Below are 72,089 nucleotides of genomic sequence, written 5' to 3' on the forward strand. Positions count from 1 at the left end.
AATAGAGATTGCGTCTTGATTTCTTCCGTGATGGTATTGGTTGCACCATTAGTTCCACCATTGTCATCTGTCATAGTGAAAAATAATTTGTTTGCTGTGTTTTTTCTTCTTGCCTCTAAGGCTGCAGCCATGGTCACAAACACACTATACGGCAACTACCAATGCTGTTTGTAGGATTGTTCAATCCAGATATCACAAATCAGCTCCCTTCGCGTATCGAGGAGTTCACGTTTGCATTTTGGTTAGACAAAGCCCGGACTGGAATCCCACCACTCGCATCTAAATAATTACACGCCGTCAACCCACAGCGGTATTAAAGATATAAATAGGAGAATCTCACCGGGCAACGCCACCTCGATGCTCGAACGTCGTTTTTATAAAGTCTGCCAGCCACAGGCCACCGTTTCCTCCTTCCGGTGTTCGATAGCTTGACTCCGCGTAATCACCATTGATCAATCCCACGAAGTATCCTGGCGACTTCCTCCATTTTGCGGTCAGCCTTCGTTTCAGTAATTTACTAACACAAGAGTCCGATCAGGTTGAAGGCTGTCAATCGAGCGGTCCGCGTTCAGGGTATCGGAAACCCTGTATCTCTTACTCCACCACTATTTCCGATTCTGGAAATATCACGGACACAAGGGTAGTTGCAGCAAAAAAGGTTTATTCTGGCTGCACAGCAACGCGTTTCAGCTTACGCCTTGATCACGCTGAGTGACAGGCGTTTTTTTGCACATTATTTAAATGCAGTGTAAAACATAAAAACAAACGGTGAACATACCCATAACCTTGTGAAAAGCGGCGGCCATCTTATAATGTATAATTCCACATTTGAACTCAATTTAAATCAGAGCCTCAAACATACGTTCAGCAGGGAAATTGATGAAAAAGATTAACAATCGAAAACACAAATATATCCTGTATCGTGGATTAAATATGGTTGATAATACATCTCATTTTTAACACAGATTTTGTCAAAATGAAAGGACGAATATAGAATCCAGCCCAAGTGGGCATTGGTCGCCAAATAATTACAATATTCATTTGAAAGTCCATCAAAATAAGAGAATAATTGTTATTAAATGCACCCCCAGTGGGTATTAATCGCCACTCATCATTTGAAAGAATAATCATTATAAATCTTCCTACGAGGTACAAATAAAGACCAAATAAAAATACAGCCTGAGTGGGCCTAAGTATATTACACTTCAATTGTTACTTAAATCAGTTTGTCATCATCCTCTAGAAGATCTCAACAATTTATAATTTGTGACTTGGATATTCTATCTCCCCAAGATTTCATGATCTAAAGTAGTTGTGAAAGCCAGCCACCAAGAAAGTGCAAAACACCTGAAAAATAAGAAAACAAAAAGACCTAATTAAAATCTGATGTACCTAGACTCCAATTTACGTAGGGTTAGTAATCTATTTCCCCCTCGGATATTCTCGCCGACAGCATCAATGACCACCATTTTTAGAAATTTCTCGTTCTGCATATGTGTATCAAAGAAGTGTCTAGCTACCGGGTATTGTCTGTTATTGTGGCGGATAGCTCTGATATGCTCCAGTATTATATATTATATGTATATGTATATGTTTAATTAAAGTTTTATTAAATTATATATATTAATTATACATTTTAAATATTATACAATATATTTAATTATGTTTATTTAATTTCTAAGTATAATTTGGTTTATTTTACATATATTTTTAAAGTAAAGGAAAAACGATATTTTTAATAACGATATTTTTGACATCGATATTTAATTTTCGATATTTTTGTACTTACCATGTTGTAGATAGGATGTCGATATTCTTGACATCGATATTTTTGGTGCGATATATTTGTAGGTCGATTTTCTGTCTGTCGAAATTATGTCATACAACCTTTCTATCCATCTTGAAAAGGCGCATACTACCACCAGAACGTATTTGAGGTTGTTGCATCGTTCCATGTGAATATAATCGATTTGCAACACCTCAAATGGATATGTCGGAGGAGCAAAATGACCTGCTGGAGTTGGGGTTCCCTTTCCCGGGTTGTACATTAAACAAACAATACAGTGCTTCACTACATTGTCTGCACATTTTGGGATTTGTTCGTTTCTGCACAATGGAGCCAGAAGTTTGCATATACCTCTTGCACTTAGGTGGGCTGGACCATGTGCCATAGTAACCACTGGGAGAACATAGGCATCTGGTAACAGCCAACGTTGATGTTCAGATAATTCCACCCAACAACCCATCTCATCTAACATTCCTGTACTTTCTTTCCACTTGCTCAACTCCCTCTCTGAAGCCTCTTTCTGAATCGCTTTTATACTTTCCACTGTATCCTCATACATTCCTCTCTCTCTGACCCAATTCGCAGGACCTGCCACATACATTCGACTTGTAGAATCTCTCACTGTCTTTTTCGCTATTCCATCTGCAAATGCATTTCCTCGACCAACATCATCTGTAATCTTTTTGTGTGCACTACACTTCACGATTGCTATTTGGGTGGGTAAGGCAAGTGATTCGAGGAGATTGGTCACTAACTGACCATGTTGTATTTTGGTGCCATGTGAAGTGAGAAAACCCCTTTCCTTCCAGAGACGCCCGAAGTTGAACACTACACCAAAAGCATATTGGCTGTCAGTGTACACGTTCACTCTTTTCCCTTTCGACAATACACAGGCTCTTGTTAAAGCTATCAATTCTGCTGCTTGCGCTGAGTTATGTCTAATGCTTGCAGTTTCTACAACTGTATGTAAAGTAGTTACAGCATAGGCTGAGACTGTATCTCCGTTAGGCATTTTAAAACAAGAACCGTCTACCCATAGAGTTCCATCCGGATTCTCTAGTGGTGTGTCTTTCAAGTCAATTCTTCCTTTTGTCTCTTCCTCAGTACGGAAGAAACAATCATGCCGTTCTTTAACACTTTCCTTGTCTGGAAGGGGCAACAGAGTAGCTGGATGCAGGGTATTACATCGTTTGATGTGTACCTGACTAGCCAAAAGCGTCAGCTCGTATCCAATTAGACGAGCACTCGTAAGGTGCTGCGTTTTCGTTCTGTTTTGTAAAGTATCCACTGCATGTGGCACCATGACAATGAGAGTGTTTTCCAACACCACTCCAGCAGACTGTCGAATAGAAATTGCTGCTGCTGCTGTTGCTTTGAGACAACTGGGCAATGCTTTAGCTACAGGATCTAACGTAGCCGAAAAATAGGCACATGGCCGCTGTTTGTCTCCAAATTGTTGTGTTCAAACTGATAGTGCACAACCTTCTCTCTCATGAACATAGAGCGTAAAAGGCTTAGTGTAATCAGGGGTGCCTAGTACAGGAGCAGAATACAGAGCGGTACGTAAATCAGTGAAACTTTTTTGGCACTCATCAGTCCAAGGAAGGGGCTGAGGCGTATCTTTTAAAGTGAGTGCCAACAAAGGTTTGGCTATTAGAGAGAAGTTAGGGATCCACTGTCTACAATAAGAAGTAATACCAAGAAAGGCACGTACCTCCTTTTGTGTGGATGGTACAGACATTTGCGTAATCGCCTGAATTCGTTCTGGTGTCAATCGTCGTCCCTCCTTTGATAGGAGATGACCCAAGTAGGTAACCTCTCGACAAACACATTGTAGTTTGGAAGGTGAAACCTTATGATTCAGATTAAACAAATGGCGTAATAATGCAACAGTGACATCTTTGCAGATATCTTCTGAATCAGCGGTGACTAACAAGTCATCCATATACTGGATAAGAGCAGCACCAGACGGCAAATGAAAAGTATCAAGATGACATTTTAGAGCTTGGCTGTAAATAGAGGGACTTTCACAATAGCCTTGAGTTGCGCGCTTAAACCGGAAGCTTCGGCCTCCAAGAGAGAAGCCAAAAATGTCCCTACTCTCTTCTGCAATGAGGATACTAAAGAAGGCATTCTTTAGATCGATAACAGAGAACCAAGTCGCTGTGGAAGGTATCATTGTCAACAGAGCAGTGATATCTGGAACAACAGGAAATTGTGGGACAACAATTTTGTTTACCTCCCGCAGATCAATTACAAAACGATATACAGGTGGTTGAGAAGGATCAGTGCGTTTGAGAACAGGAAGAATAGGACTATTGCATGTGTTACCTCTTGTTTCTTCAACCACACCCTTCTGAATCAAGTCATGAATAATTTCCAAAAGCGCTTTTTCACCTTCAGTAGAAATTTTATACTGCGGGATGCGTGGTAATTCGACATTGGGCTTGAGAGTGACAACATAAGGTGGAATCTCAATACAACCCACATCGTTCGGACCCGTGGCCCAGAGCGCTGCTGGAAGAGAAAGTAATTCAGGTGGAAACTGATCTTTGGACAAATACATTGGGGAGATCAATTTCTGTCCTAAAGTAAGATGTACACCAGAAGGAGAACAATATATCGTAGCATGCACTCTTTTCAATAGGTCTAGACCCAACAGATTCTCACCGCAACCATTCGTTAACAGAAGTGGAGCTTCCAAATCATAAGGGCCAACTGAAATAGGCAAAGGGCAAGAAACTAGGTTGCGAACAGGGGCGCCAGAAAATCCTACAGAAACATTTGTTAAGCCAGACAAAGGTGCCCCAGGGAGTTTAGAATGAATGATAGAACTTCTCATTGCCCCAGTATCTAGAAGAAATGGCTCTAAACACCCATTGTAGTGATGTTAACATAAGGTCCATTCTGATCTACTGGAATCGGCACAACTCCCTTACTTTGTCCATGGCTGTCCTAGTTGGCATGAAGACTTTCATTCTCACCTTCAATATAATGGTCTTCATTGTAATACTGAGCAGTCCTGACATTTTGCTGATCGAAGTAGTTCATGGAAATGGGAGAAGGAAGGGCACGCTGTTCTTGAGTCAACACACCCCGACCTCTACCTCTGTTTGCTGACTGGAGGCTAGCACGACCTCGTGGAGCAGATAATGCTCCATTGCGCTGCAATAAAACCGGACAACTATTCTTAAAATGACCTTCCTCTCTACAATAGGCACATTGATTAGGACCTAACAAAGGTCGCGGAATGTATGGTTCAGGTTTTCGATACAATCTCTGAAATTGTGGAGGCTGTTGAAATTGAGGCTGAGCATAACGTGGAGGATAGGCTTGTTGCAAGAGAACCTTCGTTTTTAATTCTTTCGTCTTTTTCTCTTGCTTTTCTTTTTCCTCCTTATCTCTGTTTTCATAATATTGCGCAGTAGCCAATATCTGGGCAGAAGCAGAAACAACCCATGAACTTTCAGAATCTTTTAATTTGTGTGACAGCTCGGGAAGCAAATTGAATACGAATTGTCCACAAATAATCGCTGTCCACCCTCTGTAGCCATATCTTGACCACTGTGGTCGATAAATGTCTCCTCGAAACGAGTAAAGAATTCAGAGACACTTTCATCTTTCTTTTGTTTGCATGCTGCTAATTTATCCCAATTAACTCTTAATGCAGGCATCATAGTTTTCATTAATGTAATAATCCTACCAGGAAGTTCCGAAATCAAAGCGTCAGGCTTTGCGCCACCCACTTGGTCTCTATCTGTAGTAGTTATACCATCCCAAGTAGCACCTAGTTCCTGCGCGTGATCCTCTCTTCGAATCTTAGCCCATATTGTCTGTGGGACTACATTTCCCATTAGCATATCAATATCTGCTAAGTTCATGATGCAAGCATCAACTGTCTGTTATAATTCCTTATAATAACCTGCAGGGTTTTTACGAGGATCTGGTAGAGTCTGCTTAAGGACCAAGACTTCAGATCTCTTCCAAGGGACATGTACCCATATACGTTGGAAATGAGCAGGAATAAGTGGAACATTGCCTGCTGCTGGAACCTCTTCCTTCCATACTGGAGGAACCTCTCTCATAGGATCATTTTTCAACGTCAGTTTAACCGACGGATCGGAATCAAGGAAAGCCTGAGAGAACAATAAGGATCTATAAGAAATAAGTGTCCTTACAGCTTTCTCGACCTTAGAACCCACAATAAGTCCTTTATCAAAATCGGCCTGAACATCTAACAGGTCTTGTGAGATTGGACTCGAACTCACATCTTCCCATTCTTTAATGAGAGTGTCGCACATTACATTAAAAACATATCTTTGCGTAGGCGCATTCCATTGCGAGAAGGTAGGCATAATATCAAGCACACTGTCCTGTGGACCCTTCTTGATCCATTTTCGTGCAAGAGAGTCCAATTTCTCTCGTTCTTCAAAATATGGGAACTGACTACGAGACTGTCTACGAGCAAAAGCCGGAGTCATATTTAAAGCTTCAAAGAAAGGAGATAGAATACCAGCAACAGTGTCTGTGAGATGCTTACGCACAGACGGAGAATTAGACATAAGAATTGGAGACAAAGTATTAGGAGAATTGACAGGAGAAGAACTGATAATTGCAGGAGGAGCAGAAGGCAAAGGGGATCTAAGATCAGGAGATCAAGGCAGAGAAGTTGAAGTTAACGGTAAAACCGGCAAGGGCGGTAATACTGGAGGAGGCAAATGCGGAAGAGCCGGAACAACCGGAGGTACCGCTGGTGGCTGGACAGGCTGTAACGGCTGAGGTGAATTAGCACTTTGTGCATAGGGCGGAGGCAGCCTTAATAAGTGGGACATTAGGGGATCTTCTATATCTTTCTTATTATCAGAAGGGGAAACAGGCAACACCGGATAGCATTTATCTATCGCCATACGATGCTGTCTTTCTGAAATTTCAATCGCATTGTGAATTTCATCGTCTTTAAACTGTTGGGCAGCCTGTATAATTGTCATACCCTGTGCTTTTCTATCTCATTTTGCTTGTTTAATTTCTTTCTGTTTGGCTTCCTTACGCCAAAGGCGGAAAGAGTCAAACATTGCCGGCCGGGCTTTTCTTTTAAATAAAACTGCTTCCAAATTGTCTAGCACATCAGGATCAAAACTACCATTTTCTGGCCATTTTAGAACACCATCTTTCTTCATGTATCGGGTCCATGTCTCGTTAAAGGCAATGGGGCCAATACCATGTTTTTAATAGAGCTCATATGTGGGAGTTCCAACCGAAGGAATCGGACAAGAGTCCTCAAGTCGGGAATCCCTATTACAACCAAGACAACAAATTCTTCCAAACTTAGTCAGACCAGGCATCTCGAGATGTCACCGGACTGTTCACAAACTTCAAGGGAGTAAAACTCAGTTTACGCAGCATGTTAGACCTGGCACCTTGGCGTGAGTTTCCCTTCCACTTTTTGATGGGGTGCCTCGATTGTTTTGCTGGTGTTGTCCGCTCAGGGCACTGCGCCACGGCTAATCCGTGCCGCAGTGCAAGTGCTCCCTAGGTAAAGTGTACCTGTAATTGATGTTCATGATTGGTTTATTGGATTCACTGTCAGTCCCCAGTAGAGTGCACCAGGGGTGCCAGGGCTTGTGAATGCCAATGCTGCTGGTGGGCTTGCAGCGCTGGTTGCGCCACCCACAGGAGGCGGCCTTGTAAAATGTATCTAGGGTCTGCCACCGCAGACCCTGTGCGCGGTCCGGGACCGTCGCGCTGACTGCGCAAGTGCCCCCACTTGCCAGTCCCTAAACCTTCCCTTACCCACATATTAGCCACCCCTCTGGCAGGCCCAAGGGCAGGGTGCATTGTAGGCATAAGGTAGGACATGCCCTGATGTGTGTGGCATGTCTTAGTAGTGAATTACAGCCCTTTCCGTTTTTCACTATTGAAGGCTACCTGCTCTCCATAGGCCAGAATGGGCTGCTGGGATCACGCCAACGCTGTGACCCCAGTGGACTCAGAGAGCATGGTAGAGTGTCAAGTTTAGTATGCCTGAACTCAGAATAATAAAATACTTCTTGTAGTCAAGTTTATTTTAATATCCTGGGTTTGTAAATACTACTTTTAGAAAGTTAGTATTTACTGACCTGACCATCTCAGTCCGCCTCTGCTGTGTGTTCTGCCTAGCAACAGTAAGGAGCAGGGTGGGGGGATCCCCAGAGACAGGTTGGCTGCCAGGTGGTGGGCCGGGAGATGACACCAGGATGGGTGGGAGGAGTACACCTTGACTCTTGAATAGACCTGTGCTCTGCCACCACAAAGCCGGCGCCGCCCCCTGTGGGGCGGCTGATGTCTCTGCCCTGCTGCTGAAAGGAAAGAGCAGAGTCACCATAACAAAGTGCTCCAGAACTGGACTGAGCCAGGCCTAGGCCCCCTGGCGCTAAAGAACAAAAGAATCATGGTATAAAAGTAGGAGCCTGGCTCCTAAGAAATCAGAATCCTGTTTTACCACAAAGAACCTCTGCCCGACTAGAAGGAGAAGGAGACGCTGGAGGAGCTGGCCTGCTGCTTGCCTTGCTGAGAAAGGAGAGGAAGAGACTACTGAAAAGACTTTGCTGCTTTGTGCTTGAAACATTCTCCAAGGGCTTGATCTGAGCTTGCCCCCTGAACTGAACCCCAGGACCAGTGGGTTCTCTGTGCTTTTGCTCGTCCTCCGATTCGAGCCGTGTGGGCATCCCGCTGGAAAAGAGACTGCGCCCCTCATCGCCCCTCCTAGGGCCGTGACACTCAGGAGCTCGCCTGCCGCAACCCCGTGAGAGCCCCGCTCCGTCCGGAGCCGCTCTCTGTCCCCGGGCTAGGCCGCCAGCACCCCTGTCACCGCCTGCCACTGGAGCGCGCTGAACGCGCTATCACCCCTCCCGCCGGAAGCCGTCCGACGACTGTGATCTACGCCGGGTCATCCAGCTGCACTGACTGTGCCCTGTGACCCCGCTTCGCTATCCCCGGACATCTCAGGCCGCGCCGCCCCCGCTGTGGAGACCCCCCTGCACCGCCGTGCTGAGGGTCGCTGGCCGCGCCTGCCTACCTGCCCACACCCGCTGATCGAGGACCCAAGACCACTTCTCAAGCTAAGAGTCGCACCGACCGGTGCCGACTCTCCACCTCACGAAAGAAGTTCCAGTCTCGGGCTCAGGGCCCGCAACGCCTTATTTCCCCGTTCGCCGGAACCGATCTCTGTGAGTACTGGAAACTACAAGTAACATTTGCGAGAGACTACAAAGTATCCATTTGAAACTACGAACAAAGAACATTTGCCTGCTTTATAACCTGGTGGCCTAGCGAAAACGTTATTGGTCTTGTGATAAGTCTGCTGAGATATATATACCTATTTTTACATAAAGAAGCATATTTCTACATATCCAAGTCTGGTGTCCGTTTCTGGGGGGATTGATGTATTTACTGTGTGTATGATTGTAAGTGCTTAACCAACAACGCCTGAGGAATCGCCTTGGCTGCTCACGCCACGCACCTAGAGGGTGAGCAAGGGTCATTCACACGGGGTTATCCTGCACCCTGACGTGGAGGAGAGGGTTCCTGCTTGACACAAGGGCAACCTTGCGCCAACCAGAGACCCCCGACTCTAACATTGTTGGCAGCGGGTGGGATTTCGGATTTGCACTTGTAATTTGCATACAGTGAATTATTAATCACCAGATAGTGAGAGCAGACCAAGTAACGCAGCCACAGGTTTTCATTTTTTGAACTTTGTTGAGACATCTGCCATCACTGCAACCATGCCTGGCTCACTCTCTGCTGGAAGAGCGCTCTCTGTGATTTCTGGAATAGATGAGGTGGATTGGGAGAGACTGGAAGGCTACACGATGGAGCAATTGAAAGGCTACAGTGTAAAATTCCGAGTTCCCCATGCTGGATTCAAGAGGAAGACCCAGTACACCAAGGCGTTGAGAGCCTGGAAGGAGTCACGAGACCCACGGAATGCGGGGGACATCGTTCCACCCGACAACCTTGAGGAGCCCAGCAGAGTCCGGTCGCCAGAGGAGCTGGCAGACAGGGCAGCAGACAGGGCGCATGCAATGGAGATGGCAAAGTTGGCAGGACAAATGGAAATGGAAAAGCAGAAGTTGGCCCTGGAGGCACAACAACGCCAAATGGATCATGATATCAGATTGAAGGAGTTGGAGCTGAAGGCGAAAAGTTTGGACACCGCTCCTTCTGGTGGCAGCACTCCACCAGTGCAGGTAGAGTCCAAGGTGTACATCCCCAAAGATGTAGTAAAGGAGTATTTTAGGAAGGATGACATAGGGCAGTGGTTTAGAGCCTACGAGGTGGCCATGACTTCACACCGGGTCCCTGAGAAAGACTGGGGAGCGGGGTTGTGGGGAAGGTTCCTTGCTGAAGGGCGTGACACACTGTTAGATTTACCCTTAGATCTCCAAGCCTCATACCCCCATATGAAGGAAGCTTTAATGACCAGGTATGGGTTAACTCCGGAGCTATATAGACAGCGGTTCAGGGAGACTAAGAAGATCCCTGAGAGTACGTATGTGGAGTATGTAACCTTTTTCTGCAGAGCACTGGATGGTTGGGTGAAGGGTAGCAAAGTGAATGATTATCAAGGGCCGCTTGATTTAATTGCATGGGAGCACTTGTCCAGTCAATGTTTTCCTGAGCTACGCCAGCACCTGATTGATAGCAAGCTGTCCAACCCGAGGAAGCTTGCTGAGGAGGCGGACCGCTGGCTCAGCACCAGGGTCCACAAGGGTCAAGTGGGAGACTCCGCCAAAGGTGGGCAGGGTCCCCAGCAGAAGAGTGGGGGGGACAGGGGTAAACAGAAGGGGTTCCAAAAAGGCCCCCAAAGTAATTCCCAAGGGAACCAGCAGAAGGGTTCTCAGCCTCCCCCACCCCCGCAGCAGAACGGGGCCCCGACAGGTAGACCTGTTCCAAAGGGGCCCTTCAATTGTTATAGGTGTGGTGACCCGGGTCACATTGCCTCTGATCCTAAGTGTCGCCTGTTTGGTAAGACCGCACCCACTGGTGCTCCACCCCGGCAAGTAGCTAGTGTTAACTTTGGGGAGGAGGTAGCAGTCCAGGAGGGTGGGGGTCCCGGGCAGATGACCTTAGTCTCGCTAGGAGACAGTGAGATGGTCCCCGAAACTTACTTGCCCTCTAACACTAAGAAATATGGGCAAGTAGTGACCATCAATGGAAAGAAGGTTGAGGCTCTTAGAGATACAGGAGCCAGCGTGACCTCGGTGAGGCAACACCTGGTGTCTCAAGAGCAGATTGTACCCAATGCCTACTGTAGGGTTGTCAATGCTGACAACATAGAGAGTCGTTGTCCAATGGCTCAAGTTCCCTTTGAGTCGCTGTGAGAACTGACATGCCTGTAGACTGTCTGCTAGGGAACGACCTGGAGAGCTCCCCTTGGGAAAAGGTGGAGAAGACCACGCATCTGAGGATGGTGGGTCTACCCGACTGGGCGTGCGTGACCACCCGGTCCATGGCAGCCAGTAGGGGTGTTGAGAGGGTCCTGGAGCCTGAGGGAGAGGTCCAGGAACCGGCCTTAGGGAGAAGGCGCAGGAGGCGCGGGAAACCGGCCCCCGAAGTTCCCACGGCCCAGGAGGAAGTAGACCCTGAGGGGGATGCTCTGGAGCCTACCGGGGAACAGATTGCCGAACTGGGAGACTTGCCTGAGCTGACCCATTGGCAGCAAGAAGGAGGTCCCTCCAGGGAGGAATTCTGCAGGGAGCAGAAAGAATGCCCTTCTCTCGTGGGTATGCGGCAGCAGGCTGCAGACCAGGCCAATGGTGTTCAGGCAAAAACACACTACGTGTACTGGGAGAGTGACCTCCTGTATTCCGAGCCTAAGGCTGCTGAACCTGGGTCAGCCCGTGTGCTGGTGGTACCCCAGAAGTTCAGAACCTTCCTACTGGGGCTGGCTCACGATGTGCCGTTAGCAGGACATTTGGGGATGGACAAGACCTATGACAGGCTTGTCACCCACTTTTACTGGCCCCAAATGCACAAGAATTCAGATTCCTACTGCAGAACCTGTCAGACTTGCCAGGCAAGTGGTAAGAGCGGAGGGAAGCACAAGGCTCCTCTGCAACCTTTCCCTGTGGTCGGTACGCCATTCCAACGAGTGGGTATTGATATTGTGGGGCCTCTGGACCCCAAGACAGCCCTGGGCAACAGGTTCATCCTGGTCTTGGTGGACCATGCCACCCGGTACCCTGAAGCCATCCCTCTGAGGACAGTGACGGCCCCCGTGGTGGGACGGGCACTGATGGGAATTTTCTCCCGAGTGGGATTCCCTCTAGAGGTGGTGAGCGACAGGGGGACCAACTTCATATCCACATATATGAAATCCCTGTGGAAGGAGTGTGGGGTAACGTACAAGTTCACCACTCCTTACCACCCCCAAGGAAATGGGTTGGTTGAGAGATTCAACCGAACCCTCAAAGGCATGATCATGGGCCTGGACGGTCCAATGAGGCGTAAGTGGGACGTCCTCTTGCCATGCCTGCTCTTCGCTTACCGAGAGGTGCCACAGAAGTCTCTAGGGTTCAGCCCCTTTGAGCTTCTGTATGGTCACCCGGTAAGAGGACCTCTGAGTTTGGTAAAGGAAGACTGGGAGCAATCTCCCAGGAAACCTCCCCAGAATGTATACAGTTACATGCTGGCCTTCCGAAACCAGACTCGGCATTTCAGGCAACTTGCTGAGGCAAATCTGGAAGCCAGCCAGGAGGAGATGAAGCGGTGGTACGACCGGAATGCCACTCTGGTAGAGCTTCAACCTGGACAAAAGGTGTGGGTCTTGGCCCCAGTGGAGCCTTGTGCACTTCAGGATAAGTGGACAGGTCCATTTGAGGTTGTGGAGCGCAAAAGTCCTATCACCTACTTGGTGGACATGCGGTCTCCCAGGAACCCTTTGAGGGTCCTACATGTTAACCGCCTTAAGCCCCACTTAGAGAGGACCGAAGTGGGCATGCTGCTGGCCACTGATGATGGAATAGAAGAGGAGACCGAGCCTCTTCCTGACCTCTTAGTGGCCTCTGAGAAAGATGGGTCAGTGGATGGAGTTAACCTCTCACCCACCCTGACGCCCGAACAACAGGAAGATTGCCGCCACTTGCTGGGGCAGTTTTCCGATAGATTCTCCCTGGTTCCTGGTGTCACAGATTGGTGCGTCCATGATGTGGACACAGGAGACAGCTTACCTGTGAAGCACAAGGCTTACAGGGTAACTGACAGGGTCAGAGCTTGCATCAAGGAGGAGGTCTCCAAAATGCTTGCGCTAGGGGTGGTTGAGTCCTCCAGCAGTCCTTGGTCCAGCCCCGTGGTCTTGGTCCCCAAAGCTGCTGCGCCGGGAGCCACACCTGAACTCCGGTTCTGTGTGGACTACAGAGGACTCAATTCAGTCACGAAGACTGACGCGCACCCCATCCCCAGAGCTGATGAGCTCATTGATCGGCTGGGGGCTGCCCGGTTCCTCAGCACGTTCGATTTAACGTCTGGGTACTGGCAGATCGCCTTGACCGATGGGGCCAAAGAGAGGTCAGCATTCTCTACACCAGATGGGCACTTCCAGTTCCGAGTCATGCCATTTGGGATGAAGAATGCCCCTGCCACCTTTCAGAGGTTGGTCAACCAGGTACTGGTTGGGCTGGATGCGTTCAGTGCCACCTACCTGGACGACATCGCAGTGTTCAGTGCCACCTGGCCCGAACACCTGCGCCACCTCTGGGAAGTGTTGATGGCTCTGCGCCGAGCAGGCCTCACGATCAAGGCAAGCAAGTGCCAGATCGGGCAGGGTTCCGTGGTGTACTTGGGACACCAAGTGGGGAGTGGCAAGGTGGCACCCTTGCAACCCAAAATTGAGACCATCCTGGCTTGGGAACCCCCCAAGACGCAGACCGCAGTGAGGGCCTTCCTGGGGCTCACTGGGTACTACAGGAGGTTTGTCAAGGGCTATGGAACGATTGTTGCCCCCTTGACAGAGCTGACTTCCAAGAAGCAGCCCAGGAACGTGATCTGGACTGACACCTGTCAGAAAGCTTTCGACACCGTGAAGACTGCCATGTGCACGGCGCCCGTGCTCTTGGCCCCTGACTTCTCCAAGGAATTCCTAGTGCAGACAGACGCTTCAGAGCATGGTGTAGGGGCTGTTCTCTCACAGATGACTGAGGAGGGCTGGGACCAACCCGTAGCCTTCATCAGTAGGAGGTTACTTCCACGGGAAAGTAGGTGGAGTGCAATTGAGCGAGAAGCATTTGCTGTGGTCTGGGCGCTGAAGAAGCTAAGACCCTACTTGTTTGGGTCTCACTTCCGGGTTCAGACGGACCACAGGCCCCTCAGATGGTTGATGCAAATGAGGGGTGAGAACCCGAAGCTGTTGAGGTGGTCCATCTCCCTACAGGGTATGGACTTTACGGTGGAACACCGTCCTGGTACAGATCACGCCAACGCTGACGGTCTGTCCAGGTATTTCCGCCTTAGTGACGAGGAACCCCCTGGGCAAGGGTAGTTCTCCCCACATTTCAGCTGGAGGGGACACGTGTTAGACCTGGCACCTTGGCGTGAGTTTCCCTTCCACTTTTTGATGGGGTGCCTCGATTGTTTTGCTGGTGTTGTCCGCTCAGGGCACTGCGCCACGGCTAATCCGTGCCGCAGTGCAAGTGCTCCCTAGGTAAAGTGTACCTGTAATTGATGTTCATGATTGGTTTATTGGATTCACTGTCAGTCCCCAGTAGAGTGCACCAGGGGTGCCAGGGCTTGTGAATGCCAATGCTGCTGGTGGGCTTGCAGCGCTGGTTGCGCCACCCACAGGAAGCGGCCTTGTAAAATGTATCTAGGGTCTGCCACCGCAGACCCTGTGCGCGGTCCGGGACCGTCGCGCTGACTGCGCAAGTGCCCCCACTTGCCAGTCCCTAAACCTTCCCTTACCCACATATTAGCCACCCCTCTGGCAGGCCCAAGGGCAGGGTGCATTGTAGGCATAAGGTAGGACATGCCCTGATGTGTGTGGCATGTCTTAGTAGTGAATTACAGCCCTTTCCGTTTTTCACTATTGAAGGTTACCTGCTCTCCATATGCCAGAATGGGCTGCTGGGATCACGCCAACGCTGTGACCCCAGTGGACTCAGAGAGCATGGTAGAGTGTCAAGTTTAGTATGCCTGAACTCAGAATAATAAAATACTTCTTGTAGTCAAGTTTATTTTAATATCCTGGGTTTGTAAATACTACTTTTAGAAAGTTAGTATTTACTGACCTGACCATCTCAGTCCACCTCTGCTGTGTGTGTGTGTGTTCTGCCTAGCAACAGTAAGGAGCAGGGTGGGGGGATCCCCAGAGACAGGTTGGCTGCCAGGTGGTGGGCCGGGAGATGACACCAGGATGGGTGGGAGGCGTACACCTTGACTCTTGAATAGACCTGTGCTCTGCCACCACAAAGCCGGCGCCGCCCCCTGTGGGACGGCTGATGTCTCTGCCCTGCTGCTGAAAGGAAAGAGCAGAGTCACCATTACAAAGTGCTCCAGAACTGGACTGAGCCAGGCCTAGGCCCCCTGGCGCTAAAGAACAAAAGAATCATGGTATAAAAGTAGGAGCCTGGCTCCTAGGAAATCAGAATCCTGTTTTACCACAAAGAACCTCTGCCCGACTAGAAGGAGAAGGAGACGCTGGAGGAGCTGGCCTGCTGCTTGCCTTGCTGAGAAAGGAGAGGAAGAGACTACTGAAAAGACTTTGCTGCTTTGTGCTTGAAACATTCTCCAAGGGCTTGATCTGAGCTTGCCCCCTGAACTGAACCCCAGGACCAGTGGGTTCTCTGTGCTTTTGCTCGTCCTCCGATTCGAGCCGTGTGGGCATCCTGCTGGAAAAGAGACTGCGCCCCTCATCGCCCCTCCTAGGGCCGTGACACTCAGGAGCTCGCCTGCCGCAACCCCGTGAGAGCCCCGCTCCATCCGGAGCCGCTCTCTGTCCCCGGGCTAGGCCGCCTGCACCCCTGTCACCGCCTGCCACTGGAGCGCGCTGAACGCGCTATCACCCCTCCCGCCGGAAGCCGTCCGACGACTGTGATCTACGCCGGGTCATCCAGCTGCACTGACTGTGCCCTGTGACCCCGCTTCGCTATCCCCGGACATCTCAGGCCGCGCCGCCCCCGCTGTGGAGACCCCTCTGCACCGCCGTGCTGAGGATCGCTGGCCGCGCCTGCCTACCTGCCCACACCCGCTGATCGAGGACCCAAGACCACTTCTCAAGCTGAGAGTCGCACCGACCGGTGCCGACTCTCCACCTCACGAAAGAAGTTCCAGTCTCGGGCTCGGGGCCCGCAACGCCTTATTTCCCCGTTCGCCGGAACCGATCTCTGTGAGTACTGGAAACTACAAGTAACATTTGCGAGAGACTACAAAGTATCCATTTGAAACTACGAACAAAGAACATTTGCCTGCTTTATAACCTGGTGGCCTAGCGAAAACGTTATTGGTCTTGTGATAAGTCTGCTGAGATATATATACCTATTTTTACATAAAGAAGCGTATTTCTACATATCCAAGTCTGGTGTCCGTTTCTGGGGGGATTGATGTATTTACTGTGTGTATGATTGTAAGTGCTTAACCAACAACGCCTGAGGAATCGCCTTGGCTGCTCATGCCACGCACCTAGAGGGTGAGCAAGGGTCATTCACACGGGGTTATCCTGCGCCCTGACGTGGAGGAGAGGGTTCCTGCTTGACACAAGGGCAACCTTGCGCCAACCAGAGACCCCCGACTCTAACACAGCACAAATGCACTTACCCTCGGCTTTGTTTATTGCAATAGACAAATCTAAGAACCGAAGAAAAACAAAGAACCAAAATTGTGGGCGCGACCCACAAAAATACTTAACTAAGGACATCTTCTCACACCAACAGAGGCCCGTCTATCGTCTCGCCTTACCATACATCATCAAAGGAAGGGCCAAAGCAGGGCGACAGTCAGGGCAGCGGTCGTCAGTAGCCATCAGGAAGGAGTAACCGCGCTGCAAAAGACCTTCGGACCACTTTCGACATACAGGGGTCGCTTAAATGTGGCTCGCGAACCCTCCGGAATTTTCTTGCGGGGTTCCTGGCGACCTTCAGGCAGAACCGGTACCACTGAAGCCGCCCCACGTTGGGCGCCAGTTGAAGAACCAGAACCTTTTGGGTCTGGCGGCGCAGGGTACGCCCAATTCTCCGGAGTTCTCCTGCTCAGCTACACAGAGACACGGGACACTCTGTCGGCGTTAGAAGATCGGATTTATTTAGCTGCAGCTAGTACAGTTATCCTAGAAGTACACAAAGTAGGTTCTCAGGAGACTGCCACTTCACTCTGTGGCGCACAGGGTTTTATACTATATAGGATTCATATACATTAACCAAAAGCACTCCCAGTACACACAAGAAAGAGCCAATAAGGAAAGTCAGAAAACAGAATAGAACCAATGGGAGAAATTGGAAAACAAAAGCGTCAGATGACTCGAAGAAACCTCTCCTCCAACTATGTTTGTCACCGCTCCCTCAAGCTAATTTATTAACAGATTTGTAACTAACTTGCAGGTGGCAAGATACGTTTGTGTGTGATGGAGGACAGTTGTGAAACGAGAGAATGCTAGCAGAAGACAGTGAAGGCCAGAGGATAAGATAAAGTCAGGAAAGAATAGTGTGAATCAACAGATAGTTGAGACGGGGATTAGGAAAGCCAGACAGGGATTAGTGTACCCGGTCAGTCCTAACACCAGCTTTGCAAATAGAGGCAGAAAGCGTATTTTGACACCAGGTTGCAGAAAAAGCAGAATAGGCTTTGCTCACCGTGCTGCCTGGGTGATGGCAACACAAAATGGCGGCGGAGCACAAACTGGCGGGTCGATTCGATCGCGATCAGAAATCGAAGTTCCTCAACGTGGTTGTCATAAATAGTTTAATAAACTTTTATTTTAAAAAAACTACTTGGGAGTGCCCCTGTTCCTTCTAGGGACACCACCTGGATCTAATACAATGTTTAAAAAAAAAACTTCAATGGCATTATAGGGCACTCCCTGCTTGGAGCAGTGAATAATAAATGAGCATCTTGTGTTTTTATTAATTCATTTTGGGTTTGCTGGTGCCCGCTCAGGACACCTACATCACACATTGATGTTGGGGGTACAAGGGGAGCCCCAAACCCCATGGCCTGACAGATCCCTGCAATCGGCCCCATGGGCCCGCAGGGGTTGGCAAACCTTTTCTTTGTACTTTCTTTTTAAAACTAGGGTGAACCAGGGGCACCACACATATTTTCACCAGTTTTCTGACTCACCAGATGGGAGAACAATAGATTTCCCTGCCTGGGCTCTTGTCGGCAGGGAAACAACTATGTCCAGGAGGTTGAGGTCCATGGTACTCCATACAGTAACCATCCCCAGGGGATGGGGCATCCAGGGTCTGAATGAGGCTTGGGGCGGGGGTGATTAACATGCGGTTTAGGGAGGGACATTCAACTACCTACAAAAGATTAAGCCTATTTACAAACTTATTTATGAGCCCTTGTGACAGTTTTGCGCTTCCGTTGCATCACTTTTTTGCGCCCTATTTACAAAGTGACGCATCTAAGCAGATGAGTCACTTTGTAGACCTCTGCGCTACATTATACCTGCGTCAGATATAATGTATGCAGGGTGGGCGTTCCCACGTAAGTAAGCCTCGTAGAAGTGACGCAGTGAAATCTACGAGATTTCACTGCGCCACTTTTATTGAGCAAATGCGTCAATATCTTACGCCTGCCTCACAGCAGGCGTAAGACTGATGCAGGCCCTTTCACATGGGGCTTGCTGGAGTTGCGTCACTTTTGTGACACACTCCAGCAATTCGTCACTTTTGCGCCTACAGATACATCAGAAATACTGACGTATCTGTAACTCCTTGCGATATGATGCGTCATACAGTAAATATGACGCATCCATCATGCCGCTAGGAGGGCGCACTGAGAAGTGACGCATCACTGCTTTCAGGCAGCAATGCGTCACTTCTCATAAATGAGGCCCTGCATTTCTAAAGTTGCCACAGCCAAAAAAGGACACAAATGGATCCAAAACAGTAGTAAGTTACTCCAGCTCAGAGATGGAGTAAGTCAAGCACCACACATGGCTAAACACTAGCACTGGAACACCCTTCCATAAAACAAAATAGCAATAGGGATTTAAACTAAACCTCCAGAGAAAAATTTCAAATTAAATTAGCTTATTTTGAATAGTTAAAATATGAATAAATTGAGTTCAATGTTAAAACAATCCAAAAATAAAACCTATTTATTATTTAATTATAACATACTTTAACAACCTTTTCTGAATGTATAAATGAATGTACCTTCAACTGTTAGGAAAATATAATTCAATTACTTTATATTAATTATGTACCACTTTACTAATTATTAATGCATATTAAAAAATTAAAATTTTTATTTTAAGTGGTAATTGATTTTTAAAGTTTTAGTTCATACACATGTTTAATTTAATTAAATATATTTAAATTATTAGGGATTAATTTCAAAATCAAGTTAGTGCAGTAGCATTAATTTAATATATTGAAATTAATTAGGGATTCATTTCAAAGGCAAGTTAGTGCGGTAGCATTTGTTATTTTGTTATAGATTTAAAATAATGCTACACAATTTATTTACATTAATATTTAACATACAAATATTATCATTTTTTATTTAAATACCCATTTCTGTATTTCCCCATGCTCTACCATCAACTACAATCAAACTACAAAGGTGGAGACTCAAAATCCTTATTTTTAACAGTTGTATGCCTTATTTCAGTGCCAAAAGACCCTCCGGTGGTTGTGTACTGTATGAATGCTTCATAACATAAAACACTGTGATATATTAATGAGAAATCCTGGTGTTGGGTGTTTTTATTTTATTTTTAAATGCATTTATTGATTTTGCAAAAAAGGACAATACTTACTGTTGGAAATGGTCCTTTTTGCAGGGTTATCCCCAAACTGTTTGCTTCTTCCTCCTATTTTTTCCTGACTTGTCCTTGTTGGTTTTAGGACTCTGGGGACTTTACCACTGCTGATCAGTGCTAAAGTGCATATGCTCTCTGTGAAATTGTGTTATGGATTGGTGTTTCCATGATTGGCATAATTGATTTACTAGTCAGCCCCTAGTAAAGTGCACTGAGTGTGCCAGGGCCTGTAAATCAAATGCCTGCAGCACTGATTGTGCACCCACATGAGTAGCCCTGAAAAGGTAACTCAGACCTGTCACTGCAGAGTCTGTGCGTAGTTTGTAATTGCCATGTCGACATGGCAAGTGGACCCACTTGCCAGGCCCCAACCTACCCTTTTCTTACATGTGCGTTACCCCTAAGGTAGGCATAAGGTACCCCTGTGGGCAGGGTGCAGTGTATGTGAAAAATAGTACATGCCCTGATGTGTGTGGCATGTCCTGATAGTGAAGTACTGCCAATTGTGTTTTTCACTATTGAAAGGCTATCTGGCCCATAGGAAAGCATGGAAGTTAATTTATAACATCTTATAAATATAACTTCCCATTGGGACCAGATAGGAAAATAAAGTTTAGTATGCCTGAACTCAGAATCTAAAGATGCATCTTTTAGTAAAGGTGATTTTTACATTCTGTGTATGAAAATACCACTTTTATAAAGTAGGTATTTTCTTGCTTAGTCATCTTGTGTGCCTCTGCTAGGTTGTGAATTGACTGTCTGGCTTTATAGTGACAGGGGCTGAGGGGGTGCAGTGGCTCCAGAGAGTCTGGATGAGTCAGGGCTGGGCTGAATAGACCTGGGCTGAATTCAGAGTAGTGGGAGAAGTTTTCACTAGCACCTGAATAGGTCCGGTCTGCATTTAGAGTGGTGGGAGGAGATTTCCCTTTCACCTGAATGGGCCTGGTCTGCCTCTGACAATGCTGTCTCCACCTCCTGACAGGAAGCTGCACCAGAGAGGAGAGAACTGGTTCTGGCTGGGCACAGACACTCTCTGCCCCCAGAGAACAAAGGATTTTGTGCTATGAAAAGTGGGGCCCAAACCCCTAAACTTTAGAACTCTTTTGGACCAAGAAGACTGCCAAGAAGAAGAGCTGGAGAAGCTGCGAGGAGGAACAGCCACTTTGCTGTGTGCTTTGCTGTGGTAGAGCTTGACCCCTGTTCAAGAAATCTCAGGAACAGCAACGACTTCAAGTGCTTCTGCCATCAGCTTGGGACTGTGTGTTTTGTGCTGCAACAGAAGAAAAGCAATCCAACGCCATCTATGATGCCGCTGCTGACTCTGTGTCCTGAAGACACTGCAGAGTGCACCGCCACAACGCCGCATCGCAACCCTGGTCTCACCGACGACGCAACCTGATGCCTCCACCGAGCCGCTGCTTGAACCATTACTTGTGGGCACAGCACTCTGCACTGCCTCACTTCACTCCGTCGCCCTGGTATCCCTGACACCACCACTCCACACCGACTTCAACACCACTGCTTGCACCGTGCTTCGAGGTGACTGCTCGTAAGCTACATAACGCACAATCCTCATCCCACACCACAGCCTTGGTCTACCGACGCCGGCGCCATTGACTCAGTTCATCAGCCGACAACATAGCTTCAGCAATGACGACGATGCTGCTTGCACCGTGACCTGCCATCACTGTGACGAGCACCGCTGCAATGCACACCGCAGCACCCGACGCCTGCCTACGCCTGCGCTCCTGACTTCAACCGCAAGGAGTTTAATCTGCAACGCTTGTGACTTCAAGGGCCCGACGACTTTGCACCGACCACCTGGACCGACACCTGCAGACGCCGTGCTTTCAGAGCTCAACGAGAGGTCACCGATGCCCTGCATTTCTAAAGGTACTGTTTTGCAGGTCTTCCCGACACCGTAGCTGGCCCGCGACAGCACAGTCCATCAGAACTGTTCGGGAATTTGTTATTCGCAACGCCGTGATAACCCCACATGGAGCTATCAACTTTAAGGAACTCAATTTCAAGTTTATTTTGATAACTGAAGATTTCTAAGTACTGTATTGTGGATTTTTATCGTTTCTGGTCTTGTCTTAAGTTTATAAAAATATTGGATATTTTTCTAAACTGGTGTGGTGTCCTTTTGTAGTGCTTACCCTGTGTTACTGTTGGTTATGCGCAAATGATTTGCACACTGCCTCTAAGATATGCCTGACGGCTCGTGCCAAGCTACCAAGGGGGTGAGCAGGGGTTATTTTAGAGTGTAACTCTCTTATCCTCACTAGAAGGAAGGGTCCCTACTTGGACAAAGGTGCAAATCCTTGCCAACTAGAGATCCCCATTTCTAACACATACCAAAAAAAAATTCAATTGAAAAAACAAGAAAAACAGTCATAGTGTACATACATATTGTTCAGGTGACATTTCAGGAATAAGTATACAGATCCGAGGGGTTATACATTCAAGGGGGCAATACGCTAATCCAGCCGATCATTATATAACCAACTGTTGACCAATTTTATTCCCCAATACATGGTTATCTCATGGAAACAGCATAACAGTACTTCCAAGACAGCACGTAAGTCTCTCTTACCCTGCTAGAGCCTAAAGTGAAAACTGGGATGAGGTGCCCGCAATGCCCCGGCATCCCTCGCATTGCACCCCCCACAACAATGAAAAAGCTGAGGTTCAGAAAATGTTCATTCTTTACCAGCAAGGTAACTCTGATATAGGCTCCAAAGGTATTTTAGGGCGGCTCTGAGGGGGAAGCAGCTCGCTGTATAGTTCGGATTGCGTGTTGCAGTACAGCATATCGCTAGACCACTGCACTATGGTGGGAGGTGGCCCTCGGGCCCAGTGCCTAGCAACTCCACGCTTAGCAGCAAGCCCATATCAACAAATCGTCGTATTTCTTTTTGGACGTTTTTAGTATAGCCAAGGAGAGCTAGCAAGGGGACAGGCAACAGAGAATACAGGATTGAGGCAGCTTGTCTTTTCATTAAATTTTGCCAAGCGTGGGTGGTGGCGTTTATGGAGTCCAAGTTACCCGCTCGTCGGGACGTTGCCCGGTGTAGGGAAGCAGCTAGGGGGGATGGCACAGCTGCAATCCTTTCTATATGCAAATGCGGGGGAGGGGATGGTTTTATGCAGCCAGCAAAATGTGTGAGAACATTGCGGTACCCAGTAATAGAGTTCTAAGTCCGGTGCCCTAAGACCACCCAAGGAGTAATGTAAAGTCAAAATATCCCACTTGACATGAGGCTGCTTGCCAGCCCATGCCAATCTAATCAATAAGGACATGATGCATTTAAAAAAGTGAGTTGGTAGGATCACAGGTATGTTTAAAAACAGAAACAGGAATCTGGGTAGCACTACTATCTTTATTAACGAAATACGGCCTAGGAGAGATAATGACAGCTGCACCCATCTGTTAACATCATCTTCTAGTTGCCTTGGTGAATACAATCTCGGAGTTAGTGTCTACTTGGATGCCTATGTAATGCGCAGGGTCAGTGAACCAGCTCAAGGGAAAATCCAGTTCTATCGGTTCCATGGCAGCGGTAAGGGGGAAGATGGTGGATTTAGTCCGGTTAATTTTAAGACCTGAGAATACGCTGTGTCATACCACCTCCCTTGACACCGGGTACAGGTTAACCATTGGGCCTCTAATGTATAAGAGAGTCCCATCAGCGTAAGTGGAGATTGTTAAGTTATATCCGGGGAAACGTATCCCACGCTGGCTGTGGTACTCCCTGAGAGCACAGGCCAGGGGTTCAGCAACAACTGCCTGAAGAAGAGGTGATAATGGGCACCCCTGGCGAGTACCCCTGGAAATGTTAATAGGAGGAGTCACAAGGTTCCCCGCCCTGGACCGTGAAAGAATAGGGTAAATTGTATGCTGAGCAATAAACAGTGCCTACCAAGTGAATTGTGGGTCTGCGGGAGCCACAGTCAGAATATATTAGTAGGATGCACGATCAACCCAAGAGCTGAGGAGAGCAGGGTGTGGATCCGGAGCCAAGACAATTAAGAGCCTCATGTTCTATCATTTGTGTATGGGTAAGCAAATGCGCACATTTATCTGTGAATGTGTGACATTATGTCCCTGCCTGCCAAGGGCCACCAAAAGTAAATGCTACACACACCCATAAAAGTGGATTTGGCACATTTGTGCACATTTGTGTCCGTGCCTGATATAATAAAGACAATTGCAAATTAATGGTCATCCATGACTATTTTGAGCAATCATGGTCTAGTTGTGGCATAATGTCAGCCATCATAGACATACTAAGAGCATGAAAGGCCTATATTTAGCCATCTGTGACATAATGACGGACGCCCCTTGCATATTACAGCCATCGATGGTGTTATGGTACACCTCCACAGCCTATGATTGTAATATCTGGGCATTTTTAGCAGAATCTGTCTCTGTGAGGAATTTGTACATATGGGTACTTAATACAAATGATAAGTTGATTCTTGAGGATTGAGTATTTCCTGAAAAATTAAAACTGATATTTTGAAAGAAACATTTATGTTTTTCAGAAACGTTTCTTCTTCTTGAAAATGTGTTTTGTTGCTCTGAAAGGAAAGTAGCATTTAATACCAAACTAGGTGCACATTCAGAAACATTTATGCTGATAAAGACAAAAGGTTGCAGTTCCAAAAACATACACTGCTGATAGTTGAATAATAATTCAAAATGAGTTGGGGAGACTTCCTGCTGTGGGTCTGGCCTTTGTGCCGGAGGTCACGTGGTGCTTTGCCTGTCATTCCATGAGTTATTTCACAATGATGCGCCTTTCTCTGGCACTTCTGGTTGTGACCTCGCCTGAAATGCTTGGGAGACGCCTGAGTTAGTGACTTTAGTGGTTCTCCCAGACAAGAATTGTGATTATTATTTGGGGCGGGTTCTCATCCCCTCTACTAATACTCCAGTTTCTTACACAGCCTCAAAGAAAAGAGTCAGAAGATTATGTTTATTTTGTAAGTGGTGAACGTAAATGGCATTTAGGGTCACAGAAAAAGTGGTCTGGTCTAGTAAACCAAAAAATATGATTCAAGCGCTCTTCAAAAATAATTCCTGTACATTCCTAAACAGCAGAAACTATTTTGCTTTCTTTCTGAATCAGACTGTTTGCATCCTTTTGAAAAGTTTGTTACATTATGCTGGGTGTTCGATTTTGATGTACAAGACTGAATTTCATGTTTTTTTTTTTAATGTTCAAGACTGGATAATTGCTACGACTGTATGCATGCGAACGTAACCCCAACGTAGGTCAATGGCAGTCACTGATTACAGAAAGACACTGTGCAATAATATTGTCGAATAATGCCAGAGGGCAGCAGACCTGTCCCTAGAGTGGGTTTATGGCCTACCTGTATGCAGACAGACTCTCTTTCAGCGGGGACTGAAGGGACTGTCTGATAAGGAGTGGGAGGTGTTGTTGCTACCCAAAGGGCCGAGCACAGGGCTAGCAGGACGCACTGACACTCCCATCACTGCACCCTGGGAGCTTCAGCTGAACACCACCTCCCTGAGGGCTCACTGAGCTTCCAAGACCCTGGTCCAGGTAAAGGGGACTCCATTCGCCACAGAACCATCAGGAGGTTTCAGACGCACACTGATATGTTTCTTGTGTTTCTTGTAGGAGGAGTAATTTACCAAGTATATGGGACGATATTCCTGCACTACTAGATCCTAAAGAGACAGATGTAGGGGCTGCTTCTTATCACAACACAAGGGCGGGAAAGAAAGCTTTGCACAACAGCCAAACTCCTACCCATGCACTCTGCAGTCCAGAACATTCATTGTCTAAAGCTTAGCTCGGGCTTCAACAAAGAGTAGAGTGTGAGCTCCTGGCCCAGTCAACTAAATGAAAAGCTTCTGCTTGGATGAATTAATACCTATAAACTACAACTAAAGCATGCACTTTAGACGAAAATTTGAGTATTTTAAGAACTTTTATGCTTATATTATATAAAATACTTTGAGTGATAAGAATCAAATTGTTTTGGGGAGACTTACTACTAACATTATTATAAGCTTGGTGCTAGTAGCATTGCAGATATAGCTGTTATGTATTACCCAAGTAGAGGCATTGTACATTTGACAAACATTTTTTACATTACTGCTTGCAACTCTGACTGATGCTCTGGGATAATGACTGCTGCTAATCTTGCATGGGGTGGCTACTGATCATGGCTGGTGGGGTTACTTACCACTCATAACATAAGTAGCTTGGGAGGAGTTTCATAGAACATAAGTAGCTCGTATTGCCGCAAAGGTTGGAGACCACTGGCTTAAATGGTCACAGGAATAGCTATGAATAAAAACACTGGGCACAATTGAGGTAAAAACTAGTAAATTTTCACCCTAAATGTAGTCTTTATTCGGGAGAATGTCTACTAGTTTTACCATTACTCCCAATAGTAGACATGGAAAGCTGCACCAGGGGCAGGTATTCAGGCACACTACTGGGAATGTAGAGGACTATTCTCACTGGTTTCTGTTTCCACTGTGTGGACTTCTCCATAACACAGAATTCTGCACAGTAGCAATGAAGCCCACTGTTGGACTTGGCCCTTTTTGCAGGGTCATCCCTGAACTTTTTGCCTTCCTCCTGTATTGTTTCTGACCTGTGTTATGGTAATGATAGAGCATGATGGTGCTCTAAAATTTTAGGGGTGCATCATAATCACAGATAGTCTGCACCCTTTTATATATTTTATTTTTTGTATTTATTTTCATCAGTAGAATTGTGTTGTATTTTCAAAATGTGTAAGTGAAGTACTAGGAAATGATTTCGTGTTATGCAAAGATGAAAGTAAAAGTTGTTCATTTTTGATGTTGCAATCCTTTGTATTCTGCAGCTGTCTAATGAAAAGCTTATGTGTGATGAAATGCATTTTGATTTAAATGTGCACCTTGATGAAGATTGCACGAAGAAATTACGAGCTATGCTTAGCATTTAATAATGATAGACGTTTGTAGCAAGAGCATTATTAATGTGTGTAAACCCTGATGTGTAAAGGCCTAAATGAATGTTCACATTTTGCTATGAAAGGCCTGTTTGTTTATTCTTATGTTAGCTGAATTGTGCAGGCCTGAAATGTCTTTTCCATAGTAAGCTCTCATTTTGGAAGTTACAAAAAACAGCGGTCCTAGACCTATACTTAGAATGAATTAATCAAAATACTTTGTTTTTTATGATTCAGTTAACCATATCATTAAATGAGGTAAACAACATAAAAAAGCAGAAAACGACCTTGAAAAGAATTCACCATATATTTATTCAATAATATTTTGGATAAAAGCCATATATATTATTTAAATCACATGAATCAATCAAAGGAGGTTGCACCAGAGGAAGGTGTGCAGTGAAAAAGAGAGGGTGCTCAAGTGTAAGGAGATAAAGAAGAAGAATACTTCAACACATTATCAGGAATTTAATATGTCAAGGCAGGGAAGAGCGGTTACAAGTCACCGTCTCAGCTAGTCTGTCCCAATGGCATTCATATAAACTTGACTTTTGTTTCATAACAGAAATCAATTCCGAAGTAGCACATTAAGAAGGGTATTTCGGGTACAGACTAAATACAAAAGGGGCGTCGACGTTTCGATCCGACTTTCGACCATAAGGGAAATTAGACAGCCTCGGTCTTGCGGATCTTCATCAGGACTTGGCCTGGGCAACCTAAAAGGCAATTGGCGCCGATTAGTAGGTCGTTGCATTAAAAAGGGGGTTAAAATCAATGAAAAAGTATACAGGGGCTCACCTATCAATTATGGGTGAGTAGCGAAATCCACGGTTCATACATGGAGTCCAATAGAATGAGTTCTATAATCCAAACTTGAAAGTTAAATGTAATCAATGTAAGATCAGCTAAAGTAATAAACTTCTAACTATTACAAAGGAATACATTGAATTGAATTTAATTGAATTGAATACCTTGACAGTGAATGTCCAAAAGTTAACCACCAGAGGCTTCAAGGGACGATTACAGCCAACTGTGTAAACAGAGAGGGAGCTAAGTTGTAGCCTCTGTGCATGTGAATTGCTGCGATTTACATACGTTACTCAGTGGAAAAACAACAGTAAAGCCCATGGAATCACACTGCCACAGTAAAACAACCGGACCATCAATTATATTAGAAACGGGGTCAGATGGATAATAAAAGCTTAAATTAGAAGACCGTGTATCACATAACGCTCGACACTAGGTGTATACAGTGCTCAGAGGACGCCAATAAGAAACGGTATACTTAAGCCAAAGACGAGGGAAGTATATCGGTTACATGTCATGCAAGGAGCCGGCATATTCAAGCTAAGCGCATTTGACACAAAGGTCCTACGCGTCACGGCCGCGTCTAGAACAAAACATCGTAGTGATCCAAGGGTCGGAGAGTTACTTACTGTTCCAATTCAAGAATAAGCGGACAACTGGGGTCCCTTAGATTATTTAGTTTGAGCGCGCCTAGCCAGTACGCGGTCGTCACCATGGAATCAGGCACAAATGAAGCGGGAGGTGGACGGTGTTCACGTAAGTTATAACGTTACCGGCAACGTCAGGCAGTACGTAACCGGTGTGAGGATGGGAAGGGAGGAAAGACTCCCGAAATAATAGCGAGTGACAGAGCAAGGTCAAAATATTTACAATTACTTACAAACTTAATAATAGCGATATTACAACAGAACATACCGTGTTATAATTACATAAAAACATGAGCATAGAATTATACACGTATTAGATAGACATCATAATTAGGATGATGCGACAAAACACACAGTCTTGCAATTACATGAAAGCCATGAACCTGGAATATTTTTCAACAGACAATGAATGAGCCGGTGGTTGACACTAGAGCCCTAATGTCTAAACCAGCCAGATGTAGTACAAGAATGATACAATACAATTAGTAATTTGTGAGTACTGAGACCTGTCTGCTGATCTCTTCAAATTCGTTAAGGCCTCGGGTTACTGTGTTTAGAGAGTGTATCCATTTGCACTCGCGTTTATTGAGGGTTATGCTGAAATCTCCCCCTCTGGGGTTGGGGCTTACCTTTTCTATGACCCACCATTGAAGACTATTGGCCGCATGGTCGAATAGCATAAAATGCTCCACTAAGGGGGCACCCTGTACTCTACATCGAATACGACTACAGTGTTGTAGTATACGGCACTTGACTTTCTGTATGGTTTGCCCAACATAGATGAAACCGCAAGGGCATTGGATTGCATAAATCACGCCGCTCGTATTACAATTACTGTGTTCCTTTAAGCTGTACGTGCACCCATTGTATGTAAAGTCAGTCATTTCTTTAGACATAGAGCAGGCCTTGCAAGTACCACACTTATGGTGACCATTAATAGGTGGGAGACCCCATAGAGTTGTCTGTGTATGGATCCTAGGAGTGTCTAACATAGATTTAACCACATTGTCCCTAATATTTTTGGCTTTTTTGAAAGCATGTAGGGGGAGTGGTATATTTCTTAACTCATCGGAAACCAGGTGCCAATGTTTGTTGATTGCCTTCTTAATAGCGTTACTCTTCGTATTAAAGGTAGTAACACAAACAAGGCGCTCGTCGTTATTCTCCATTCTGACCTTTGGGCTCAACAAAAGGTCCCTAGGGTTGTGCCATGCCCGTTTGCGTGCCTTTTTTAGCAATCTAACGGGGTAACCTCGTTCACTTAGTCTAGCGAGAAGACCCGCTGACTCCTCAAGGAAGTCCTCCTTTTTAGAACAGTTTCTCCTAAGCCTAAGGAACTGGCCAAAAGGCAAATTATCCCTCAAGTTACGTGGGTGGTGACTTGTATATCTCAACAAAGTATTTCGTTCACTGTTTTTCCTATACAGACTGGTGTACAGTTTATCAGATTGAGCATTTATGTTAATATCCAAGAAGTGGATAGTTTCCCTGCTGAAGTCAAGGGTAAACTGAATATCCGGGGAGCAGGTGTTAAGCCAATGATGAAAATCTATCAATTGTGCCTCATTCCCTTTCCAAATCATTAGGACGTCGTCTATATAACGACGCCACAGCGTGATGCAATCTCTGTGTGGGTTGTACTCATTAAGAACAAAGCATTGTTCGTATTCATGCATGTATATAATTGCTAGATTCGGAGCGAAGCTAGCGCCCATAGCCACGCCTTTAGTTTGCAGATAGTAGTCCCCCAGAAATGTAAAATAGTTGCGTGTCATGGCAATTCTGAGAAGCTCAATAATGAATTCAGTAGGGACCCTGTGTGGTGTGGTACGGTTGTTCAGTACTGACTCAATACATGTGAGGGCGGTGTCCTGTGGGATATTAGTGTACAATGATGTTATATCCATTGTAACCAAGATGTCAGTCGTGGGGTCATGTTGACGCCCATCAACTAGCTGAATTGTTTGCATTGTGTCTCTTAGGTATGTAGATGTGTTTTCAGCGATGGGTTTTAGGAACACATCAACATATTTGCAAAGGGGCTCCAGAATGGAGCCGCAACCGGAGATTATCGGTCTACCAGGTGGACACTCCATCCGCTTATGTATTTTAGGTAGAGTGTAGATGGTTGGTGTACGGGGATGTTTATTATTTAGGTAATCATACTCAGGTTTTTTGAGAATACCTAATTCCAAAGCCTCTTGTGTGGTACGTCTGATTATGTTAGTGATTTCTTGGGTGGGGTCCCTTCTAAGTTTTTTATAGTTTCCTGCCACAGACAATTGTGCGAGAATCTCTTTCTTGTAATCCTCCACATTTTGCACCACAATTGCACCACCCTTGTCAGCTGGTTTTATGACTATTTTGGTGTTGGTTTTAAGGGAATCCAAACCTTCCCGTTCTGATTTGCTGATGTTGTACTTGACATATTGTCGGTTCGACAATATTTTATCCACATCCCTCAATACCACCTGCTCAAAAGCTATAAGTTTGTGAGATAGTAAATGGGTCGGGGGGTTGAATTTTGAAGGAGGTCTTAATCCACTGCCAGAGAAAATTGGGTTAGATGGGATTTTTTGAAAATAGTGCTTCAATCTAATCTTCCTAAAGAATTGATGAAGTTCTACCTTAAGATTAAAATCATTAGGTAGATTGGTTGGCACAAAAGAGAGACCTTTTTGCAGAACTATTTGTTCATTAGGTTTCAATGTATAGACGTTCCACTTCCGTCTGACTAGAGAGATCCTTGACCTCAAAAAGGAGATCACAGAGGACAGAGCCCTCGTTAATGCTAAGGAGGCTCTAGAAAGGCTAGAGAAAACAATACGTGACTTTGACATCTACACCCAGGCCACCAAATTGGACAAGGTAGCTAGGGACATCAAATTTTATGAAAAGAAAAACACGTATCCATATTTACAGGAAGGTTACTACACGAGGGAATATCAGGGCACTTTCTCGAGTAGAGGGAGAGGCGGCTATAGGAGGTACACCACCTTCTCTGGATCATCACTAGGAAGTGGTTCGGATAGCGACACTGAAAGGCCAGGTCCCAGTACATCTACATCAACTCTAGGCCACCCATACACTGAGCAGCAGGCCCCTACGACCCCTTTTTTAGCAGAGGACCAATGGTGGGGACAGCGAGGCCGTGCACGCCCCTGGGGCAGATCCAGGGGGAACAGGAGCCAAGGGTGGAACAGAGGCAGAGGGAGACAAAACAAACAGGTACAGTTCCAACAGGAGAACCACGGAGAGATACAGACACGCCGTCAGCACTACAGATGGTAACTTATGAACCTGTCAACCCTGTAGTTAACCTCTCTTCCTATACATTGAAACCTAATGAACAAATAGTTCTGCAAAAAGGTCTCTCTTTTGTGCCAACCAATCTACCTAATGATTTTAATCTTAAGGTAGAACTTCATCAATTCTTTAGGAAGATTAGATTGAAGCACTATTTTCAAAAAATCCCATCTAACCCAATTTTCTCTGGCAGTGGATTAAGACCTCCTTCAAAATTCAACCCCCCGACCCATTTACTATCTCACAAACTTATAGCTTTTGAGCAGGTGGTATTGAGGGATGTGGATAAAATATTGTCGAACCGACAATATGTCAAGTACAACATCAGCAAATCAGAACGGGAAGGTTTGGATTCCCTTAAAACCAACACCAAAATAGTCATAAAACCAGCTGACAAGGGTGGTGCAATTGTGGTGCAAAATGTGGAGGATTACAAGAAAGAGATTCTCGCACAATTGTCTGTGGCAGGAAACTATAAAAAACTTAGAAGGGACCCCACCCAAGAAATCACTAACATAATCAGACGTACCACACAAGAGGCTTTGGAATTAGGTATTCTCAAAAAACCTGAGTATGATTACCTAAATAATAAACATCCCCGTACACCAACCATCTACACTCTACTTAAAATACATAAGCGGATGGAGTGTCCACCTGGTAGACCGATAATCTCCGGTTGCGGGTCCACCTGGTAGACCGATAATCTCCGGTTGCGGCTCCATTCTGGAGCCCCTTTGCAAATATGTTGATGTGTTCCTAAAACCCATCGCTTAAAACACATCTACATACCTAAGAGACACAATGCAAACAATTCAGCTAGTTGATGGGCGTCAACATGACCCCACGACTGACATCTTGGTTACAATGGATATAACATCATTGTACACTAATATCCCACAGGACACCGCCCTCACATGTATTGAGTCAGTACTGAACAACCGTACCACACCACACAGGGTCCCTACTGAATTCATTATTGAGCTTCTCAGAATTGCCATGACACGCAACTATTTTACATTTCTGGGGGACTACTATCTGCAAACTAAAGGCGTGGCTATGGGCGCTAGCTTCGCTCCGAATCTAGCAATTATATACATGCATGAATACGAACAATGCTTTGTTCTTAATGAGTACAACCCACACAGAGATTGCATCACGCTGTGGCGTCGTTATATAGACGACGTCCTAATGATTTGGAAAGGGGATGAGGCACAATTGATAGATTTTCATCATTGGCTTAACACCTGCTCCCCGGATATTCAGTTTACCCTTGACTTCAGCAGGGAAACTATCCACTTCTTGGATATTAACATAAATGCTCAATCTGATAAACTGTACACCAGTCTGTATAGGAAAAACAGTGAACGAAATACTTTGTTGAGATATACAAGTCACCACCCACGTAACTTGAGGGATAATTTGCCTTTTGGCCAGTTCCTTAGGCTTAGGAGAAACTGTTCTAAAAAGGAGGACTTCCTTGAGGAGTCAGCGGGTCTTCTCGCTAGACTAAGTGAACGAGGTTTCCCCGTTAGATTGCTAAAAAAGGCACGCAAACGGGCATGGCACAACCCTAGGGACCTTTTGTTGAGCCCAAAGGTCAGAATGGAGAATAACGACGAGCGCCTTGTTTGTGTTACTACCTTTAATATGAAGAGTAACGCTATTAAGAAGGCAATCAACAAACATTGGCACCTGGTTTCCGATGAGTTAAGAAATATACCACTCCCCCTACATGCTTTCAAAAAAGCCAAAAATATTAGGGACAATGTGGTTAAATCTATGTTAGACACTCCTAGGATCCATACACAGACAACTCTATGGGGTCTCCCACCTATTAATGGTCACCATAAGTGTGGTACTTGCAAGGCCTGCTCTATGTCTAAAGAAATGACTGACTTTACATACAATGGGTGCACGTACAGCTTAAAGGAACACAGTAATTGTAATACGAGCGGCGTGATTTATGCAATCCAATGCCCTTGCGGTTTCATCTATGTTGGGCAAACCATACAGAAAGTCAAGTGCCGTATACTACAACACTGTAGTCGTATTCGATGTAGAGTACAGGGTGCCCCCTTAGTGGAGCATTTTATGCTATTCGACCATGCGGCCAATAGTCTTCAATGGTGGGTCATAGAAAAGGTAAGCCCCAACCCCAGAGGGGGAGATTTCAGCATAACCCTCAATAAACGCGAGTGCAAATGGATACACTCTCTAAACACAGTAACCCGAGGCCTTAACGAATTTGAAGAGATCAGCAGACAGGTCTCAGTACTCACAAATTACTAATTGTATTGTATCATTCTTGTACTACATCTGGCTGGTTCAGACATTAGGGCTCTAGTGTCAACCACCGGCTCATTCATTGTCTGTTGAAAAATATTCCAGGTTCATGGCTTTCATGTAATTGCAAGACTGTGTGTTTTGTCGCATCATCCTAATTATGATGTCTATCTAATACGTGTATAATTCTATGCTCATGTTTTTATGTAATTATAACACGGTATGTTCTGTTGTAATATCGCTATTATTAAGTTTGTAAGTAATTGTAAATATTTTGACCTTGCTCTGTCACTCGCTATTATTTCGGGAGTCTTTCCTCCCTTCCCATCCTCACACCGGTTACGTACTGCCTGACGTTGCCGGTAACGTTATAACTTACGTGAACACCGTCCACCTCCCGCTTCATTTGTGCCTGATTCCATGGTGACGACCGCGTACTGGCTAGGCGCGCTCAAACTAAATAATCTAAGGAACCCCAGTTGTCCGCTTATTCTTGAATTGGAACAGTAAGTAACTCTCCGACCCTTGGATCACTACGATGTTTTGTTCTAGACGCGGCCGTGACGCGTAGGACCTTCGTGTCAAATGCGCTTAGCTTGAATATGCCGGCTCCTTGCATGACATGTAACCGATATACTTCCCTCGTCTTTGGCTTAAGTATACCGTTTCTTATTGGCGTCCTCTGAGCACTGTATACACCTAGTGTCGAGCGTTATGTGATACACGGTCTTCTAATTTAAGCTTTTATTATCCATCTGACCCCGTTTCTAATATAATTGATGGTCCGGTTGTTTTACTGTGGCAGTGTGATTACATGGGCTTTACTGTTGTTTTTCCACTGAGTAACGTATGTAAATCGCAGCAATTCACATGCACAGAGGCTACAACTTAGCTCCCTCTCTGTTTACACAGTTGGCTGTAATCGTCCCTTGAAGCCTCTGGTGGTTAACTTTTGGACATTCACTGTCAAGGTATTCAATTCAATTAAATTCAATTCAATGTATTCCTTTGTAATAGTTAGAAGTTTATTACTTTAGCTGATCTTACATTGATTACATTTATCTTTCAAGTTTGGATTATAGAACTCATTCTATTGGACTCCATGTATGAACCGTGGATTTTGCTACTCACCCATAATTGATAGGTGAGCCCCTGTATACTTTTTCATTGATTTTAACCCCCTTTTTAATGCAACGACCTACTAATCGGCGCCAATTGCCTTTTAGGTTGCCCAGGCCAAGTCCTGATGAAGATCCGCAAGACCGAGGCTGTCTGATTTCCCTTATGGTCGAAAGTCGGATCGAAACGTCGACGCCCCTTTTGTATTTAGTCTGTACCCGAAATACCCTTCTTAATGTGCTACTTCGGAATTGATTTCTGTTATGAAACAAAAGTCAAGTTTATATGAATGCCATTGGGACAGACTAGCTAAGACGGTGACTTGTAACCGCTCTTCCCTGCCTTGACATATTAAATTCCTGATAATGTGTTGAAGTATTCTTCTTCTTTATCTCCTTACACTTGAGCACCCTCTCTTTTTCACTGCACACCTTCCTCTGGTGCAACCTCCTTTGATTGATTCATGTGATTTAAATAATATATATGGCTTTTATCCAAAATATTATTGAATAAATATATGGTGAATTCTTTTCAAGGTCGCTTTCTGCTTTTTTATGTTGTTTACCTCATTTAATGATATGGTTAACTGAATCATAAAAAACAAAGTATTTTGATTAATTCATTCTAAGTATAGGTCTAGGACCGCTGTTTTTTGTAACGTACATTACCCAGGTCCTTGACCAGATTGGGTTACCCCGTTTTCTGTAATGATCTCATTTTGGAAGTAGTCAGCTAATTTCATGTGCATACAAAGATGTTCAATTCTCATGTTTCAGTTGCAGGTGGAAGAAGCTGCCTTTGTTAGTTAGAACGAATGCCTTTTGTTTTAGGAGTTAGGCATGGAGGAGAGATTAAACATTGTATACGGAATGCCGATAATTGGGAGCCGATGTTCTTTCTCACTGAGCAGGCCTGGGAATCAAGGTCAACGGGATCCACACAGAGAAGACGGTAGAAAACTACCTAGGAGAGGTGTCCATTAGCATGAGGTGATCTGTGGTCATGTTCTACATTTTTGCTTTTTGTATTAGGGAAAGCTCCCCAAGGGAGGAGAGGAGGAGGGAGAAAGACAACCCACCCGAGATAGGGAACGAGAGGGCGAGTGTCTGAGTGACCAACGCAGGTCGTGGGTTACTGTGTGTGTAAGATTGAGTGATTGGATCCTATCACTTATTTATGTGACCGTCCGGCCATTCATGGGCAGATGGTTGAGGGCAGTTGTCGGTCTTTCTCGGACAGACAATTGTCATATTGAGGTAGGTAATTACGAGTGACTGTCCGGTCATATGGTGGACAGACAGTCGGTCAGGTGATTGTCCGTTCGTATGGTGGACAGACAGTTACCTGTTGTATGAGTCAGATGTGTGAGAGTGTTCGAGACGATTGGAAAGGAGGGGAACTGCTGTTTGAGGAAGAAGAGTGATGTCAAAGTGTGCCGCGCTGTGATAGGTCAGTTAGTGTAAAGCCACTCTGGTTTTGGTGGATTGACATCAGGAAGTAAAACAAAAACACTGTGTGTAAAGGAAAGTTGATTTCATCATGAAATGTTTTAAGGTATTGTGAGATCTTTGTAGGGGAGATAGAGGAGTGGTAACTCGAGTGGGGGAAGAAGCACCGCCCGAGGATACCCCAGCCCATTATATCGCTACGAACGTAGGGCTCCATACTATACTTTGGCTTCAGAATTGGCAAAAGATGACTGAAAAAGAGGAAGATTTGGCTCTCCCACGTTATGGTTCATTTAGACTTGATGTGTTGTATCAATTGAGAGCAGTGATGAATGCGTTGCAGCTTCTACTCAGACCAACACAGTTTGAACATTAGATGCATGGAAAAGAGCAGCGTATGCGAGGAGAAGAGAACGAAGTCAGGAAAGAATTAAAAGGTCTCAGGGCATTCCAAGATGCACGGTCGGATGCACTGACGAAAAGATGGAGGGTAGACACCATCGAGGGAGATAGGTTGTTTCCTTTATTAGTAAAAGTGAGAGATGCACAGTAGAGGAAAGAAGAGGCAGACAACAGTGATACAGATGACAGCTTCTTGGAGATGTTGTTGGCAGAGCATCCGCCTCCATATAATCCAAGTTCGGAAGAGGGAATGAGAGAACTTACAGAGGAGTGTAGAGAGCCACAGGAAAACGCCAGTGTGGGAGTGAGAGAGGCGATTTCAGCGGGAACAGAGAGAATAGGGACACAACCGTTGAGGGGAATGGAAGCAAATGAAACTAACACAGTTACCAGACTACCGGAAGCTCTTACAGTAACGGTTACCATCGGCCCCATAGTGTCAGTATACGATCCAGATCAGGCAGGAAGTGGAAGTCTAGTATGGTCAACGATGGGAGGAAGTATTGGTTTCACAGGGAAAGAGACAGTGAGTGGAAGTGGTCATCCTTTGAGACCTGTAGAATCGAGCACACCATTTCCAGCCACAGCAGATTCCTGAAGGGGGCAGGTGGAACCAAGAGCAGTGAGGACAGGGTCATTGGCTGACTCGCGCTCTGATCTGAGGATGTGCGAACACCCAGTGAGAGGCCCTCATGGAGGGATGATGGAAAGAGCTAATAGTCAGGGAGTTTCGGGGAATCGATCTGTTCCACGGAACTTAATGGAAGAGAATCAGCGGGAAGACCAGAGCAGTGAGAGTGGAGAGTCAAATAGTGGCAGATCAAGTTGAGGGACAATTAAAGCAGATTTAAGGGTCAAGGTGTCAGATGTAGTGAGATTAAAGGCAGAAGTGGAGGAGATAATCAGTGGGAATTTGCCTTTAGAAAGGATAGAACTCTATGAGCCAAATGAATTGGTGTTTGTGGCGAAGGATGTGACTCGCAAGGCGAGGAGAGCCCACGAGAAATTAACAGATTTGGCACAGAGATATGATGTGGATTTGACCAAGACGAAGAAGTTGCAGGGAAATCACAGGTTAAATTATAGTGATCAGGAATTAGAAGAGAAAAGAGTCATAGGTCGGAAGACGCATTCTCGGGAATTGCGTGGAGCATGCTTGACAAGTAGGAGGAAAGGTGGTCAAAGAAGAAGAGTGCTAGAAAGAGCATAGGGGAAACACCACCTCCGGGAGGAGGAACAGTTATAGTAGAGGCCTTTCCGTTGTGGGAGGTACAGAGTGGAGGGTAGGTGCCGAGTGGAGGATATGTGCATGTGCCTTGGAGTAAAGGTAATTTAGCAGCATTTACCGCTGATTTTCCTCGGCTGAGGGAAAATCCTGTTGAGTGGTACAAACAAGTTGATCGATTTGTAAAAATGTCAAAAGTGCTGTGGATTGATTTGAATACATTGTTTAATATTGTAGTACCAAGCGATTTGTGGTCAGCTTGTAAAATCGCGGTTGATTGGCTGTCTTCAGAACCTGAGCGAGATTCTGTTACACATGGCCCTTCACCTCTGGCTATGAAAAAGTACGAGAAGGTAATCATGTGGCTGCAATCTAAGATATTGATTGGGTAAAGATAAACAGAACTGTTCATGAGTCAAAGGAGACTGTAGATGCCTACTATGAGAGGCTCTTGCAGGCTTTCAAGCAGTACAGTGGGTTGGACACCCTTGACCCAAAGGATATGGGACAGTTCATCTCCAAATTTGTTTTACGATTGAGACCAGAAGTTAGCCTTATGATTCAGCAACATCTGATTTGCTGGCAGAATAAATCTGTGGATAAAATTCTACAGTATGCCAGATACTGCAGTGATGAAGTGGACTCGAAGCACAAAAAGCTTAAAGATAAGCTGATGCTGGTCCAAATGCAGAATGCAGAAAAGGAAGAACAGACACAGTCAGATGGAGGGACTTTAGGAAGAAGACAAGGAAATAATCAAGGAGGGACTCAGAATACATCAGGACAAGGAAAGGGGAAACCCATAGATCCTAAGACAGGAATAGACGTTGCTACCCTAAAGAAGACCACTGTGTGTCATGATTGTCACAAGATCGGGCACTAGAAGCGTGAGTGTAGGTCTAATCCAGCTAATCAGATTCAGCAGGAGGAAGTGGTGCAGGCACCTGAGGTCGTCAATACAGTGACGAGACCCAGATCTGTACAAGGGGGGACAATAGGTCCACAGGTACAAGCTCCCCAGCCACCGAGAATCCCACAGCGAAACCGAACATTCCAGCAGATGCCTTTGATCAAGACCTTTGGTGAGATTGACTCAGACCTAGGGCAATGACAGTACCTGCCTGAGGGGGAGGAGGACTGTACGCTTAGAGCAGGCTTAGAGGTGAACCAGAGAGGACGGTATGTAGAGGCAGATGTTGACGGTCACCCAACCACCTTTTTGGTTGACACTGGTGCTACCCGTTCTACTGTGAGATCTGCAGTAGTTCCCAACTTGCCACTTTTGGGACAATCGATTCAAGTCGTAGGAGTAGCCAACAAGAGAATGAACAACCTATTGACCGAACCGGTACCTGTAGGAATAGGAACCTTTCAGGATAGACACCAATTTGTGGTATGTGACTCGAGTTCAGTCTGTTTGTTGGGTCGTGATCTTTTGTTAAAACTGAATTGCACCAGCTATTGCACACCCAAGGGAGTGGAGTTACAGACCAATGATGATGACGCTGCGTTCGCAGGTAGTGAATCAGAACTTATGTGTGAAGGAATATCCTCTGTTGACAGTCGAAGAACTACCCTAGACCTGAGGGACTCTGTCTCTCTAGATGTATGGGATTTCACCGAAGAAGAGGTAGGACTGATCAAGGGGGTTGAGCCAGTTAAGATCCAAGTTAAACCCAATGCTGAGTTTCCGAGAACACCCCAATATAATCTGTCACCGGAGACGATTGCAGGATTCAAGCCGGTGATCGAGTCTATGATCGAACAGGAAATTCTGAAGGAGATAATGGGGAGTCCATGTAACTCACCAATCATGGGATTGCCGAAACCGAGTGGGAAATATAGAATTGTGCAAGACATGCACAAGGTCAATATGATTGTGGTTCCATGTTGTCCTGTGGTACCAAATCCATCAGTGATACTGTTTCAGATCCCATGTGAAGCTGAATGGTTCACAGTGATTGAACTGTGTCAAGCATTTTTTTCAGTACCCTTACATGAGGAGAGCCAGTTTTTGTTTGCCTTCCGGCTGGAAGACCGTGTGTTAACGTGGTGTTGTATTCCTCAACTGTATACAGAGAGCCCACTGATTTTTAATCAGATTTTGAAGAAGAATCTTGAGAGTCTCGTATTGCCACAGAATTTGGTTCTTGTGCAGTACATCGATGACCACTTAATTGCGTCCGAGACAGAGGATGCTTGCAGTATCGATACTGTAGCGTTACTAAACCATCTAGAGGAGAATGGGGACAAGGTGTCACCGAGCAAGTTACAGTATTGCTTGAGTGAGTGTCAGTATTTGGGTCATCAAATAGAGAAAGGCAAAAGGAAAGTGTCACCAGACCGAATTGAGGTAATCATGAACATGAGTGTGCCCGCCACACAAAAGGAAGTCAGGATGTTCTTGGGGATGATTGGATACTGTCGCCAATGGATCCCAAATTTCTCCTTGAAGGCGAAGCCCCTGCAGTGGCTGATGCACAAGGATGTGAGTGATCCAGTGCCTTGGGATCATGACTGCCTGGTTGCATTTCTGGAGCTGAGAGACAGCCTATGTTGTGCTCCAGCTCTGGGGATGCCAGACGATAACAAGTCCTTTTCACTGTTCTGTTATGAGCGAGTAGGCTGCGCTTTGTCAGTCATAGTTCAGAGTCATGGAGGACTCCGTAGACCAGTTGCTTACTTCTCGCCTACTTTAGATCCAGTAGCTTCAGCATTGCCCGGATGTCTCAAATTCGTTGCTGCAACCGGTGTCAGTACTGAGAAATGTGAGAGTATTGTGATGGGTCATCCACTTACGGTTTTTGTTCCACATTCAGTAGAGCTCTTGATGACGAGAACCAAGACACAGCATATGACAACAATAGACTCACCCGTTCTGAGCAGATTATACTTGCCTCAGAAAATTTGACTTTGAAACGATGTACTGTTTTGAATCATGCTACTTTAATGCCTGTGTCAAATATTGCTGATGAAGAATGTGAGGACCATGACTGTCACGATGTGACTGAACTTTGCACCAAACCGAGGCCTTACATTGTTGACGAACCTCTATCTGAGCCTGATGAAATCTTTTTCATAGATGGTGTGTGCTTAAGAGACAATGTGGGTCATTTGAGAGCAGCATTTGCTGTGTGCACCATTTCTGGAGTTGTGGAACCTGCTTGTTTACAGGGAGTCTACTCCGCACAGGTAGCTAAAATCATTGCTCTGACTCGCGCCTGTTTGGCTGCTGACCAAATTCGAATTACTGTTTACACTGACAGTCAGTACGGGTTCGGTGTGGTTCATAACGTCGAACAGCTATGGTCACAGAGAGGGTTTCTAACGTCATCAGGATCTCCCATTAGAAACGGGGAATATGTGAGGGAATTGTTGGAAGCTTTACAGCGTCCAAAGGAAATTGCTGTGGTAAAATGTGCAGCCCATGGGAGGAAAAATGACTTTGTTTCTCTTGGAAATAGGTATGCAGACGAAGTTGCACGTTTTTGTGCTGAACAAGGGTGCATTTTTACTTGAGATTATACAGGAGAGAGACCAGAAAAAAATGAGCTCAGCATGATGTTAGCCATGGCAGACACTTGGGATGAGCTCAAGCGTCTGCAGGGAGAGGCATCATATGAGGGAAAAGCTGTGTGGATTAGAGCAGGATGTGAAAAAGGAGATGAAGGGATTTGAATTTCAAATGATGGTCGAGCAGTGTTACCAGATGATTTATTCAGTTCTATGGCGAGACAGATTCATGGAGCAGTGTATCTTGGAAGGGAAGCTATGGTGCGAGTGTTCAGACAGACGTGGTATAACCCAGTGTTTCGTGCGTTTGCTGAAGCAGTGTGTCATCGGTGTGTTACGTGTCAACAAATGAATGCTGGAAAGACACTGTGTTTGCATTGAGCCATATTGGGAGGTGTGGAGGGCCTTTCAATAGGATACAGCTTGATTTTATCGAGATGCCCAGATGCAATGGTTTGAGATAGGTTTTGGTTGTGGTGTGTATTTTCTCAAGGTGGGTGGAAGCGTACCCGACACGAAGGTGTAATAGCCTTACAGTGGCAAAATTGTTACTTAGGGAATTAATTCCAAGGTTCGGGTTTCCAACTTCATTGGAGGCGGATAGAGGAACACATTTCCACAGTGAAATCATGAAACTACTTTGTGCTGCTTTAAATGTTGATCAGAGACTGCATTGTAGCTATCGACCATAGGCTTCTGGTATGGTGGAGCAGATTAATGGGACATTGAAAATGAGGATGGCAAAAGTTTGTTCTTCTACATCTCTGAGATGGCCGGATGCATTGTTACTGGTGCTGATGAGTGTTCGTAGTATCCCTGTTAGGCGGACTGGTTTTTCACCCCATGAGATTCTGATGGGGAGGGCTATGAGATTACCAGCAGTGCCATCCACAGCCTTGATAAACATCACAGATGATTTGATCCTTGACTATTGCAAGGGACTGGTTGATGTGGTCCGTTCTGTGTCTCACCAGGTGGAAGGTGCAACTGCCTGACCTCGAGAGATCTTTGTCATGACCTGTGTCCAGGCGACTGGGTGCTAGTCCGCAAGCATGTGAGGAAATGTTGTTGTGAAGCCCGTGGGAGAGGTCCTTATCAGGTGATCCTGGTGACGAATACAACGGTAAAGTGTGGAGGGTTGCTGACTTAGATACATGCATTCCATACTCGCAGAGTTCCAGGACCCCTGGAAGACGCTCCCCCGCTTGGAGACGAAAATCCTTGGCAGCAGGGCCACTAGAGAGGGCAAGCCAACCAGTGGGGGTTGCTGATGAAGCTGGTTCACCGGATCAAGCTGAGGAGGATTACGCTACCCAAGACCCAGGTATTGACTCTGAGGGAGAAGATAACGTTGTGAATTGTATAGAGTCAGACTCAACTGAAGTGACTGGCGAGCAAGGTGGTCGGGGCAGAGAAGAAAAGCTGATGCTGCAGAGGATTCATGGCCTGAAAGACAAAGAAGGATAAACTTGAGACTAGCCCCTGAGAGAGATCTTGCCCCTGTGTAGGAGACTTCTGAATCCGAGGTGAGCGAAGTAGAGCAAGCTCAAGAGGGTCCAAGAAGGTCAAGGAGAGTATGAGTGCCTTGTCAGAAGTACGCTGCCCCGGATTGGACTTATCTGGTAACAGATGCCGGGAGTGGTGGGGACCGGAAGACTGAGGTCTTCGCGAGTGATCACCAGAACACCCAAGTTGAAATTCGAGGTGGGATTGATAGTTCCTGGACTGGAAATAGAGGGGGTGCTGACAATCACCGTCCCGAGACCTCCAGTATTGAGCAAGGCTGCGGATTGTGATCCTTTAGGAATTGTTCTTTCCGACTTTTGGATATCAGCCACCAGCCCAAGAGATCACAGCTGTTCGTCATGAAATTTTGCATAGTGTGTTGATTGAAATTGGTTCTGAACTTATAAGAGACTGAATGAACTGTGAACTGTAAATAAAGGTTTCAAAGAAGATAACCTAGGTCCGAGGGGAAGAAGAATAAACTTAGAGTTTTTCCTGTAGAAGAAGAAAGAGGGCTAGGGAAATCTTTTGGACTGTGTAAATAAATTAGGGGAACTAAGCTGTGAAACAGATTTTCAGAATTTCCAGGAACCGTGTTTGAAATGTTTGAACTGTTGGAACAAGCAATCTGAAGAGGAAGAAAGAGACTCTTGTGTATCCTCTCGTTGAGCTGAATCGACAAGTTAAAGATGAAGTCTGAAACTTCGAACCGCAGGTCTAAGTATGTAATAGGTACGTTTATTGTAGGAGAGATAGTAGCAACTCTAATAGTAATTGTTGTATCTGTAATTCTTTCACATGATGCAGAAGTTTGGGAAGTGTGGGTACAAGGGACGTCCACACCTATCACTTCTAGCACAAAAGAGGGTATTGTAGGAGCTTAAAAGGCTATGCTAGATCAAACTAGCCGTATGTTGCCTGTAGATTTGTCTAAAGGTGATTACACGCTTAACGCATATGCAAAGCTGCTATACGAGTATGTTAACACGATGGATGTGAGAGATTGTTATGTGTGTATGCAGTTACCTGCGTCTGTGTAGGAAGGTATTCAATACCATCATCTTCCTTTGACGTATTGTATTACTAGTAGTTTGTTATTTAGTATGTTTTATGACAAGGGTCATTATGAGCATTATTTTTCTAATTATGATGTAGTGCTTTCAGAAGTTCCAGCTTATAAGCATTTGAATAAGTGTGACTACTACAAGCAGGAAGATAAAATAGGGAAGTATTTCATACCTCCTGTAACCGTAGATACAGGTTATGCACACTTACACAACTTAACATGTTCACTAACAGATGTAGAAAATACGTTTATAGACCAAGTAGAAGATAGACATAGACAACTAATTGGAAACAATTACAACAAGGGAGGTAAAGTTGAGTGGACCAAAGAGGAGTTAGCTCACACGGCTAAAGGGAGTAGTGGTCCAATTGCATTAGATTTTCTGCAAAGAGGAAAGTTGTGTGTGAGACAAGTGCAAACCTACTATGATAAGGTCTTTGTGGGAGAAAGTGTATGTGATCATATTTTCACCATTGAGACCTCAGCAAAGAAATTTTTGCAAGATGCGATACAATTGGTGCCAAATGTGTACTTTGTATGTGGGAAGAATGCCTATGTGCGATTGCCATTGAATTGGTATCGTACGTGTTATGTGGCAATGGTTTTTCCCAAGATGTATCATGTGGAGGATTTGAAGCATTTACAAAATCATCTTGCTTTAGATGTTTTATTGGCAAAAGAGGGTGGTGTCTGTAAAATGTTGAAATTCCAAGAGTGTTGTAGTTATATACCTCATAACAGTAAATATCTGAAGAGGTATATAAGTAACAATACTGAGATACGCCATGAGGTGCATGATTTGGCCACTGAAGGCATTCGGGATAAGGTTGGAAAAGGATTTGATAAGGTAGGGAGTTGGTTAGCTTCCCTGGGACAAGGAATTCTTGGATACATCTTGAAACCTATCATTATAGTGGTGGTTTGTGTGATTCTGTTGACTCTATAAGTGGCATAGGGCAAGCAGAGTTGAGAGATCCCTTAGGAGCAAGAGAGAAGGATGGAAAGACTGCAGGACAGTCATCACAAATATATCAAAAGCCTAGAGAGGTTCCGACAGGGAAGAATGTCTACAAGCTCTGTTTAGGTCGGTTCTTTCTCCAGGGAGTGTGATTTGTTCTGATGACACTAGTCATCGGAGGGGGGAACTAATAGAGCATGATGGTGCACTAAAATTTGAGGGGTGCATCATAATCACAGATAGTCCGCAGCCGTATATATATATATTTTGTGTTTTGTATTAATTTCGATCAGTAGAATTGTGTTGTATTTACATAATGTGTAAGTGAAGTACTAGGAAATGATTTAGTGTTATCCAAAGAAGAAAACAAAAAGTTGTTTATTTTTGATGTTGTAATCCTTAGTATGTTGCAGCTGTTTAATGAAAAGCTTATGTGTGATGAAATGCATTTTGAATTAAATGTGCACCATGATGAAGATTGCAAGAAGAAATAACAAGCTATGCTTAACATGTAATAATGATAGACGTTTGTAGCAAGAGCATTATTAATGTGTGTAAACCCTGATGTGTCAAGGCCTAAATGAATGTTCACGTTTTGCTATGAAAGGCCTGTTCATTTATTCTTATGTTAGCTGAATTGTGCAGGCCTGAACTGTATTTTCCTTGGTAAGCTCTCATTTGGAAGTAGTCAGCGAATTTCATGTGCATGCAAAGATGTTCGATTCTCACGTTTCAGTTGCAGGTGGAAGAAGCTGCCTTTGTTAGTTAGAACTAACGCCTTTTGTTAGGCATGGAGGAGAGATGAAACATTGTATAAGGAATTCCGATAATTGGGAGCCGATGTTCATTCTCACTGAGGAGGCTGGAAATCAAGGTCAACGGGATCCACACGGAGAAGACGGTAGAAAACTACCTAGGAGAGGAGTCCGTTAGCATGAGGTGATCTGTGGGCATGTTCTACATTTTTGCATTTTGTATTAGGGAAAGCGCCCCAAGGGAGGAGAGGAGGAGGGAGAAAGACAACCCACCCGAGATAGGGAACAAGAGAGCGAGTGTCTGAGTGACCAACGCAGGTCGTGGGTTACTGTGTGTGTAAAATTGAGGAAGGAGAAAGAGAGAGGTTCAGAGAGGTAGAGGGTGACCTGATGAGGCAGGAGTCATGGGATTGATTTGAGACGAGTATCTTAGAATGAACTCTGTAGCTTTAGTCATCTGACTTACTCTGTGAATGGGCTTCTTAGGAAGACTTCACAAGCTCACACCTTTGATTGGTTTTGTCTGGGAAATGTTAAGTAGGGATGTCATCTTAGCAAAAGTGTAGGGAAAGTCTAACGTTTTTCTTTTCTGTCCCTCAAATGAGGTCCGACTTGAATGTTGGAGCTGTTCTTGCTATTTTTGAAATTGTTTATTATTTTCATGATTCACAGGAGCCGCTGGATTCGTAGTTTGGGTTTTGTATTAGTTCCCATGTATTTCTACAACCTCTTTTTGAGGTGCTTGTATATCCAGCTGTTTTTAACTTTGTAATAAACCCCCTAAACTGAAGCTGGAGTCTGTCATCTCTGAGTCATGGTTATTATCGGATATTCGAAAAGTCTAGAATGAATTGTTTCTCCCCTTTACACTTTTCAGCAGGAAAAAAAGAGACATCGACCTAAGGTTCCATGTTAGAATTTTAGTAAGGAACCTGACTTTATCAGTAACTGGTTGTCCATAATTGGTATGTTTGTCTTACTAGTAAAGTCCCTACTAAAGTGCACTATGCGTGCCAGGGCTGGTAATGCAAATGCTACTAGTGGGCCTGCAGCACTTATTGTGCCACCCACACAAGTAGCCCTAAAAAGAGATCTCAGGCCTGCCACTGCAGTGCCTGCACGCAGTTTGCTAACTGCCTTGTTGCCCCTGCAAGTGCACCCACTTGCCAGGCATTACCTTCCCTTTTTATGCACATCAGGCACCCTAGAGTAGGCACAAGGTACCCCCCTGGGCAGGGTGCAGTGTATGGAAAAGGTAGGACATGTACTGAGGTGTTTACCATGTCCTGACAGTGAAATACTGCCAAATTTGTTTTTCACTGTTGCAAGGCCATCTTGCCCATAGGACAGAATGGGGAATGCTGTGTCCCATGTTTCCAGCATATCTTCCCATAGGCATGAGATGGAGAGATGGAGTTTAGTGTGCCTAAACTCAGAATTTAATAACTCATCTTTTTGTGAGGATGGTTTTTGTATTGTGTGTTCAGAAACCACGCTTTTAGAAGTGGCTGGTTTCTTGTCTTAAACCATCCTGTGTGCCTCTGCCTGGTTGTGTATTGCCTGTCTGGGTTTGCCCCATCAGCTCGATCTAATATGTTTGATCTAGAGAATGACCTTAAGAGCTTTTTTAGAAAAATAGGACTCAAGAGATTTTTTGAGGACAGGGTATATGAACCAGGAGATAATGTGACAGGGTTTAAACCTAAATCTACCTTTACGCCCAGTTTGGCCCAGATAGATAGAAATGTAGAACTATTTGAAAAAATTGTAGAAATAGAAATAAAAAATGTGCGAGATAACACCTCAAACCATACTAACAATCTCCCTATAGGCCAGAGAAAAGCATTAAAATCACTACAAGAATGTGATCAGCTTACCATTAAACCGGCCGATAAGGGCTGGGGAGTGGTAGTTTTAGATTCCTTTGATTATGATAGGAGAATACAAGAACTTATCAATGTAGAAGATCACTATCAAAGAATTCGTTTTTCAGCAATTAGTGATCTCAAAAAAGGAGATAGTGAGTTTTTTTACCAAAGGCAGAGAAGAGGGTTGGATATGCGATACTGAGTATACATTTTTATGCAATATGCACCCTGTACTGCCAGCAATCTATGGATTGCCAAAAGTACATAAAAGTATGCCCAACCCTCCGATGCGGCCAATAGTGAGCAGTTTGAATTCAATGCTAGAGCCACTAAGTAAATATGTGGACTTCTTTTTAAAACCGATAGTCCACAAAAAGAGGTCTTATCTTAAAGACACAGCCCATGCGATCTCAATTTTTGAAGGGCAGGGCTTCAACAGGGTCACCCAGTTCACCCTGGACATTGAAGCCCTGTACACAAACATACCCCAGGATGATACAATTCGGGTGATTTCATCCATTCTTGATCAAGAAGATCTGAAGGGTGGAAATAAGGATTTTATTATGGCATGTGTTACTTTGATTCTTAAAAATAATATTTTTCTGTTTAAAGATGAACTGTATAAACAAATCAAAGGGACCAGCATGGGGGCCACCTGTGTCCCCAGTCTGGCCTGTCTCTATGTGAGTGATTTTGAGCAGATGCATATCTATAACGAAATGGCACCCTATTATGAAACATCACATGCTGGCACCATTTCATAGATGATATCATCTTCATCTGGAATGGTGCCAGTAGTGACTTAGAATCATTCTTACAGTGGCTAAACTTGGGGGATCCTAACCTCAAGTTCACAGCACACTTCAGTAATACAAGTGTGGAGTTTTTGGACATAAGATTGAAGAGTGTAGAGGATGAATTACAAGTGGAGCTATACAGAAAGCCCACGGACAAAAATACCTTATTACAATATGGAAGTAATCATCCTAGATCGCAGAAAGATAATATTCCCTTTGGGGAGTTTCTACGTCTGCGACGAAATTGTACTACACTTACTGATTTCTATCACCATGCAGAAATCCTCAAGAAAAAATTGAGTGATAGAGGCTATCCTGGAAAACTTATTAAACAGTCCCTCAAGAGAGCCCAATTTTATAATTGGGATTGTTTGTTAGATATTAACAAGGTTAAGAAAGATAAAGAAACTAAAAGAGTTGGAATTCTCAAGTTTTAAGCAACATGATAAAAAATATAGTGAATAGGAATTGGAAGATCCTCAGCCATGGAGCAACAAGTAAACTAGAAAAGCCCCTCTTTTCCTTTAGGCGGAATAAGACCATTCGCAATTCCTTAGTTAGGACATATCCGTCCAATCAAGAAAACCAACGCACACTGAGCGGACTGAAGGCAGTGGGCAATTATAAGTGTGGAACATGTTCCATATGTCCACATTGTGTAGAAACCAAGAGAATGATCTTTGCAGGTAAAACTGTGACAGCGACAACATTGAACAATTGTCGTAGTAAAAACGTGATATACCTACTAACCTGCCCATGTGGGCTGGGTTATGTAGGTGAAACCAGCAGGGAACTGCGTACACCAGCCATCAGGACAAGGAAGGAAAACGCCCCATTAACTGATCATTTCATAAAATTGGAACTTGACTGTGACCAATTCCAATGGTTTATACTTGAGAAGATCAGTATAAATAGAAGAGAAGGTGACTTGGACATAAGAAGAAAAAGAAGGGAACAATGGTACATGTGTCATTTAAACACTGTGGAGATAGGATTAAACACTAGAGAAGACTGGATGAGGATAGTTGGGAATTAGTGAGAAGTTATGACTGATATGCGAGAGATTTAGAATTAAGTAGGGGAATCAATCATGATGAGGGGAATATTTTTTTTTCTCTTTATTTCCTCTGTGCCTTTTGGGAAGACAGAGATGTAGGCAACATGTACTTATGTTTTGGTACACTAGGTGCCTGTAAGTGTAGGCAACATTTACATAATTACATTACGCATATTAGTAGAACCACAAGAAAATTAAAGAAATTAATGTAGGGGAGTAGTTGCAACCTTGGAGGCACTGCAAATAAACAAATAGAACATATACGGAAAGTCGAGTATTTTCTAATTTGACTTCCAGGTCAAGATGGGCAGTGGCAGCACAAGTCAGATTATAGTTACGACTGTGCTCTTTCTAACCAATAGGAAGGTAGGTTGCTTTATTTAAAGTTGACGTCCTCGCGTCAGTTCGTTGAACGAAAAACAACGAGGAGGACGAGCTTTAGGCGTACCACTGCATTTTATCAGGTGAGAATAGGAATAATAGTGTCTGAGCATTATGCGCTTGGGGAGGATGAGAACAGAGGTCTAGAAAGACTTATTCGGCAGTCATGACAAGGAGTGCAGAGGTCTAGAAAGACTATTTCTGCAGTTACGATTATATCTCCGGGAGAGCCAAGTGTAACGTAATGCAGGCCTCCGGTTACATTGTTTTTTTCCCCCAGGGCATTTGTATTTGTATTGCACTTTCGTGGGATAGATATTATTTTTGTATACTAAAAAGGTATACTGCACAAAGTAAGCTGAGGGCACGGTAACATCGGCTCCCGTCCTTTTTTTTCTATAATTATAATCATATCCCTTTTACATGCATCGTAACGTCCATGTTAGAACAGATATAGAATGGTTTCTACATACAAGGCAAGGAAGGCTGATGGTAGGGTAACATCAGCTCCTGCGCGCACATATATACAAAACTTGCATTTAAATATGTAATCGAGAATAAATGATAAATAGGTTCTGGGAAACAAATGTGATAAGACATCTGTCATGTATTGCCTACACAGCACAAACCAGAGAGAGGAGGTGGAGTATTTGGAATGCCCCCGACTATTTAAAGAAAGGGAAATCCGGTTGGTTCTGAGAGCATCGCGCATATAATAAACGCGTTAGCAAGGTATGTTAGTATAAAAGTAGAAGCTTAGCTTAATGTACGCATTTGAGAACTGGGTATTAACTAGATGCTCTATTCATGTTGTAGGTGCTAACTAATGGTAGCTCTGTGGACGGGCCGAATTCAAAATATTGAATATAACAATCGAGCTAACAAGCCTGTGTGGGACCCACATAAACAATACTTATAAGCAAGGTAGTAAGCTCTTCCTAAACGAATTATTCATATGGGACACAATATAGAAACTTAAATAGCAAACAAAGTAGCTTTTCTTTCCTTTTTTAGGTCTCGCCTTGCTATCGTGTAAGCGATCGCAAAGCGAGACTATTGTGAGCGGGTTTGAAAAGTGCTCCCAAAAAGTGGATTGCACTTCAAAGGGTCTGCTCCCCCGCCTGGAATGCGCTCCCCCGCCCCCAAGCACGCGCGCGCGCCACGCTCCGCCGGGCTTGTTTACCATCTCCTGTTCTACTTTCTCTTTCGTCTTTCTTGTTTGTGTACATCTTGCTACTCTGTTGTTGTACTGCGCGCCGCTGGGTGTTCACCTGTAGCGTTCCTGTATGACAAACATAAAGTATTAATAAACAATACATTAAAATACGTCTCCAAAATAACAACTGCGGTTAACCACAAGACAACTTGTGTGTGTCTTCAGGAACCGTAGTCGACCTTCTCACAGCGATGTCTTTTCCCACATTCACTCTGTAAACTATGCCTCCGTTAACCGCCTGCGGCCCAGGCCTGTGTGTAAACACCACAGAGACGTCTTCTAGGTTTGATAACATGAAAATAACTGAGCGGGGAAGGCCAGAGCGTCTTTCCTACCGCCTGGGCCGCCACACAACATCACTGATGGCCTAGTGCTCTGTGGTTGAGACCGGAAGTTCCCTGGGTCAAGTAGTTCTGCCTGCTGGCTGACACTTCCTTTTGAGAAAACTGATTGCTACCCCTACTTTAAAAGGAAAACTCCAGCTAAAGGGTATTTTTTTAATACACAAAGCCCAAACCCCTATAGAGTACCCGGCAGCCTCATGAGTCATTGGCACTTTTAAAGTTTTTTTTACCCTGGTAAAATGTGCGCAGCTGCAAGGGTTTTGTCTCCCCCTAGACAAAGTGATATATCTGCACCCCCACCAGAGGGCGCTACCCTGTGAGCAGCACGCAGCCCCGAGTCTTTCCTTCAAATACTATTAACTTGGGTCATAGTGACACCTGTTTGTCAAAGTGTTTACGAACTACAGAAGTGCGGGATGACACTCTACAGAAACAGCAAGCGTTTAAATATTATTTTATTTATTATTATTTCACTAAAGCACCGGTATTTTCAAATGCACATTGAAAGTCTTTCTGGCGGGGTGTAGTGCTTCGCCTTTTCTTTCTGTGGCACTTAGAGGCGCACTAAGGTTACTAACTTGCTGCATGTCAGCAGGTGCTACTTTCAGATACAACTTTCCTAGCCTAGGATTTTCCTCTTAGGTGTCATGCCACCCTAATAACTACACACAATCTCTCTTAGTTCATGGAGGAGGCGGGGTAACATGGGGTTCAGAGTTACATTGGGTCATTCAGGAACAGAATTCATCCCCCAGCATCTATACTGAAGCACATCCAAGGTACATTTTAAACCTCATCAATGTATTAAAAAATGTGAATAAATAATCCTGGTAAAGGCATTTGATTAATACTTTGTTCATTTTTAGGTCTCGCTGAGACAGCGAAAGCTGTCTTTTTGAGACATTTTGTAAGTGGGTTTTTGAAAGTGCTTCCCCTGGCATAGAGCTACAGTGCACGAGGCGTGCACGCGCGCAAAGCAGCCATATGGCTTTACGTCGCTCTCCGTCGTAGCCCCTCTCCGCCCCCTTCCCTGCTGCTATTTCACACCAGTTTATCAGAACTCGTGCTTCTCTCCCCCACCCCCCCACCATCGTGTCTCGTGCGTCCAATGCTTGTTTAAACTGAAAGCGCAAGGCGCGCGTGCGGCCAATGCTTGTTATATTCACCGTGCTTCATGTTTTGGACAGCACGGTGCTAGCAATGCTTGTATTTTAGCAGACGCGCTGTCAGCTTCATGGTGTGTTTTGAATTTTTTCCTTTCCATATTGAGCCAACCCTCACCCTCCCTTACTCTGTCCACTCTGCCTCCGCAGCACACACGGGATGCCTCTCTCCCCGTTGTAGTCAGTGCTCCTGCAGCCGCTTAACACCTGCCTTTACCACTTTCAGGCTCGAGCAAGGATCTGTGAACCTCCCCAAGGGGCGGGTCAGAAGAAAATTACACACATGGAAGAGTCTTACGTGCATATCAGGTATTTTTTTTATTTAAATTTAATAAACTACCATTTTGGATCAAAAATATTTAATGATTTGAGGCCATTCCATATGGTAAATATGATCAGACACCCGTCCCCCTTCCGCCGTCGCTCGGACTCCAAGTGAAGTGGGCGCGCTGTTAATGATAGAAATCTGCGGACACTTCCGCCATTGTTCCCCCTCCCTCCCCCATTCATGCCCTTCATGTGGCTTGTTATTTCACTGAAGCGCAGTCTCTGAACGAGTAGACAGTAGTTAAAACAGGTGAAGGGGCTCTTTGATTGTGTGTTCTTGAATTTTTAATAACTTTCAATCCTATTGTCTCGAGGGAAATGCAGAAACTACTCTTCTACATAACTCTGTGCTTCAAGCAAGTCCACGCAGCCTTGTTGTGCCGCCATGTAGTATAATGTCCCCTGCGCACCGACAGTCTTATCAGAAGATGCTCTGCGGGGGTAGGCTACATATACCCTTTTCTGCCACTGCTTGGCAGGCTGGTCTTCAATTGAAAAATTCCTCAATTGTGGAACTCGGTTCCCACCGCAACCAGGAGTCGTTTGAGCTCCGCCATATGTTTGTGTCAAAGTTTTGGAGTAAGCGAGAGGGAACTTAAAAGAAAGTAATCGGCAATTGGTTTACATGTTAACTTGCATTCAGATTTCTTTGTGAAATGCTAAAAAAAACATTAATCAAAAGGGTACACTCCTTTTCAATGAGCAGGCTTCAAGACAAAAAATATGCAAATTGTTTATTCGAAACAGAACGATTGCTTTGAATTTAAATAACCATAACATGTTGAAGCAACAGAAACATCGAAGTATTTGTTTTCCCTAGTAAACAACTTGCAACCAAACAACCACAAATATTAAACTGTAAAAAATACAGGAGGCAAACAAAACCTTGCATGCAAAAATAATACGCAGAACAATACCAAGTGTGTTATAGTCGTTGACTGTGTTTCAGCAATATCGGTGCAGCCTATTAAGTGATATGTTAGCTCACTAAACTGCCTGCCCACAGAAAAGCCTTGCTGGTCTACATACACTACTGAAGGAACTAACGCTCATTATGCGTTTTGCAAGGATACGTCTAAACATCCACCAGTCTGCAATTAATAAGTATTTCAGCTTTTACGAATAAAGACTAGCACCTCTGCCATTACCATGGACTGCCTATCACAAGAGCACCCTCAAGCACACCCACCCCTCTTGTTAAATCCCTTACTCCTTCTTGCCAATTCACTTTCACCCTTTTCTTATGTTCGTCTCTGCATAGCAGCCTTAACTCCCACACACATATTCCGCTTTTGACTCATAGTTTTCACTTTAACCCTCTCATTCAGTTAGTTCTTCCCCCTCATTGGTCTTTCATGTTGCTCTTGGGCTTTTGTGACTTCTTCCCTCCTATTAGCCATTTCCACTCTCCTTTGGAACTCTTCTTCGCTTGTCTCAAGTTCTTTACTTTTTAGCTTCCATCCATTTTCCTCTCTCTCTCTCCGGTTTTATTACTCCAGAGTTTTCACCATCTTTCTTTCTTCCTCAGCTTTTCCTGTCATCTTTCCTCTGCTCTCTGACCCTTTTCTACTCTCTCTTTCCTCGTCCTCTTCTTTTAAATCCCTATACCTCTATAATTCTTTAATCAAAGCTTTTTGTTGAACACTTTTACTAGATTGTACGCACTACTTAAAAGTGTGCTCCTCTCAATCAATCAATCAATCAAAACTTTCTTTATTCGGCCTTCTGAAGAAAGGTCATAAAAGATACAGATAAAAATACATGGTAAAACGTCACATAGAAATTCCATCATTTTAAAATTCAACACAGACAAGAATAATCACAGTAATTTCATTCACGACTTTAAAGTGACAGTGCTTGTAAAGTGTCTGGGCAAAGAGCATCAATTTAATTTCAACAGTCAATTTAACAATAAAATCAAATATGTAATAAATATGGGCTAAAAAACGGTCAGATCCCATCATCAACCCAACCTATTCGTTTAAAATCCCATTATAATCAGCCTAAGTTCGGTCTATGTCGCATAATGTACTGTAAAAAGTTGGAAACAATATAGACTAGCCCCGCCCCCTCCAATGACTGTAAAAAGAGGAGAGCTGGACGACAAGTACGAAAGCCCAAACGTTTTAGTAGAGGGATGAGTAGTTTTTTCCGTTGGTCCATATAATATTTACAAAAAAGGGTAGTATGGATTGTAGACTGGGTGGAAATCCCGTCGCAAGGGCAGGAAGTTAGTATTTTGGCCCAATTATTTCTCAACGGAAAAACAACTAAACGGTGGAAAAGATTCAGCCTAAACCTAACTAGAAGAAACAGTTCATAGGAGGTAATACTATAGGTTAGGTAAGGCTGAATCCCGAATACCGTCTGGACAGTCACACTATGTCTAACTGTTTGCTTCATGACCTCTGAGTTAAGTCGTAAGTCTTCGAGGTGGTTAAAACAGAGTTTGTAAAAGACCTTCCTCGGTATCTCCTGAATCAAGGTAGGGTCATAGTAATATTTTACTAGCCCTACGTCACTTAAAAAACTTTTGACATAGACTAGCCACCTAGATCTGTGTGCGTTTTCGAGGGCTTTACAGTCTTGAATAATTTTTTGAGTAAAGACTGTTCTTTCCGACGACCAAATTCAGTGCCACAATACCAGTGGCTGGATTCTCGCCAGATCTGTCACATACGGAAGACCCAGTTCCAGGTGGCAGGAATAATTTGCAGCAGTGGTTGGTAGTGAGAGAAGGTATTTCAGAAAACAGTTCTCTACTGCCTGAATGGGACCCACGGCTACGTGGCCCCATACACCCGCTCCATACAAAGCCACTGAAATACATTTGGCTTTGTAAATTTTAACCATTTCCACGGGTGCTTTTTTCCCTAGTTTCCTAGAGAAATTTACGAGAGCGGAAGTGGTTCTCGTGAATTGAAGTTTCCTCACTTCAACTGACGGTTTCCAACTAAGTTTTTGGTCAATCATGACACCTAAATAAGGGTATTTGTCAGTGGTCGCCAGTTTTTCGTTATTCAAGTAAATAGCCCTGGTTTTGTTTTTTTTTACCAACCCCCGCCTTCATAACGAAGGGTTTCCCAATATTGACTTTAAGATCCAGATTGGCCATGAAAAGTGCATAGCTGAAGTTCGTTTGGGGTGCGGGCCAATATCACCGCGTCGTCTGCGTACAGAAGAGCCGGTATGAGACGATTGGCTGCCATAGGAAGGTCCTGGGCTCCCCTCAACATCTCCCTCTCCAGACCATTAGTGTAAAGGGTGAAGAGGAAGGGGGCCAGGACACAACCTTGTCTGACGCCCCTCTCCACTCCAAACGACGCGGTGAGTTCTCCACTGGTGCCAAACCTCACCCTGGCAGTCACGTCAGCGTAAAGTTCCCTCACAAAGGTAACTACACTCCGATCCATCCCTAGGCCTAATAGGATGGACCAGAGTTTAGAGTGGCTGACACAATCGAACGCGGCTGACAGGTCTACGTAGACCATGTAGAGTGCTCCAGCCTTAATGTTTACATATTTGTCAATCAGAAGTGATAAGTTTAAGGCTTGGTCTATGGTCCCCAAACCCTCACGGAACCCATATTGTAGATCGGATAAGATGTTAGTTTCCTCCGCCCACTCCTGCATACGACCAAGAATTATGCGGCCCATCATTTTACCCGTGGTGTCCAGTAGGGAAATAGGGCGGTAGCAGGAGACTGAGCTTCTGTCCCCTTTCTTAAAGATCGGGACCAGTATAGATTTTTTCCAGGATTCCGGAATACCGATGATGCAGAGTGCATTAAGGACCCTGGTCAAAAGAGGAATCCAAAGGTCAGTATGGATTTGAAAAAAGTCTATTGGGACCCCGTCGGGGCCCGGGGCCTTCCCTTTCTTGCTTGCACTTAAAGCCCGAGTGACCTGATCAAGTGAAATGGTCAGGTCAATAGGAAAAGGCGAAGACTGTTGATGGTAAAAATCATTGTCGCTAAAATTTGTTGATAATGGGTCAATCATAAAAAAAATTGAGAAATGCTCTACCCAGTCCTTTTCATCTATGGCGACCTCTATTTTGGGAAAGCCACCGTTATCGGTCAAGAAAGGTGATTTAACCACTTTCCAGAATGCGGGACTATTTTTACAAAAACAGCTCTCGTGCAGTTGGTCCTAAAGTTGTTTTTTTAACTCCGATTTTCTTTCTCTTATAGCGGAGTTATATGCCCTCCTCAGTTCGGATATCTCAGTGGGGACCTTAACTGTCTTGCGTAAAGCAGATTTTAACCTCGAATACGCTGCTGTGCACGTGTGATTGAACCAGCCCTGTCTATTCCTTACATTATTATTCTTTTTTACCGTTAGGGCTTTATTTATGGCCTGAATCACAGTGCCAAAATTTGATGGTAACATCGGCATCTGTAGTAGTCAAGTCCAAACATTTCAGGATGGACGAGTATGCGTCGGTTACCACGGTATTAACAGTTTCAATGGGATCGACTAGGGCCCAGTTGAGAGAATAGCCATTAAGTCTAGCTAATACTAAGTTATTTTGATCCAACAAACTGGGGATATTAGGGTTGGTCCTGTCGTAGAGATAGATGGTGATGCTAAGAGGGTAGTGGTCGCTCAATACAATCTGGTGTATGTGAAAAGCAGTGTCCCTTTTTATGGCTCCATTTGAGATCAGAATAAAATCGATGGTGGAGTTGCAACCTCTCCCATGGAAGGTAGGGGCCAGCACCATATTCGGATTGGCAAAATTATTGGCAATTCCCAGATCTAACTTGAACGTAATTTCATTTAGGGAGCTACCTAGAGTCGAGTGGCTGAAATGAAGAATGGGATTATCTGTCTCATCATTTAAGCCACATAAAAATTGATTAGAAACACAACAGGGGGTCTTGTTGAAATCGCCACCCCATATAATAGTTACCTCCCTGGCTGATTTCCTAATAATAGATGATATTAAGGAACAGATGGTATTAACTACTTCCACTGCTTCTGATTCGGGAAGATTGTTATAATAATTAACCAGCAGAAAGGAGTCCTTCGCATTTATACTAAAGCTAAGGAGCTGGAAATTGGGGTCGAGTTTTAGGACCCTCATCTTGTCCATCTTAATCAAATTTCATATATAGGTAGTTAAGCCACCCTTGGCCCTACCAAACATGGAGTGTTGGGCAGGTGAAAAGTACGTTCTATAGCCATCGAGATGAATCGCTGTTGTCAGCCAAGTCTCCTGTAGACACAAAATATTAAAATTTGAGGTAAAATTAATCCAGACATCGTTCCCTAATTTGGAGCGTTGTCCAGCTACATTCCAAAATACAACCACTATTTTTGATTTGGTAATCTCTCGATAATAAACGATGGTAGGGTTTGATAAAGGTATCAAGGATACCAGCGCTTCATCCGTCGATTGAGGGACAGGGCTTAGTGCCAGATGTGGTGGCTTCATATTGTGAACTGCAGTGGGATTTAGACGAGGGGAAAAAAGATCACTATTCGCTCGTACCTTGGATCCAGAATCAAGAGGGACCCGAGTATATTCTCCAATAAGGAGTCAGTCAACGTCCTCTAGTCCTCTAAGAGAAGAGAAGCGATTGGAAATAGGAATGTTAAATTTAAAGCCCCTTAGTTGAGGCCGTGGGTAGGTTCTGGGCTGTGTTATGTTCCTAAGTAGTGTCTGGGGATAGAAGTAGGTCAGGTCGTAGGTTCTAATGACGCTCTGGTCTTGGCCTTGAAACCAATTGATTATATGCCTTGTAGCCCTGCGATCTCTAAAATTAATAATAATCACATCCCCTTGAATTTCCTTCGGCCGTGAGCCAACCCAACCAAGTCTGCGAACATTTAAAATTTCGCCATCGATGTTAGGAGGTAGGGGTCTGTTCTGTCCCAGCCAATATATAACCTTATTTTTTAGGTCGTGATAGCCCTCTTTTTTCCCTGTTTCTAGTGTTGGGACTCCTGCCAAGACGATAACGTAAGGGACCGCCTGCAGGGGCAAATCTATGTGATGCCAGTTTGCGCCGTCGGTCTTTCCCGGCGCGGTGGCAGCACATACATTGCGTATTTGGGAGTCGGGCCCATTAATTTGGGAGCTGACAATTGTCTGACCACATTCTAGCTCAGTGTTATCCTTCCGATTGGGTAATGAACTTTTTAAACTTAATAAAGGTGGTAAGGTTTTATTGGCCACTAGTTTAGACTGTCTATCTTCTGTCGGTAGAGATGGTTTAGAATGAATGGGGCTATTTAAAGGTGTCAATCTATTAGACGATAGCTCTTTTAGTTGGTCAGTGTTATTTGAGATCAGCTTCTCCAATGACCCAAGTTGTTTAGACATTCCCTTCATTCTTTCAAAGAGTGGGAGAAGAAGTGATCTTACGAGTAACTCCAAGCGGCCCGTTAATTCATTTATTAATGGATCAAAGTAATGAAGGTCCAATTGGGTTTCGGGGCCATGTGATTTTGTAACAACTGGAGGAACAAGAGTCTCAGTATTTTTCGCTGGTTTACACTTGTTTTTACTAAGGGCCATATGTAGGTAGGGTCACATTTACCGACTCATAAATACCGAATTTTACCGATTCGGTATTTATGAATCGGTAAATGTGATGTAGGTAATCAATCGGTAATATTTACCGATTCGGAAAGGGTCGGTGATTTAGAATCGGTATTTACCGATTCGGTAATGATGCATACCTTCCCATTGATTCATATGGGCCAGGAGGCCCATAGGAATGAATGGGAAGCCAGTTACCATTACCGAATCGGTAAATACCGAATCGGTAATGGGGGAGGCAGTATCATGGGTGGCAGGGTGTCACATTGACACCCTGTTGCACCCCTGATTCGTCCATGTGTGCACATGTGGCGCACATACATGCCCTAAGGGCATGTATGTCTGCCACATGGCACTTTGACATCAGCAAAATATCACGTTTTGCTAGGTATTCGGTATTTATCACCAACCTATATTTGGTGGTAAATACCGAATTCTTTTTCCTAGTCATCACTCATTTGAGTGTTACCTACATATCATTTCAGGATTCGGTATTTACCGAATCGGTAAATTTACCGATTCGGTAATTTTACCGATTCGGTAAATTACCGAATCCTGAAATATGCCCCCTACATAGCAAAGGCCTAATTACCGGTCGGTAACGGGATATTTACCGAAAATCGGCCATTACCGACTGGTATTTGGCTTCCTACATATGGCCCCAAGTGTGTTGATTTTGTTATGTTTCTTCCCTTCCCTCTTTCTTTTTTTTGGTGGAGGGCCTGCGTTGATAGTTCCCCTGCCCTTCTTTAGCTGGGGAGTTACAGCAACGGCCCTAGGAGACTGTGAGTCTAATATTATAGGGTCGTAGGAAAAATCAGAAGGTGAGTTAGGAACAAGCGGAGTTGAATGGGTGTGGGATTTTGACAGGAGATTAGAGTCTCGCATAGGTGAGGAAATTCTGGCAACACTCTGAGGGTTATTCATTAAGCAGGGCACGGGTGGTGCTGGCGCCGGTGAAATGGCCATCTGAATTGATCCAATCGAGGAGCGTTTCTTTTGTAAATGTTCAGCCGATAGGCGCCGCTCCACCAGGGCAATCTCCTTCTCGAGGACTGAAGCAGCCCTTGTGATAAAGTTATCCAGTGTTCCTCGCACTGACCCTCCCAGCAATGACGATCTACTTTTGGGAGTACGGGACGACATATTAATGGGAGATTAATATAACTCTAAGCAGCACTAGGAGGCGTGAATGTCTATACCCAATTCATGCAGATTAAACAGTCACGAAGATATTAAATGCTTTGCAGGACACAATAGTCACACAAAAAGAGTTACGTGTTTCGTGCCAATGAGCAAGCCTCAGAGAGTAGGCCCAGCCCTGCCTCCTCCTGCCCCGGACGGCCACAGACGGCCCGCCCTTTGCCCGGGCTTAGCCCGGCGCTGCCCGCTCACGATCCCGCGATGCGGGGGTTAAAGCGTTCTTTTATGCGCCTCCTGGCGCGGAAACGGCGTCGGCGGCTCTCCTGCCGCTAGGGTTGCTGGTCAGTGTAGTCCCCGCCTCCACTCCGCGGCTGCTGTAGATGGTAGTGCGGCGGCGGGAGGCGGGAACAGGCTGAGGGTGCTGCGGGTTCAAGAGGAAGGAATCGCTGGCAAGGTCTCTCCAGGTAGGGTGGAAACAGAAGCCCGCTCTGCCGGGGTTAAAGCGTTCTTTTATGCGCCTCCTGGTGCGGAAACGGCGTTGGCGGCTCTCCTGCCGCTAGGGTTGCTGGGCAGTGTAGTCCCCGCCTCCACTCCGCGGCCGCTGTAGATGGTGGTGCGGCGGCGGGAGGCGGGAACAGGCTGAGGGTGCTGCGGATTCAAGAGGAAGGAATCGCTGGCAAGGTCTCTCCAGGTAGGGTGGAAACAGAAGCCCCTCTCGTTTTTGGGTCACTGTCTCATGCTAATAGTGGTATACCTTCTCCTCCTTTATATAGTATTCTCTTGCTCTCTCTTTGCATTTTTACTTAGCGCAAACCTGGCCCAAAGGCTCATAAGCACCAGATTACATTACACAGGGTCAGTTTTTTTAGGCACAGGGTGATTAAGCGGTTTTGCCAAAATCATACAATGTTGAGTTCAGGTCTGGACTCAAACTTGGTTCCCCAGTTCCATGCTAGGCTGTTCAGGCCTGTTTGGAACCTTGCAAACTCTAATACACTCGCCCCTTCTTCCTTTCCTCTTATCACTAACTTCTTGCTTTTCTCCTCCTCACTCTTAAACTCCCATTCCTCTGTCACTTACTGCCCTTTTTGTCTTTTGTGTGAACTGCAAGTCATCTCAAGCAACACATTCGCTCATTAATGGGCTGCCTCAGATAATTAAGACCCAAAGAACATACGCCTACATGCAGAAGGTTTATTACTTCAACTATGGATCAAATAAAACTTAACAGAATCAATAGAATGCCCAAATACATGTAAGGTCCCAAGGGTGAGACCTATTGCATTGCAAATGCTTGTGCTTTACTTACCTCTACCCTCCCTCTCTTCAAGTAGGCGAATGAGGGAACCAGGGCCGGCTCTAGGGCGGTGCGACCGGTGCAACCGCACCGGGCTCTGACTTTAGGTGGGGGCGTCATGTTTGCAAGTATATACAAGTTTTAAAAGCACCTTCTGCCCGTGTTCTGGCCTCTAGCAGTTTTCAGCCGTCAATAAAAATATCAAGATTACTCCGTGATTCATTTTCTTCCTACAGAAAGATTGGAGGTTTGTCTAGTGGATGCTTTGAGTCATGGTAGGGTAGCGCGGATGGTTAATGTGCTTACTGCAAAGAACCTGTAACAGCAGATCATGCATATAATTCAAATAGATCAGTGGGTCATTGCTTTTGTCTGAGAGATCCTTTTATTACTTGCAGTTAATAAGTTAACATCCTAGCATAGACAGTGAGCTATTAACTGTCATCAAAGAGCTGCATGCAACCTGCAAGGCATAGATGAGAGAGTTATGATCCCCCCACCCCCCTCTTTCATCATTCTAATGTTGGAAAAAGGATGAATTTGTATATAAATCAAATCTGATTATTAAAAAGACCCCCCAACTATGGTGTTACGTTTTACATTCTGAGTTTGTGCTTCTCCAGACCAAGCACTATTAAACTATACTGTCTACCAGTGTGGATGACATGTGACTCCTACACCTTATAGTCCTCTGTCTTATAAAACATTTTCTATACACTGATTTGCATACGTATGATTGGTTGTCTCTGTGTAGTGTGCGTGTGATTTAAAGTGCTCTGACACCCTACACTGGTATAAGTGGCGCTATACAACAAATTAAATGCATCTGAGAGATGGAGTGGTTATGGAGACTTGAGGGGCACTGTTCAAGGGTGCTAGTGAGGTGGTCACTGGGGGGGGCGCCAACAACCATTGTCGCACTGGGCGCCACCAGCGCTAAAGCCGGCCCTGGAGGGAACACCTCTTTTCTACACTCGCCTCCATAAAATGGGAACGTCAGTGTAAGAACGAACATGTCAACTTTTGGGCCTGTCGTCTCCAAATGGGGGCAGTTGGGAGGGGTGCCATATTTGATGGAAAACTGTCAAATCCGTCCCAGTGATCTTTAGTTTGCCTCTTAAGATTCAGTGCGTCAGACAGTCGCCATTTTAATTCAAGCGATGGGCGTTTTGTGTTTCCATAAAAATGCTTGTTTTCCACGTGTCAATACTGGGCGCAGCCCGCAGGGTCCATAGTTCCGGAGCTGGCCACTAACCCATATCTCTCTCTCTATTCCTGGCACTCTCCTTTGCTTTTTGCTGCACTCCCCAGCACCTGGCACTCTGTCCATCTCTCCCGTCTCCTCTACATCCGTCCACCCTGCCCGGTCTTCTCGATCCCAGTGTCTTTGTTCCCTTTGGAATCCTATTGCCTCCGTGCTATCTTCCCCCCCCCTCTCGTTCTTCCTCTCCGTCCCCCATTCCCTCCCTCCCACTTGCTCTCTCTTCTTTCTTCATCTCTCCCTACTTCTCGGTCTCTTTCCTCACTGGTTCTCTCTCTCTTACTTCTCTCTCCCCCTCTTTCTTCACTCTCACTTCCCACCGTATCTGTCTCCCCGGCCCCCACCAAGTCTTCCTCTGTCTGCTCTCTCTCTTCTTCCTCCTCCTCATCCTGGGACTGTAATAGGGAGCCCCGAGGCCCTCTCTGAAAATGCGGGCTGGAGGTGACGTTAAGTGTGAACCGAGAGAAGAGGCGGGAGCGGGGTGGGCGGAAAGGTAGAGGGTCAAAGGGGCACTGGCTCTCAGAGAGGTGAGAAGGGGCGGGCAGCAGTCTGAGCACAAAAACAACACCAGAGCAACAGGCAGATACTCCGCGGGGAGCCTGGTGTAAATTGAAGAAACATACACTTCTTAGCACTGCAAAGCAGCCGAAGTGCGCCTTTCACTAGAGCCAATAGCGGGTGCCATTGCCAGTTTACCAGACGGGGATTAAAGAAATAATTCATTGTCACTTTAATTTGTTTGCTACATGTGAAGGCTTTCCTTCCTCTTCTGTTTGTCGCGACTCTGGAGCATGTGCACTTTGCTATGTCCTTGCAATGCTCACTTTCTCATGTGTTCTTTTTCCCCATTCTCTTTATGTTGCCTTCTCGCTCGTGTGCTTTCTCACTACCAGCTCTACTTTCCTCTCTTTAGCACCTTTTATCCCCACGCCCGGTGTTTATTCCACCCCTCGTCCCCATGTTGTTTCCCCCACCCAGCCCCTTGTAACTTCCCTGCCACCCTCTTTAAAGATAAAAGAGCGCTTTCAAGCTTTTTTCCCCAACTCGGATTGGTAACTAAAAAGAACAAGCATTTGCAATGCAATAGGTCTCGCATTTACGTGAGTTTGAGCTATTGACATCGCAAATAACAATGCCTTTTATATTTGTTTTCGTTTTAAAAACATAAATAAAAGGCATTGTCATTTACAATGCCAATAGCTTTAACTTGTGCAGCTGCGAGACCTATTGCATTGCAAATGCTTGTTAATAAGATATGTCTGGCTATATTTCTCCTCACGCTGTCAGTGGACTTTTGGCATTTTACCTTGTTGTGGCCTGGAGGTAAAGCAGAGTACAGATGTGGCAATGTTGCTGACATGCTTTTTATTTTGGCTGAATTTAACAAGCATTGAAAATGCAAAAGGTCTCGCATTTACGCAGGTTTAAGCTATTGGCATTGTAAATGACAATGCCTTTTATTTTATGTTTTAAAAACCAAAACATAAATAAAAGGCATTGTGATTTACAATGCCAATAGCTCAAACTCCCGTAAATGCGAGACCTATTGCATTGCAAATCCTTGTTTGTTTAGTGAAAAACTGTGGGCAAAAAGAAGAAATATATTTGGAAGAACCAATATATCGCACAATACAATAGTTGAAGGCTCCCCTCTCATAACAAAGGTAATTAAATAGTCCCCACTTTATATTCGGAAAAAGTGGGATGAGAAGTACGATGACAGATGACCTGGGACAGACATGGAACAGGGCACACTGTTTGATATCTTGATTTTACTGATTAAATTGTTAGAGAGGCAACCTGAGTAAACAAAAGAGGAAATAAATTATTAGCATTGTGTAAATGTTTAATAATGCGAATTATGGAACATGGTTTTGTACCACAGTCGCAATGTTTAGGGGTTGCTGTTATTTGAGATCATTTGTGTATTAGATAGATATAAATATATTCCTATATGTGTGCTTGCCTTATACAGGACAATAACAGAGAAAAATTAATCTACAGTCTTGACAAAGATGGAATGACAAGTTAGACCATCGAAACGCGTCGACGCACATTGATTTACATAATCTTAAAGTTAATCCGATCCTGTATTTGCAAAACGAGGAGTGCAACCAGGCCGGGTTTTTAATTACCCCACATGATATGTTATATCCAAAGACAGAGTGCATTGTCTACAAACTTCCTTTTCTCTTGTGTTTATGTGGGTCTGTATTGTGATTTACGTCCTGTATAAAATTGTGATCATTTTATGAATTGTCTATATGAATTGTGGGATACATGGTTGTGAGATTTTAGCAATTTTTAACTAGAATGATTTTTATTGTGATATTAATGATGAAATAAAACATGTTTTGTATTTTCTCTAATTGAATGTTTGTTAATGATTTTATTACCTGTATGAGCTGCTATTGGTAATAGTGAGAGTGGTAATAGTTTTATCCCAACCTAGCAGGGGGCTAGGTGGTATCATATATACTGGTGTCCAAGGGATTGTCTGTTCTAAGTTGGGTTTGGATGTGACAGGGTCTGTCAAGTGTCCTGACCCCAGGGATGAGTAGGTGAGACAGCAACAGGCTGGCCTGCGTTTGATGTGGGGGGAAGCGTGTTTGGCCAGGGGAGGCATGCAGAAGGGGTTAGACGCGTTAGACGTGCTGAGTCCCCGATCGGCCCGTTCCTGCCCAGCAGTACCGGGGCCGCCCCTTTAAGCTTACGACCGTTGTTTCTGCTGTTGGGGCCTAGATGTGCCCAAGTTGACCGCGCAGATTGGCTTACCGCATTATTCTTGCATTACAAACTGCCTGATTCTTGCATTACGAACCACATTATTCTTGCATTACGAATTGCCTGATTCTTGCATTACGAACCGCATTATTCTTGCATTACGAACTGCCTGATTCTTGCATTACGAACCACATTATTCTTGCATTATGAACTGCCAAATTCTTGCAATAAGGACTGTCTTATTACTACATTATGAACTGCATTACGAACTGCATAGCATTGCATTAGGACTGCATTAGAGATCGTGAATTGCTCATAATACCACAAGAACCTACAAGTGATTGCTGGCCTAATAAACGGCAAAGCGAAATATTACGAATACGCATATGTTGGATTTCTATCGTTTTCCTTTTTATAAAGATACCGCTATTTTTATCAAACCAGTGTGCTATCCATTTGTCGTGTTATCACTGTGTTACTGGGAGTGTGGTTGCAAATACATTACACATTGCCTTGGATATAAGCCTGGCTGCTCGTGCCAAGCTACCAGGGGGTGAGCAGGGGTTATCTAAGAGTATGTCCCTCCTTACCCTGACTAGAAGCAAGGGTCCCTATTTGGACTAAGGTACCTACCTCAGCCAACTAGAGACTCCCAGTTTTAAGACCCACCATGCCCTTTCCCACTTGTTTTTTTCTGTGCGTGGAAATCACTTTCCACGTAGAGCAATCTCTTGCCCTAAACCCCCACCAAATGTACGGATAAGCCCTTCCACTTAGAGTTACAGCAGCATAGGGCTGGAGGAACATTCCTGACCATTTCCAAGGTGTGAGAGGAAGGATTTAGAGAATGCCTCAAACCTACATACTTACAAATAAATGTAACTTTTGACACGCCCTACTATATGTCTTGTAGATGCAAGGCTAAATTACTTAAATGTTTGCAGGTATTATTTGAAAATATGTTTGCATATTTTAATGAGCGTTCTGTTATATATACTTTAATATTGGATGTCATCAATGCAGGCGGTAGAGGCATGCAAAAGAAGGGAACAGACACCCTATTCCCAAGGACTATGAGACTGACTTTGTTCTATAGTGTTTAGAAGCAGAAAGGTGACAGCAAGAGTACATCTGTAAAAATAAATCAAATTAGTACAGAAAATCGAATTAACTCAAATATGACACAGAGTCTGTGAATTGAGCATCTGAAAGCGTTTACAGCATTGACAAATCCCTGTAGGGAAGGAAGAAGAAAAACAGCTTTTATTTGCTTTGACAGAAAGCTCCTAACACATGCCACCTTAATAGGAACATATCATATTATTCTAATTCTAGGTGCATTTGAGGTTGTGCTTTGATTTATGTGTTAACCAACTATTTCTAGCAAAAATACTTGTCTCCTTCAAGTCAATAAAAAACGTTCTCCAGAAACAAGCATATATATATATTTATATATTCACCGATTTATCTGTTAAAGAGGAGTAATGCCTGATTAATAGGAACTCAAAGTAATATAACCTAGAAACAAATTGTCTTCTTTTGGAGGTTGGGGGGGACAGTCTTACGGTTTCAATCCAGGCTTATCAGCTACTACTCATGTGCACTTCAGTTGACCTCATACATCATTACATCCAATGTTTCATTAATGATATCACTGATGTATTATATATGACAATATCAGTATAATGATGCTTCACTTCACAAACCCCACAAAAGGTTTTGCCCTTTCTACTCTGTTTGCATGAAGAGGCAGCTCTTTGTACTGCAAATAATCTCTGAGGACATCTGTGAGCATAACAGAAGCAGATTTTATTATCAGTATAATTTTTGCAAGGGCACATAATGTCTGACAGTGTTTTAATGTCTTATTACTCGGCCTATGCCTCTCTTGTCAGCTACAGTGGCAAAACAGGCCCTGGCATCCACACTATGACCAACAACACAGAATACATCAGGGGACAGCCTGACAGCAGCAATTTGTTCAACTACCATCAGTGGCCATAGTGGCCATGTAGCATCTAATAATAGAAGTCATCATTTATGTGTTTACACTATCTTTGTCAAATTGTGATTATTGGTTTTAACAAAAGTTTAACAACTACGAAAGTTCCACATACCAAGATCATCATATAGCTATAGACGGTACACAGTTTCTCCACAAGTGCTTGGCAAAGTTCTTAACGATTCCAGGCACCAAAACCCCATAATCACCCTGTATACATTATACAATCTACAAATCTCTTGTGGCGCCTAGGCACTATGATCTAGAGCCATCAACATAAACAACAGATAAGAAACATAAAAACAATCCTGTGGAATTCCTTCTACCTGATCATGAAGTGATTGAAGAAAGTATGGGGCGAGTGCATCACAGCCAGGAGGATCGCCAGGGCTCAACCCCTCAAGTCCAGATGGAGTGGGGGGGCCGCACAATGAGTGGGACCACAAGGGCCCGTCAACCACTGCACCCAAGGGAAGCGCCACCCGGCCAGGCAAGTTTAGAAGAGGTGGGGGGCCCTTAATCTAGGGCCACAGACAAAGAGCGGGAGGCCCTCTGACAGGTACCCCACCAGTGGACTCCAGATATAGTCAAAGCCCTTTCTGGAGTCTGTTATGATGTCTGTCATGCGTTCCAGGGCTAGGGCTCGGCTTAGTCGGGCATGCCATTGAGTGAGAGAGAGGGTGTCCCACTTCTACCAGGCTGCGGCAGCTGCCATTTTAGCTGCCCCCAAACATAATCACATTATAGAGCGTCCCCGTGGGTCTGATGCTTCAGACTCAGGTCCTGCACTCCCAAGAGAACATGCTCCAGATAGTCCGGAATGGGGTATCCCAGAAACTGTTTAATTTGAGATAGTATTTCCTTCCAAAAGGGTTGAATGAAGAGACAATCCCATCATGTGTGGCGGAAGTTGCCCAAGAGCCCACATCCACACCAGCATCTATCTGAGGTGTTAGGAAAGAGTGTGTGTAGGCTCTGAAGATGCAGGTACCAGTCGAACATAATTTTGTAATGGGCTTCCCACAGAAACATGGATCGGTTGTACTTGACAATATCTTTATAGAGGGAGTTCCATTGCTTGTTTGCTAGAGGGGAAGGCAGTAGGACATCCCAGAATCTTGTATGGCGTGGGACCTGAGATAGGCCCAACATGAGAAGGAGGACGTAAAGAAACAAGATGCCGCCCTTGGCCATGCCACCCGCCTGGACAAATCTCTCTATTGGCAGCAGGTCCCTGGTTGCTGCCAAGCATATCTGGGGCTGTTATACCCAATGTTTTAGCTGGCAGTACCAGCATTCTTCTGTAGGTGGTAGTTTAAAGACCGTGGCACAGTCTGTAAAGTAGGGTAGTTCTCCTCTATGGAAGAGGTCAGACAGCATGAGGCACCCACCCTCCCTCCATCTGCCAAAGGGGCCTTCTGTTATTGCTGGGGGGAAGGCAGGATTAAAATTAATAGGGGTGTAGGGGGATGGAAAGGTCGTTAGGGTCAATGTCCTGGTGGTGTTATCCATGCCTTAAGAGCAGTGGCTGTAGAGATTCTAAGATAAACGTATTTCAGCCTGTCCTGTTTTGGTGTCCAGGGCAGGTCCCATATGGTTCGTCCTGTGACTTGCCGGTCCATGTGTAGCCAGTGTTTGTCTGAGGTTTTGAGGGTCCACTCCGCCAGGACACGTAGTTGTGGTGCTCTGTAGTAAAGAGGGAAATCCGGAAAGGAAAGTCCCCGCATTGGGCACGGTCTGGTCAGTAGTCGCTGAGATAAACGGGCCCTACGCCTCTGCCAGATACATTTTGGTATCATCCCCTTCAACTTAGTGGACAGTTCTCTATCAACCGGAATTGGGAGACCATGAAATAGGTAGAGGAGGTGGGGCAGCACATTCATTTTGATCGCATTTATTCGACCCACCCAGGTTATATATGAGAAAGTCAATTTTTTAAAGTCTGATTTAAGCTGCCAGAGGAGGGGGGAAAATTTGCTTTATAAAGGTCTGCTGGATTAGGATCTATTTTGATTCCTAAGTAGGTGATTTCTTTGTGAACGCATCGGAAAGGAGATGCCTCCGTGACAGGCATCATCGTCGCTGGGGGCAATGTCAGGTTAAGTAAGAAAGATTTAGAAAGATTGACTTTGAATCCTGCTACTGTCTCAAGCTTATGCAGTTCCATTTGTAAGACCAGGAGAGACGAGTGAGGCTCAGTAATGGGGAGCAGCACATCATCTGCAAAAAGTGAGATTTTGTGCTCGTCTGGGCCGAATCTAATCCCCTGAATGTCTTGGTTGGCTCTGATGCTCACAACCAAGGGTTCAATGCAGAGGGCAAAAAACATGGGTGAGAGGGGGCAGCCCTGATGGGTGCCTCTCAAAAAGTCAAAGAAATCTGAGGCCACTCCGTTAACCAGAACATGAGATCTGGGGGAGTCATAGTTGGCCCTCATCATGCCCAGGAAGTGCTCACTGAACCCAAAGCGGCGTAGGGTGCAGATTAAGAAGGACCAATCGACTCGGTTGAAGGCCTTCTCTGCATCCAGTGAGAATAAGGTTTTATAAAGGTCTGCTGGATTAGGAGCTATTTCGATCACCTAAGTAGCTGATTTCTTTGTGAACGCATTGGAAAGGAGATGCCTCTGTGACCGGCGTCATCATCGCTGGGGGCAGTGTCAGGTTGAGTAAGAAAGATTTAGAAAGATTGACTTTGAATCCCGCTAATTTCTCAAACTTATGCAATTCCATTTGTATGGCCAGGAGAGACGAGTGGGGCTCAGTAAGGGGGAGCAGCACATCATCTGCAGGTTTGGGAGGATATCTTCTAGTCTACTGGCAAATATCTTGGAATACATTTTGGTGTTCAGGTTCAGGAGTGTGATAGGTCTATATGACTCGCATTCTTCGGGGATTTCCCTGCTTTGGTAATTAAAGTGATTAACGCTTCCCCCATCGAGGAGGAGACTTGGTGCTTTTCAATGAAATAGTAAACTCTCACCATCAGGTGTGGGGAAAGTTCGGCAGCAAATGGTTGGTAGAACTGTGCGCTGAACCCATAAGGGCCCAGGGCTTTTAAAAGTTTAAGAGAGTCTATCGCCTTTTGGACTTCCTCACTTGAGATGGGCCGAGCAAGTGCGTCATTGTTGGCTGTGGAAACCTGTGGGAGATCAAGTGACTCCAGGTATCAGGATTGGTCCTGCACTTGTTAAGGGTCTTCCATGTACAGTGATCTATAGTCGCAGAAGGCATTCACCTTCCCCTCCTCACTGTCATGTATGGTGCCATCGGTGTCAACTATTTGTTTGACATACTCCTTTTCTTGTTTAGCTCTGAGTTGATGCTCCGGCAGATTTTGTCATTTCCATCATTCCCTCGAGCTTGAAGGCGTACAATGCTTTTTTCCGTCCTCTTGGTATATATTGCCTGAAGCTTCCCCTTCAGAGCAGTCACTTTCCTTAAGGTTTGGATAGAAGGGGCGTCTTTGTGTGCTTGTACAGCTACACGCAGCTCCCCCTCCAGTGCTATCCGTTCACAAGTTTGCTGTTTCCTCAGGGTGGAAGCTAAGGCAATGTATTTAGCCCCTATGACCGCCTGGAAGGCGTCCCAGTTTGTCAAGTGTGAGGTATCTCTGGGATCATTGTGAACAAAGTAATCTTCGATCGTCTCCCTCAAGTTGTCACACAAGAGATGATCACTACTCCTGAAATTGGAGAAGTACCATCTTGCGAGTTTGGAGTGGGGCGCAGGCCAGTCAAGGATTTCCAGGGGTGTGTGATCCTAAAGACATATCGGGTGCAGCTGGGCTCTCGTTAGCATCTGGAGGAGCGCTTGACTGATAAAAATGTGGTCAATCCTAGAGAATGATCTGTGGGAGTGGGAGAAGAAAGAGTAGTCCCTTGTTGAGAGATGAAGGGTCCTCCAACCGTCTATCAACCCCAAGCGTTGTATTAAGGATTTAAGGGTCCTGCTAAAGACTCCTGTTCTATGTGGTTGGGTAGCGTCCACAGCGGGATCTCAGATAAGATTAAAATCTCCCAGTAAGAGAATGTCTCCAGAAGCAAAGTTTTCCAGCGTTGAAAGGAATGTGAGGAGGAAGTCTGCCTGTCCAGAGTTGGGGGCATAAACTGTGGCAATAGTGCATGGGCGACCCATCAGAACCCCACTTACCATGAGGAATCTCCCTCGTTTGTCAGCCTTCGAGTCATAGAGTTC

General features: G+C 44.9%; 1 long non-coding RNA gene across 1 annotated transcript; it reads right to left on the minus strand.

Moving 5' to 3' along the window:
- Window positions 1-27,318: 27,318 nt before the first annotated feature.
- LOC146863968 (uncharacterized) lies at window positions 27,319-27,784 on the minus strand. Its single transcript, XR_014976594.1, has 3 exons — window positions 27,701-27,784; window positions 27,528-27,601; window positions 27,319-27,445 (listed from the first exon to the last, which is right to left on the minus strand). It is a non-coding gene; the product is annotated as an uncharacterized LOC146863968 (long non-coding RNA).
- Window positions 27,785-72,089: the final 44,305 nt, after the last annotated feature.

Source organism: Triturus cristatus, chromosome 2_1 (assembly GCF_964204655.1).
Source record: "Triturus cristatus chromosome 2_1, aTriCri1.1, whole genome shotgun sequence".
Classification (NCBI taxonomy): Eukaryota; Metazoa; Chordata; class Amphibia; order Caudata; family Salamandridae; genus Triturus; species Triturus cristatus.